Source organism: Pipistrellus hanaki (assembly GCF_964339955.1).
Source record: "Pipistrellus hanaki genome assembly, chromosome: 1".
Taxonomy (NCBI): Eukaryota; Metazoa; Chordata; class Mammalia; order Chiroptera; family Vespertilionidae; genus Pipistrellus; species Pipistrellus hanaki.
The window spans coordinates 111,189,016-111,261,104 of NC_140503.1; positions in this window are offsets into that span (position 1 = coordinate 111,189,016).

Consider the following 72,089-nt stretch of genomic DNA (forward strand, 5'->3'; position numbering starts at 1 on the left):
TAAAATCAATAAAAACACCCTATCTAATAAAAGAGTAATATGCAGATTGACCATCACTCCAACACACAAGATGGCTCCCCCCATGTGGACACAAGATGGCCACCACAAGATGGCCAGCAGGGGAGGGCAATTGGGAGGGGCCAGGCCTGTAAAGGAGGGCAATTGGAGGTGATCAAGCCTGTAGGGGAGGGCAGTTAGGGGTGACCAAGCTGGCAGGGGAGCAGTTGGTCATCTATCAGGCTGGCAGAGGAGTGGTTAGGGGGTGATCAGGCTGGCAGGCAGAAGCAGTTGGGGGCAATCAGGAAGGCAGGCAGGCAAGCTGTTGGAAGCCAGCAGTCCTTGATTGTGAGAGGAATGTTGACTTCCTGTTTATGCCCAATCTACTGGGATTGGGCCGAAATGGGCAGTTAGACATTCCTCAAGGAGTCCCAGATTGGAGAGGGTGCAGGTTGGGCTGAGGGACACACATACCCACCCACCCCTGCACACAAATTTCATGCACTGGGTCTCTAGTATTTAATAAAAAATGTATACTCTTCATCAAGGATTTCATTTCTAGGGTTTTACAACATTAGTCATTCACATGTCCAAATGACTAATGTAAAATTGTTTACATTAGCAAAAGAATCAGAAACAACATAAATGCCCAATATGAAAATATTGGCTTCCTTTAATTCCTAGAATTTATTTTTGTAACAAGCATGTTATTTTCCTACCTCTAAAGAATAAATAAATTATGATTTCTTGGGAAATGTAATAGTAATGCAAAAATTATAAAAAATAAATAAAACAAATAAAAGCAAGCAAAAAAGCAAGAAAGAAACAATAAAAACATTCTATTCAAATTCTTTTTCAAACCATATTTTTTACCAAGGTATAATATTTATAAATGTGACTTCAATATGTATAACCCTTCTTTATTTAGAATCATGTACTATTAGATCACATGAACCAAACAGCTCATATCACAGCAGACCAAGACTTAGAGACTTATTTGAGGTTACCTGGGTCTCCAACCTGCTTCTCATGAATTAATGTATCCACTCTGTATCACCACACTCCTCTCCTACCTTCCCAGCCCCTATTCTCTCTAATTCATTTTACATATCAACTATTTATTATCTATCAATCATCTAAACACCTACTTACCTACCTACCTACTTACTATCTATTTGGCTTTTTACCTGTATTCCATCTTCATTTCTATTTGATGAAATAAAATTGCACTTTTATAAAACAATTGTAATCACAAAATTAAACCATTGCAGATATCTGGCAGGGGTCTATCATAACAAAAACTAGAGACCAGTGCATGGATTCATGCTCTGGTGGCGTCCCTCAGCCTGGCCTGTGGGGCTAAGGCCAAAACTGGCTCTCCAGCATAGGGTCCCAGATTGCAAGAGGGTGCAGTCCAGGCCGAGGGACCACACTGGTGCATGATTGAGGCCAGGAAGGAACCAAAGAAAGGCTCCAGGGCGTATCCAGCCCATCTCTCCCAGTTCCGATTGGCCAGACCCCAGCAGCAAGCTAACCTGCCAGTCAGAGAATCTACCCTCTGCTGGTCAATGCACATCATAGTGACTGGTCGAACGGTTGAAGGAATGGTCAGACACTTAGCATTTTATTATATAGGATTAGCTTTTATTATATAGGATTAGTATATGAGCTAGAATGAGGACAGGAGTAGGAGCAGGAAAGACTAACAGGCTTCATCATGAGTTACTGCAATCAACTAAGCAAAAGGTAATATGAAGAATGTGTAACATCCAAGAGTTCAAAGTCTGTGTGTGGTTTAGACATTAAGATATGAGAAATGCCACAAGAGGTTACGCACATATATAAGGAGATGTCTTTGGATCAAGTGTCCACACCACTAGCAGCCATTCTATCTCTAATAAAGTAGAAACAACAAAAAAATCACTTATATCTGCATATAGCTAGATATTTTACCTTTTCCATCTTTAATCTTCTCCCCAACCCTTAATACTAGGTATTTTATCTTCAATTTACAGAGAAATAAATTGAAGCTAACAGAAGTTATTTGCTCAAGATCACACAACTAACAGATGGCAAAACTGGTTTAAACTCCTGGCTTAAATCCAAAGTCTTTCCATTATGTTACATATCCTTCTCATGACCTAATCCAAAAGCTTAGAGATATTTGTCTCCTGACTTCCTTTAATAATCTACTTTTCATGAATTAACATAAAAATTGTTGAACTGTTTTTTGTTTTCATTAATGCATTCAGGTTAAAGAAATGTTTGAGAACATACAATGCTCATGTTCTTCAGAGTACTCAAATTCACTTTCTGCTGATAAAAGGTCCAGAGGGTTTAGCCAGTTCTATACACAGTAGAAATGAAATGACATGTGTTGGTTGGTTGAATGGCACCTTCTTTTATTTACCTTAAAATCACCTATTCAAGATTCAAACCAAATTATAGTTTTGCCTTTTCTTCCTAACCATTTCTTCAAGTTTATAGTTGCCAAAAAATGCGGTGTACCCACCTTTCCTAGGCAGAGTCTTATATTTTCAATGCAGCTATATAAAAATTTACTCCATTATCTTGATTCTTTTCATTACATATTCAGTCACAAACTTTGTATGCCTTTTATTATATACTGGATATAAAACTGCACTCAATATTCTGTTATCTTTTATATAAGGCAAACGTAGAAAAGGGTAGGTGTAAGAAAATTCATAAAACAATTTTGAATAATTATGTGAGACAACATAATACAGCATCACAAGTGTTAAATTTTATCCAGTCAGTGATAAAGTTAATTCTAAAAACTCAATTGTTATTTTTCTTGTCATAATGTGAATTGTGAAATATATGCCAAATTCCCTTGTAGCTTGTGTTTCAGATATTTTTTCTCATTAGACGCTTATAAGAGACCTGATTTCTGAACTGAGTTACGTTGGAGGGAGGCAGGAGCAGCACATTCATTTGCTGAGATAGATATTAGCAGAAGTGACACTGTTCTGAAGACGGAAGTTAGTACAGCAACTTCCCTCCCTGTTCATCACAAATCTATTTAATTGAGGGGGAAGCAGTAGCAGCTTTGCAGCATTGGGAGTCTATTCATCCCTATGATCTATAAGCTATAGAATACTCAGTAATAAATCTCCTTGTTTTTAAACTAACTAGAATGGATTCAGCACTCTGCAACTGATTATTTTTATCTTTATATCTAACTAAAGGCCTGGTGCATGAAATTCATGCATGGTGTGGGAGTGTCCCTGAGCCTAGCCTGCACTCTCTCCAATCTGGGACTCCTTGGTGAATGTCCAACTGCCAGTTTAGGACATTGTCTCCCACAATCCAGGACTGCTGGCCATTAACTACTAGCCTGCCTGCCTGATTTGCCCTAACTACTTCTGCCTGCCAGCCTCCCCTGCTGGTCTGTTCATGCCTAACTGCTCCCCTGCCAGCGTGACCACCCTCAACTGCCCTTCCTTGCCTGCCTGATGGCCCTCAACTGCCCTCCCCTGCCAGCCTGATGGCCACCAACCATCCTCCCCTGCTGGCCTAATTGCCCCCAACTGCCCTAGCCTGCTGGCCTGATCTCACCCCAAACTTGCCCTCCCCTATTGACCTGGTCACCCTCCTTGCCTTACCCTATAGGCCTGGTTGCCTCCAACTGCCCTCTTCTGCTGGCCTGGTCACCCCTAGCTTCCCTCCCCTGCCAGCCTGGTCCCCCCTCAACTACCCTCCCCTACAGGCCTGGTCGCCCCCCTCTGCCCTCCCCTGCTGGCCATCTTATAGCAGCCATCTTGTCATGATGTGAAGGCATTGCACAAGGGTGCAAGGACCATGCAGGCTTTTATTGGGTCGGCAACTAAGTAATTGCGGATTTTTAAAAGAAAATCAAAGACAATTTTTTCATGGAACTAAATAACTTTATTCTGTAATGTATTGCCCATTTTGATCAATGACCTTTTGCCATCTTTCAGGCAGCATCATAATCCCACGTTCAAAAAACTTCTGGTTTTTATTAGCAAAAAACTGAATCAGGTACGATTTGACATCATCATCATTATTGAAATTTTTACCATTCAAGGAGTTTTGTAAAGATCGAAACAAAAAGTAATCAGATGGTGCAAGGTCAGGACTATATGGTGGATGTGGCAAAACATCCCAACCAAGCTCCATTAATTTTTGCCGAGTGACCAAAGATGTGTGTGGCCTTGCATTGTCATGATGGAATACAACACCTTTTCGATTTGTCAATTCGGGCCGCTTTTCTTCAACTGCATTGTTTAATTTCATTAGTTGTTCAATGTAGACATCAGAATTGATCGTTCGGTTGGGTGGTAAGAGTTCAAAGTAGACAATTCCTTTGTAATCCCACCAAACTGATAACAAAACCTTCTTTTGATGAATATCAGCTTTTGATGTTGTTTGAGTTGGTTCACCTGGCCTGCTCCACGATCTTTTCCGCTTGATATTGTTGTAAACAACCCATTTTTCATCGCCAGTTATCAGTCGTTTTAAAAATGGATCATTTTCATTATGTTTCTTTAGCAAATCGCAGCTGCTAATGCGTTGCGTTAACTGTGATTCTTTAATTTCGTGAGGAACCCATGTATCGAGTTTTAAAACATAGCCAAGTTGTTTTAAGTGATTTTCAATGCATGTATGTGATACATGAAGCTTCTCTGCAATCTCACGTGTTGTACTGTGACAGTCCGAATTGATTATTGCTTTGATTAGGGCGTCATCAACTTCAACTGGACGACCAGAGCGTTTTTCATCTTTGAGTGAAAAATCACCAGAACGAAATTTGGCAAACCAATTTTGACACTGCCGTTCTTTTAAGGCTTCGTCACCATAAACAGCACATAACTTTTTATGAGCTTGCGATGCGTTTTCCCTTTGCGGAAATAAAAAAGCAAAATATGACGAAAATGTTCCTTTTGATTTTCCATTTTTCAATGAACGCCAAACGAAAACTACAAAACAGATCAAAAAACTTTTTTTACTGATTAACAGCTGAATAGCCAACTATCAATAACAAAATGTGTTTTACATTTGTACTACGTCTGCAAACCTAAAAATTCAACTGAAGCCATATATGTGTGAAACCCGCAATTACTTAGCTGCCGACCCAATATTAGTATAGATGGTTTTATATCTAACCATTACAGTAGGATATAAATGATCTCTGAAATATTTTTAAATTAGATTAATTTTCTATATTTTTCTAAAATTCAGAATAAAACAAGAAAGGAAACCTGACAGAAATTCTCTATATTCAGGAGCTTTTATTATATTTCCAGAAGATATTCATTTCCTACTGAGAGCTTTCATAAACAGAATGATCTTGAATTTTTTTCAAGTTCATGTTGAGGTTGAATAGGAAAGATGCCATTCAGTCTGCACAGCAGAGGTGGGGAAGTGGAGTGTATCAGAATCCTGTTTCTCTCAAGAGGGTCTCTGGCATTATGAGTATACAATTAAGCAGATTTTAAAGTTACTATTTGTTATTGACACAGAGGTACCCCTTGTCCATGTCCTTACCCTCCATGTAGTTGATGGATAGGTGTGCAGAATCTTCAGAAGTATTACCCTCATGGTGCCCATAAATATCTTGAAAGAAATTTGTGCAGCAAGTCCAATTTAGGTCACATAAATAAACGCCCCAAGTGAATATCAGTTATAAACACGAGCCTCCACCTAACCACCTAATACATCACTTCTCAAGTTGAGATACCCTACTAACACCATTAAAAACAAAAATATCATAAAAATAAAGTAAAAAATCCCATAATTAGCAGTTTCAACATTATTAGATAAAAAATCTTCATGGTCAGTTTAGAGAAGCTTGTCATCAACAATTCAAAAAAATTTTTTTCTTCTCGTGAGTTTTGGCATCTTATAACAAAAACAAACTCCCATTAGCACTGGTTAAGTTACAGGTGGAGTCAGGCAGAATTATAATATTAGCACAAAGATAATCTCTTAGATAAGATGATTTTTAAAATTATATCTATCTTACTTATCAAGTGAAGGAATTGGAAAAGTGACTTCAAAAAAGATGTCATTTATCCCCATATGACACTCTCTGTAGATAAAGAAATACAAGACATTAAATAATATACAAGCTCCACCCACAAAGACAAAAGGAAGACTAATATAAACTCAGGCAAGATTTTAAACAGGCAATACCTTCAAATCTCTATTTCTTAGCTTGTTACTCAAAATAGCTTACTCCAATTTGATTCTAGTAACCCTCTCTCCTTTCTTAGGCTATGGCATTAACGTCAGCTTAGAGAGTTTTCTTTGGTGAGTCACTAACAATCGCAGTGGCATCAGTACTATAAAAGAAAGAAAGAGGTAGAGAAAGTGGGTGGGGGAAGGAGGAGGAGGAGGAGGAAGAGGGAAGAAAGAAAAAAGAAGGAAAGAAAGAACAGGAGTTTGCTTCCCCAAGGATTCCAACAACAAGCCCTGATCCACCAGAGCACATCAAGCCCTTCTCGAGTAAAACCCAATCATTTAAATATTTATAGAAGCAAGCCTGGTGATGGACAGGACTGACTGCTTCTCACTGCATTCAGAACCACACTGCCATGTGGCCAGAACCTCTGAAATACCAAGATGAGGAGTTCCATCTGTTAAAACCTGTCTTCCAGTTTATCTCTGACCCTCATGAATAAAATATAAATAAAACATACAGATGAGACAGTACATTCTTGGGTGATTATGACTGACTTCAAATTAGAGTTATAAAAAAGAAAGTTGTTCTCTACCTGTGGAGTATTATAAATCCTGCATGACCCATTGTTTTATTACTTCAATTTAGTAGAATTTGTACATAACAAGATGAAAAATTGGACCTTGTCCTATGTGAGTTTTATTTACATCATGTATCAGAAAAAGACTTTTTGCTTAACCTAGTTACAACATTTAAAATAAACCTAGCTACCTAAAATGATCTGAATTTCTGCCATCTGTGGAAATTTGGAAATATAGCAAATGACTAGTTTCAAAGTTTTATATTTTACTTAATTTAAAATGTTCATACAATTGTAAGCATGATGGATAAGTACCTATAATAGCATAAAACATGACAATTTTTTATTTTTTTATTATTTTTATATTTTATGTAAAGGTAACTTAATAAATTATTAACCTCATTTATCTGAACCAGCAAATCCATAAACTTACATAATTTAGACCTGGTTGAAACTTGAAATAAATTGTAACATTTTATTCCTATTTTTTTCCATACATAAAATAATAAAGGCTTATTTTATTTGCCCATACATTTGATAAGGAGCTGATATCCAAAATTTATAAAGAAGTTATAAAACTCAACACCAAAAAAAACAAACAATGCAATTTAAAAATGGACAAAGAACCTGAATAAGCACGTCTCCAAAGAGGACAGACAAATGGCCAAAAGGCAAATGAAAAGATGCTCAATGTCACTAATCATCAGAGAAATGCAAATTAAAACCACAATGAAATATCACCTCATACTGGTCAGAATGGCTATCATCAATAAATCAACAAACAACAAGTGTTGGTAAGAATGTGGAGAAAAGAGAATCCTTGTGTACTTACTGTTGGTGGGAATGCAGATTGGTGCAGCCACTGTGGAAAGCAGTATGGAGATACCTAAAAAAATTAAAAATGAAACTGCCTTATGACCCAGTGATCTACTTCTGGGAAGAAGCCCAAAATACTAATTCAAAAGCATAAATGCACTCCTATGTTCATTGCAGCATCATTTACAACAGCCAAGATTTGGAAGTAGCCCAGTCCTATCAGTTGATGAGTGGGTAAAAAGCTGGGGTGCATTTACACAGTGAAACACTACTCAACTGTGTGTGTGTGTATATATATATATATATATATATATATATATATATATATTATGTTATGTTATGTTATGTTATGTTATGTTATGTTATGTTATGTTATTTTATTTTTACCTGTTGCAACAGGATGGACTTGGAGAGCATTATGCTAAGTGAAATAAGCCAGTCAGAGAAAGACAAATACCATATGATTTCACTCATATGTGGAATCTAATGAACAAATTGAACTACCAAGCAAAATAGTGACAGACTCATAGACAGAAATCAGGCTGACAACTTCGGGGGAGGAGGGAGGTATTTTGGGGATGGAGGGGCTCAGCACAAAAAGAGAAAATGAGTAAGAATTCAAGGACATGGACAACAGAGTGGTGATTGGGAAGCTAGGGCATGAGAGGAAGGGGAGGAGGGATAAATGATGATGAGGGAAATAAAATACTATAAAGGAAAAATGTTTAAATCATCATCCTATTATTATTACCTTCTTACCTAGGTATTGTACTTAATATACCTTTTTTTCTAGATGAGTACTATTTGAGACGCATGTTGTATGTTTGGGAATAGAAAACAGTGAAAACTAAATACCTACTTATTGTGTACCTAGCAAAGTCACCGAGGATGATTTTCCAGATCCTGTGCTGAAGATCAGACATTGAGCATAACCTCCTGGTTGCCTGTTCGTGTCACTACAGGAAAGTGACAAATCAACATCCACAACTGTGAAACCTACCAATTCAGAGCTCACTTTCTAGTATAGGAAATTACTCCACTAAGCGGGAGAAAAGAAGAATTTGATGTGTCTACTCAAATTAGCATATGGTTACTTGTGGTCTCTTGTACATGTAGTTTTTAGTGCAGTGTTTCCATGAAATTAGGTCACAGATAAAATCACCTTCAAGTCGAAGTCAACTTATAGACAGCAGTCCAAAATAAGCATAAACTGTCCAATAAGGGCATGCAGGCAATGAAAGACAGAAACAGGTCCTTAAAGAGATATCTTTAAAAAAGATGAACAACAGAATTTTTTAAGTGGATTAGTGATGAGAACTGCTCTCTTTCAGATTCTAGAATGTTTTATTCATATTAGCTGATAAAAATAAAATGAAGTTTAAAAATTAAAAAATATATGGTTGCTCAATGTATTGGTTTTTCCCCATCATTTTAGGGCTATAGTCACTTGTCACCCTTCTTAAAGGAAACTTCAAAAAATCCTAAATTCAATTTACAGTTGTCTTTGAAATACATTTTATTTATTTAAAGAGATAAATTTTCAGAATGTGCATTAATTAAACTAATATTAGTTGATGTCATCTGAACCTAAATAGGAAAGCCCTTGTGGATCAAAAGATTTGTAAGTAGTCACTGAGGACCCAGGCACTTATAAAAATAATTGATTGATAATAAAGCAGTAACCTGTTTTCAAAACAAAATCAACATGCATAAGATCTAGAAGTAAATTCACAAGTCTGGATATCTCCATCAAAAAGAATATATAAATAAAGTGGTCAGTGAGCTTTCATGCTTAGAAATATCAAAAAGCATGGATATTTACTTCTCTTGCTTCTCCTGATGCCTTCTACAAGCCTACATGTACAAGGGGTTAAGACCGAGCCTGACATAGAAAGCACACAACAAATGTTTTTTTATTATTATTATTTCTCCCCAATGTACATGAATCAAAAATTCAGATTCTGCAAGTACAGAAATTGAGGGGGGCAAAAAGAGAAAAGGGTGGGCAGACATTTAACAATTCAGTTATTTGAATACTGGCATATTATGTTAACTTTCCAAAAAGTTCAAGGAGAATATTTTATGCTTCTTGACACATAGAAACACAAGATTTGATTGTTCTTATTTTCTTCTCCAACTATAACTATTTCAATAAATGGCAGAAAACAAATATCATCATAGACACCGAAAACTTGTGCATTTTTGTTGCTGTTAATGAGAAATGCTTTCTTTGGGATGAATTTTTATTTAAAAGAAAAGAACTTGAATTTGACCTCAGGTGAACTTTAGTAGCTGAAAAATATTTGCACAATGCATGTAGGTTGCTAAGAAGGAAGCAGCAGACAATTAAATTCTCGACCACATTCAGATCTGCTTTGTTCGTTCTTTTTCTCCTAAGGTGGCTATAAAATCCATGCTAATTACTTGTCTACCTCACAGGGATGAAGCTAGGAGAAAATAGCAAGGAAGCAGCTGGAAACCCCTGAGTATTGCATATTCATGGGGACAGGAGATTGTCTCACTTGATCTGTCAAGGCTGCGCCAAAGCCCTGGACCCATCCTCAAGAGACTGCCAACAGGAGCTGCAAAGCAGTTTAGAATCAGAGCCCTCCCGGAGCAACAGGCACAACAGCAAACATAACACCCACTCTGGTGGGAGGTGCACTCAGGCAGGATCGCTCTGCAGCGGGCTAAGAGGTAACAAACTTCTTGGGAAAACAGGTAATTCAGTCACAGATGTCTGTCATTTATGGTATTTGAGCTTTCTTCCTCAATGTTAGTAATCACAGGTGACATATTGAATGATTATCATGTAGCAGTCACTTTTCATTCATTGTCTGATTTAATTATCATAACAGTTCCGTGAGGTAGTTATTTTTATTATTCCTGCTTATGGATGAAGTAACAGACTAAGAAGATTAAGTAACTTGCCCAGTGACTTGCGAGGTAGAAAGTAAGTGGAAAAGTCAGAATTGGAATCTTGCAACGCTAGAACTTGCCTTCAATCATAACAGCTCCTAGATTTTTCTGTGACCTCCTTTTAAATTACCAATATTTAATTATTGTCTTCTTGTCCTTCCTTTTGGGCTACTGCCTGCTGGCTGACTGCTGTAAGGGTAGAAATACACACACAATATACGCACATGCACACAGACACACACCCTGTGCAACTATTCACCAGTTCCCGATCCTGAGCGATGTTGATGTGAGGCAAACATCGCAGGAGGACAATAATTTGCTGTGTCTGAACTTCGAAAGGAAAGATATAAGCCACAGATCTCTCTACCTCACAATAACCTGAAGAGAATTTCAAGATATGCTCACTGGAAAAAGAAAGTCTTTTTGAATTTTTCTAAATGATTTATAGAAATTCCAAATACTTGAACTTATTTTATGATTCTGTTCTAAGATTGTGAAATGCTTTTAAGTCTCTGCTGAATGTTACTCTAATGTAGAACAAGAGGGAGGTGCTCCACCTCCTGGAGTCACTTGAAAAGCTCACCCAAGCTGTTTACATGCAGTGCATTTAAGAAACTGGCCAGAAAAGCACAAGCCCCATCTGTCTCCCTTCAGTGGGACTGCTGATAGAGAAGGCAGCAGCCACACAACTTCACAGCAGCTTCTCAATGGCTTTTACATTTACTTTGTGACCAGAGAGAGAGAGGAAAGGCAAAAAATAATGAAATGGCCTTTACATGATCTCTCTCATTTCTTTTTTAGCACAGATTTTCATTAGCTTGTTCAGATATCAAAGCAGACCATGTGTGCTAGGTTTTACTTTAAAGGATAAAATAAAATAATATGTTGGGGGGAGGGGGCAAGGGAGGTGGATCTTTTAGCATATCTATCTCTCCCCTAGTGCTTTTAGCTCTGTTGAAATGCTAGTGTCTGTATAAACTCACCAATGAAGCATAAAGCAAAAATATGTATTCACAGGAATAAGAATTTAAGTTTATTTCTATTCATTCTTTTAAAAAAGAAGAAAAAAAACCTGGGGGAGGGGGGCGCATAATAGTTGTTAGTAGACAATTACATTGTTAATTGTAGCTTGGACGCACAAACCTAGCTAAATGGATTCTTCTTTTTGATACTAATTAAGCCCGCTGTTTCTCTTTCAATCCCCAGTGAAGATGGAGGATAATTGAACACAATCCTTTTCATAATTCCCTTTCAAATGCTAGAAAGCAGTTATGAATCTTCCCCATCCTACTTTTAAAAACCTTCAACATAATGACTCTTTTGGAATCTTTTAAAAATGTGCATTACTATATTTCATCGTCTTGCCTCTCACTTCTGTAGAAATTTACTAAAACTTAAGGATGAAAATGAGAACAGTTCCCTAATAAAAGTTTGAATAATAATAAACATCCTAGAATAGTTTCTTATAATTTTCTAATGTCAACTGTTTATGATAGCTTTCAAAATCAATTAGTTACTCATTTGAATTTGATTCTGGTTAAGTGACTTCTTGTTCTATCCAGGCTTTTTTTTTTTTTTTTACATTTTATATCAGCATAAAAATATCTCTGATATTATATATTAAATTACACTGTTCCTTTAAAAACGAATTTCAATTTGGTGAAACATTTCTTCAATTTGTCGAAACATTTCTTCAATTTGTCATGTAGCCCATGGAATTCTATACTTCTTTTCCAAAATATTGTAACCTAATCAAAATAGTGCCACCTATAACTTAATGGGAACAATATTAATCCCATCATTTATCGAATTATAAAAGCTGAGAGGTGAAATAGCCTTTTTGAGGCAGCCAGGTCTTCCCAGGTAGTGTCCCCTCTGCTACACAGCCATTCTCTTTCAGAACACCACGGAGAAGATTCTATGCTTGGCCTGTTCTACCTCTCTTTCATGGTATTTCAGATGCAGAAATACCTGTTCTCTTCCCCTGCCTCTCTTTCTTCACCTAGGTAACCTCAGTTTATGAATTAACTCAGCAACTATTTATTGTAACTCAATGAATACCAAGAGTATTATCAAGCCAAAGAATAATACAGAATACTGGTGTAATTATATGCTAAGGAGTGTTCAGACCTTTCCACACTCTTAACAGTGGGATACATTCAGACCCTGACAATCAAGATATACCAGATTCTAACAAGTGGAGCAAGAGGAGAGAAGAGACATGGCCTGAGCAAGATGGGCCTGCTGGTAGGGATGAGTGAACGCAAGATGCCTGAAGGAAGGCAAGTCAAAGTACAGAGGAGAACTGTAGCGTTTGGTGATATGGCATCAGAGAAAAGTCTAGTCCGTTTCATAGTTTTTTATTGCTTCTGTATTAAAATTTTTTCCAATCTTATTCCTATTATTTATATCACATCATAGATCAATACCAAAAAATACATGTGCATAGTAATACAGCTATGAAATAGAAGTATGGCACACCTAAAAAGCTATTCTTTTTAAAATTTTATTTCTAATTAAGTTTACTGGGGTGTTAATAAGATTATATAGGTTTCAAGTGTACATTTCTATGATACATGATCTGTATGTTGTATTGTGTATCCACAACCCAGAGTCAAATCATCTTCTGTCACTATAACTTTGCCCCCTTTACCTCTTATTAGTCAACCCCTTCCCTATGATAACCACCATATTATTCTCAATTAGTTTTTGTTTGTTTTATGATCATTTGTTATTTTCAGTTTTATATCCCACATATAAGTGGAACAATATAGTTCTTAGCTTTTTTTCTGACTGTCCTATTTCACTTAGCATGATATTCTCAAGGTCCATTCACGTTGTTACAAATGGCAGTATTTCACTTTTCTTACGACTGAGTAGTATTCCATTGTACATATGTACCACATCTTCTTGATCCAATTATCTATCAAAGGGCACTTTGGCTATTTTCATTCTTGGCTACCGTGAATAATGCTGCAATGAACATGGGGTGCATATATCTTTGCACATAAATGTTTTCAAATTTTTCAGGTAGATACTCAGAAGAGGGACTACTGGGTCAAATGATAACTCTATTCTTATGAGCAGCTTCCACACTGTTTTCCATAGTGGTTGTACCTGTTTTCATTCCCATCAACAGTCAATGAGGGTTCCTTTTTCTCCACAAACTCTCCAACACTTGTCGTTACTTGTCTTGTTGATAATTGCCATTCTAACAGGTGTGAGGTGGTACCTCATTATAGTTTTGATTTGCATTTCCCTAATAGCTAATGAAGTTAACCATCTTTCCATATGTCTTGGGAGAAGGGACTGTTCAGGTCCTCTGCCCATTTTTTAATTGGATTGTTTGTTTGGCATTAAGTTGTATGATTTCTTTATATGTTTTGTATATTGACCCTTTGCCAGAGCTGTTGTTTGCACATATTTTCTCGCAAAGAGTTAGTCTATTATCCATCACAGAATTATTAATTTAATAAATATATTATGTTCTGTGCATTTCCTTTCAATATCAAATGTGGTCACTGTGATGATCCAGTACTTTTATTACATTTATCTACCACATATGATATTTCCTAACACTGGTTTTTTTCTATGTGTATAATTTACTCATATCCACTAACCACCTTACTGAAAACAATAGTCATTAAGGAAAACATTGATTGTCCTTAATAGTGTGTGTGTGTGTGTGTGTGTGTGTGTGTGTGTGTGTATGTACCTAGAAATACATCTGACAGCTATATGTCAAGTGTCTGAATAATACAGTCATGAAAAACTCAATAAGGTAATGTATTTATGTTTCTAATGCTATATTAATAAGTTTTATTTTTAATTGTTGTCACTACTTGGACTAATACCAATGTATTCTTAGTTTTCAAATGTTATTGCATTTGAAATGAGGCCATACTGTCACTTTATATATTGCTGAAATCTTTCTCTGGTTGCAAGCAACTATGAGACCTGCATTTTCAATTTATCTCTCTTCAAATAATTTTCTGTGTTTGCCTATTAGCATAAATCATGTCAAGAATGAACTGGAATGATGACAGAAAGAGTATACTAAGGATCCCTCACTCTGTGTCTCTCTATTACAACTGTTTGATTTAGTGTAGACTCTCCTACAAATAAAATCCTGAAATTACAGATATAGACAATACCCACCATCATTGCCCAGAACTACCACCTGGGTGCCAAATAGGAAATGAGCAGTAACTGAACATTAAAGAGTAGTTAATGATCATGATGTCACTCGCTACAATTCAGTGTGCAGTGGCCATCTACCTCATCCAGGTACTCTGAAAAGTGCCTACAGATATGCATTACCACAGTTCATCCTTTAACAGACTCTGAAAGGCAAGTGCAAAACAGATTTGTCCATGCTGGTATTCTGATCTCAGTGCCACCTGGATACATGGGACACTCAGGGAAATAGCCATGCTGACCTTAGGCCCAAGTTCTGGCAACCTTGAGTGTAGTGAAATAACATAAGCTTTTCAAATTTTCATTCTTCAGATAATTTTCATTGCCTATGTGCCTATTACTATGCTAAATATAACACACATTTTTTGTGCAGTCTTGTCAACAACCCCATTATGGCATGAATTATATGCACATTTTACATTAAGGAATCCAAATCCAAAAAGCAAATGATTTTTTAAAAATTTTGTTAATCCTCATTCCAGGATATCTTTTACATTGATTTTTAGAAAGAGTAGAAGGGAGAGGGGGAGGTGGGGAAGAGAGTGAGGGAAAGAGAGAAACATCAAAACTATTGGTTATCTCCCCCATACGCCAGCCCTGGCCCCAAACTTGTAACCCCAGTACGTGCCCTCGAGTAGAAATCAAACCTGAGACTCTTCCCTAGGCAGGCTGGCACTCTAACCGCTGAGCACACAAGCCAGAGTGTAAAATGACATTAAGAAGATTAAGTGACAGTGCTAGTACACTGCTAGAAATAAAAGGTGTAATGACATAAAATAGTAGTATTTATTCTCAAAGTCGCATGATACAAAAATAAATACTTTCATTTCTTGAAAAAAGGGAAAACATTTTGGAATGGTCTGTGTACCCAAAACATTTTTTTCTTTTTGAGAGCATGTGACTCAAATTAAATACCACTCCATCGCAACTGACATAGTGGCAAGAATAAAAATATAGATTCCAATGAAATAAAGAGTAGTGTTTTTCATTGATGAAGGCATGATTACTAGCATCTATTGAGCTCTTAACCAAAAAAGTAATAAAAATAGAATTATGAAGTTTTGCTTTTCTGAATAGTCAAATAAATAGATTTCATATGAAGGAATTAGTGTTCTCCCTATGAACTCCACATAGTATTATGCATATTAAAATGTTTTTATCCATTGTGACCCTCTTTTAAATATAAAAAAGGCACAAAAATCAGAACTAAGAAGCAGGCCTCTACTCAGCTTAGTGTCAGGTCACTCAGCTCTGAAGCCATTAGAAATATGGTGAGCATAAAATAATCATAAAATTTATGAATTTATGAATAAGCATAATAATTCATACAATCCCCAAATTAAAAAAACAGTAGGCTGCTCTGTTAATCACTGCATTATTTTTTCTGAATATTTACATAGTATCCACAGTAAAACAAGCTCCAAAGCCTGGCCGGTGTAGCTCAATAGTCAAATGTTGATCCATGAACCAGGAAGTCACAGTTCAATTCTGGTCAGGGCTCATGCCCAGGTTGTGTGCTAGGTCCTCAGTGTGGGGTGTGCAAAAGGCAGCCAATCAATGATTCTCTCTCAGCATTGATGCTTCTGTCACTCTCCCCCTCTCCCTTCCTCTCTGAAATAAATAAAAATCCATTTTTATGATCACAAAATAATTAATTTAATCCAATCAATCATCCTGCTTGGGAACTGGATGGCTATACAACAGAAATTTATTTCTTACAATTTTGGAAGCTAGATATTCAAGATCAAGGCACCAGCAGGGTTGATTCCTGGTTAGGACTCTCTTCCTGGCTTGCAGATGGTCACCTTCTCATTGTGTCTTCACATGATAGATAGTATGCATGCAGAGAGAAAGAAAGATTTATTAGGTTTCTTTTTTTATAAGGACTACAGTCCTATGGTATTATTGACCCATCCTTATGATCTAATTCAGCCCTAGTTATCTGCCTGAAGGCTATATATCTGAATCCAGTCACATTGTTGGTTTGGGCTTTTACATATGAATTTTAGGGGACCCAATTCAGTCTATAACAGGTAATCAAAGACACATAAACAAAGAATTTCAATTGCATAAAAATAATATACTTAATGTCAAAATCTGGCAAACAAGAAGCCAGGAGACACCTGGGGAGGGTGTCTGAAAATACTAACCAAGCACATTGGTCTTCTATGTAATGAACTGGTGAATTCAATCAATTTTTAGTTGACAATCTTCCAATCGAACTAATGCAGCAAATGTCAGTATCAATTGCCTTAAAATATACAATATAATAAAATAACTTTTCCTAGGAGTCCTTTGGAGATTTACCTACTCCTTCAAGATGGAACAGTTACTAACCAGTCTACGAATTACTTGCAGTCAAATCTATCAACCATGCTCATTAAAAGAAAACAAAATTTGATCTCCCTGAACCCTGGACTGGTTAAGGTTGTAGCTCACTGAAAATTCTGTGCTTCATTACTCTCTGGTGGTAGGAAACCATGTGTATAAATATCAAGCCTAACTATCAGCTCAGGGGCCTTTAGGACTGTTTTAGGTACTCGTTATAAATAAAGACTGAAAGAATAGGTTCTGACTGTTGTTTCTTTACTTCATTTTATAAAAAGAGGCCCTGGTTGTGGGAACCCTTAACACGACCCGCGTGATTAGGGCCCATTCAGGGTCCGGTTTCGGGAGGAGGCCACACACTAAAATGAAGAGAGACTAGAAAAGAGTTAATTTGGGACAAATGGGGGGCCAGGCGGGAGTCAACCTCTAGTGGGAAGACTCTCTAGGCTCTGGCCTTGATATCCCTTTTATTGAGGCTGCTATGGGATACACCCTTTACCCTTAAGCAGCTTTGGGACACACCCATTACCCTTAAGCAGCTTTGGGAAACACCCATAGCCCTTAGGCAGGTAATAAGTGGATTATCATATCAGTAAGGATTTACATGATTACAAAATGGGAAAGTTGCCTCAGTTACTATTGTCTCAATTAGATAGGGTGTGGTTGGCTCTGACCTTTCAGAGCTTCAAGGTTGACCAGCCTCTTTTTATTAGTGAGACAATGATTGGTTTCCGGCATCAGTCTCTGGGATTAATTTATCTTCTACAATTGAAACTTTGTAGCCTGGAGTGAAGGCCTAGGCCGGCCAGGGTGTGTGGAAAGGTTGGCTTCCTCTTTCTCCTAGGAAACCCAAGCTTCCCTTCTGCTTTCTCTGTGGCCACAGCCATCTTGGTTGGGGTGAATTTGCATACTTGCTCTGATTGGCTGGTGGACATGGCTTGTGAGTGCAGCAGAGTGATGGTTAATTTTCATGTTACTCTTTTATTATATAGGATATTTTCACCATAATAAACCTATGAAAGCAGCAACACTATGATAAAAAGGTATTTCCTGGGAGCCAAGATTATGGCCAACGGGGTGGCAGGCTGCAAGATAGTGTGTGAGTGAGAAAGCAAGAGGAGAGTGTGTAGACATGCAGGGAGTGTCTGTATTTGTGAATGAGGGACAGCTATATTCCACAGGACTGTTGGGGATTGGCAGACCAGGCTCCCCTTCTGCTACTGCTAAAATCTCTCCTGGAGTGGCTGACTCTGCCACAGAGACTGTGCCATCTTGAAAGGGAGAGCATCTGTGATCAGAAGCCCAGTCTTACCTTCAACCTGGGGAGACCTCAGATATGTCCTGGGATTCTACAACTACAATATCCGAGGACCAGCTGACTCAGCTGCAAACTCACAAATACCAAGACTCCAGCTTCCCCATTCATGGTTGCCTAAAAAGTTTGTCCAGGGGGAGACACAGTGGTGGCCAAATATACAGACAGGTCCTGCACCTTCTCACAGAGCGGATAAAATGAACAGCTGAATTGAATAACATCCACCCAGGAATTGGAGAATTAAACACAGCTGGTGAGGCAATCCTTGGACAGAAAGGTCAGATATTGCCTAGAGACAGCTCTGCTTTCTCAGATTAATCAGGATGTTTGTTGTTTGGGTGTTTGTTGTTTGCATTTTTTGGATTAGTTGTTGTTTGTTGTTGGCATTCATCTCTGAGGGTTTGTTGTTTGCATTTTTTGGATTAGTTATTGGTTTTTTGGAGTTTTCTCCCCATATACATATGTTTTTCTCCCTTACTTTTTCTTCTTTTTCTTTTCTCTCCTACATTTCTTTTTTCCTTTTCTTACTATCATTTTTGCACACTTTTCTCTCCCCTAATTCTCTTTTCTCTGGTGGTCACCTTTATTTGGAATTATTGGTATCGTGAATACATTGGTGTTTGATGCCCTGTGTGTTTTATATTGTCATGTTATATTTTGTGCCGTTAAGTCAATGCAGGAGAGAGTTACATAATCTGATACCCTGAGAGAGGCCAACGTGGGGAGACAAAGAAACAGATCCCATGTGAAAGAAAAGGAGGGATCACCAGAAAAGGAAGTAAACAAAATGGAGGCAAGAAATCTGTCAAAGAAAGAATTCAGAGCAATGGTCATAAGGACGATGAAAAGGATGGCAGACAAATTCAACAATATGTATAAGAACCAAGAGGAAGTGAAAAAGAACCAAGAAGAAATGAAAAATGACATCACTATAATAAAGAATATAATAGAAAGCATCAACAATAGAATAGAAGAAGTGAAGGACCACATCAGTGAGCTAGACGACAAGATAGGAAAAAATACCCAAGCAGAGCAGCAACTGGGGAAAAAAAAAAAAAAAAAACACCTTAAAAGACAGGAGGAAACCCTAAGGCAGAGGTCTTCAAACTGCGGCCCACGGGCCACATGCAGCCCCCAGGGGAGTCTGATCCTGCCCGCCAGGTTTTTTGGGCAGTGAGCGCAGCCAAGGTGTTACAGTAGGAATTAGTATTCATATAGTCCGGCCCTCCAGCTCTCTGAGGGACCGTGATCTGTTCCCCACTTTAAAAAGTTTGAGGACCCCTGCCCTAAGGGAACTTTAGGACAACACAATACTAAACAACATCTGCATAATACAGGTGCCAGAAGGAGAGGAAACTGAGCAAGGAGTAGAAACCTGTTGGAACAAATAATGACAGAAAACTTCCCTGATATTGGGAAGAAGAAGAAACTCTCACAAGTCCAAGAAGCTCACAGAGTCCCAAACAAGATGAACCCCAAAACACTGACACCAAGACATATTATAATTAAATTAGCAAACACAAATTACAAAGTAAGAATCTTAAGTGTAGCCAGAGAGAGACAGGAAGTTACCTACAAAGGATCTCCCTTCAGACTATAGATTTATTTCTCAAAAGAAATACATTATGCCAGAAAGGAATGGAATGAAATAAACAAAGTCATGTAAAGGAAGGGTCTGAATCCAAGAATTCTGTACCCAGCATAAACATCAATCAAAATTGAGGGTGAAATCAAGAGCTTCACAGACAATAAAGGACTACATGAGTTTATTACCACCAAACCAGCAATGCAAGAAATGCTAAAGGGTCTGTTGTAGAAAGAAGAAATACCCTGTTTCCCTGAAAATAAGACAGTGTCTTATATTAATTTTTTTCTCCCAAAGTTGTGCTAGGTCTTATTTTCAGGGGATATCTTATCTTTCCATGTGCTAGGTCTTATTTTCGGAAGATGTTTTATTTTCAGGGAAACACAGTAGGAAGAAGAGAAGGAAGACAGGCATAAAAATAAAAATAGCGATAAACAAGTACCTATCAATAATAATTTTAAATGTAAATGAATTAAATGCCCCAATCAAAAAACATAGAGTAGCTGAATGGATAAGAAAACATGACCCATATATCTGCTGTCTACAAGAGACCAATGTCAGAACAAAGAACTTACACGGAATGGACAACCTGGGGGAAATGGACATATTCTTAGAAAAATACAAGCTCTCAAAACTCAATCAAGAAGAATCAGAAATTCTGAATTGTCTAATAACTACTGACAAAATTGAAACAGTGATCAAAAATCTTCCAGCAAACAAAAGCTCTAGTCCAGACATTTTATAGGGGAGTTCTACCAAGCATTAAAGAAAAACTAAAACCTATCCTTTTCAGACTATTCCAAAAAATTCATAGGGAAGGTACACTTCCAAGCTCTTTCTATGAAGCCAGCATTACCCTAATTCCAAAAGCAGATAAAAACACCACAAAAACAGAGAACTACCGGCCAACATCCTTGATGAAAATAGATGCTAAAATCCTCAACAAAATTCTAGGAAATTGGGTTCAGCAATATATTAGAAAGATCATACACTATGACCAAGTGGGATTTTTTCCAGGGATGCAAGGATGGTACAATATCCACAGATCAATATATGTCATACATCACATCAATAAATTGAGAGACAAACTCACATAATCATATCAATCAATGCAAAAAAAGCATTTCACAAAATCCAACACCATTTCTTGATAAAAACTCTTAACAAAGTGGGAATAGAGGGATCATACCTCAACATAATTAACATCCAGAAATCTATGGCCTTTTTATACACCAATAATGAATTCACAGAAAGAGAAAGGGGGAAAAAACAACAATCCCATTTACCATTGCACAAAAAAGTTAAGATATCTAAGAATAAATTTAACTACAGAGGAGGTAAAAGACCTGTATTCAGAAAACCAAAGGTTTCTATTGAAAAATGAGATAGAGAAAGACATAAACAAATGAAAGAATTTATCATGTTCATGGATTGGCAGAATAAACATCATTAAAAAGTCCACATTACCCAAGCAATATACAAATTCAATGCAGTTCCCATTAAAATACCAATGGCATATTTCAAAGATTTAGAATAACCTCTCCAAAAATTCATCTGGAAAAAAAGACCCCAAATAGCCACAGCAATCCTGAGAAAGATGAACAAAGTTGGAGGGATAACAATACCAGATATCAAGCTGTCAAAACTTCCTGGTACTGGCACAAGAACAGATATATATACACAACAATGGAACAGAACAGAGAACCCAGAAACCGACCCAAGCCATTATGCTTAATTAATATTTAACAAAGAAGGCAAGAGCATTCAATGGAGTCAAGACAATCTCTTCAATAAATGGTGCTGGAAAATTTGGTCAGATACAAGCAAAAAAAATGAAACTAGATCACCAACTTACACCATACACAAAAACAAAATCAAAATAGATAAAGGACTTAAATGTAAGATGGGAAACGATAAAAATCCTACAAGATTCGATAGGCAGCAAAATAGTAAACATATGTCATAGCAATATCTTTACCAACACAGCTCCTAGGACAATGAAAACTAAGGAGAAAATAAACAACTGGGACTACATCAAAATAAAAAACTTCTGCACAGCAAAAGAAACCATCAACAAAACAACAAGAAAGCCCACTGCCTGGGAGATCATAGTTGCCAATGTTATTTCTGATAAAGGTTTAATCTCCAAAATGTATAGGGAAATTATATAACTTAACAAAAGGAAGATAAACAATCCAATAAAAATAATGGGCAAAGGACCTAAATAAATACTTTTCAAAAGAGGACATACAGAAAGCCAAGAGACATATGAAAACATGCAAATCAAAAACAACAATGAGATACCATCTCACACTTGTCAGAATGGCTATCATCAATAAATCAAAAAACAAGTGCTGGCGAGGATGTGGAGAGAAAAAAAACCCTAATGCACTGCTGGTGAGAATGCAAACTGATGCAGACACTGTGGAAGACACTATGGAGTTTCCTCAAAAAATTAAAAATAGAACTCCCATTTCACCCAGCATCCCATTTCTAGGACTATATCCCAAGAAACCAGAAACACCAAGGATATATGCACCCCTATGTTCATAGCAGCACAATTTATAATAGCTAAGATTTGAAAACAGCCTAAATGCCTATCAGCAAATGAATGGATTAAAAACCTGTGGTACATCTACATAGTGGAATAATATGTCACTATAAAAAAGAAGGAACTTTTACCATTTGAAACAGCATGGAAGGAACTGGAAAACATTATGCTAAGGGAAATAAGCCAGTTGGAAAAAGATAAATGTCACAGGATCTCACTCATATGTGGAATATAATGATCAACATAATTTGGTGAACAAGAAAATAAATCCATAGACAAATGGTGGTTTGGGGGGTCGGACTTGTATACATGCATATTAGCATAACCAATGGACACAGACATTGGGGTGGTGGGGGTTTGCAGGGTAGGAATGGCTGGGGGGTAGGGGAGCATCAATCAGAAAAAAAGGACAAATATATAAAACTTTAAACAATAAGTTTAAAAAAAGTGTATTTCCTGAGGTATTAAAAACAACCAAGTCCATACACAGTCATGAATACTAAAAATTATGTAAAACGACCTCAGAAAGAAAAGCAAAATGTCTGACTTCATGCTTTTTTCACAAAAAAGTCTTGGAGAGCATTGTTGGTATTCAAAAGCACTTGAACTTCACAAATACTTTAAGCATATCTTTGCATCTCACGTGAATATTTAGAATATTTAAAACATTTAAGTTAAAAAAAGTGTATTTCCTGAGGTATTAAAAACAACCAAGTCCATACACAGTCATAAATACTAAAAATTATGTAAAACGACCTCAAAAAGAAAAGCAAAATGTCTGACTTCATGCTTTTTTCACAAAAAAGTCTTGGAGAGCATTGTTGGTATTCAAAAGCACTTGAACTTCACAAATACTTTAAGCATATCTTTGCATCTCACGTGAATATTTAGAATATTTAAAACATTTTTGTAATTAGTTTTCAAAATGAAACCACAAATTAATTATAAATTTAATCATTATTTCTAGATTGAAAAAATTCCCATTTTAGTTACTGCTTATAATTAACAATTTTCTTGCTTTCCTTTTATGAAAAACTTTGTGTTATTGGGACCTTTAAAAAATGTATTGTCTAATTTTATTGTGCTAAACTAATTAAAAATTAAATTTTTATTTTGTAATTCTTTCCCATTGTTATTCACTCTCTGGGTACTAAATTTTAAGTAATTCTGTTTCTTTTCCTCTAATACATTTATGTTTATTATCATATATATTAATTTTTCAGTTCTGTAACTTTTTTATTTTATTGCTTTGCACACTGACAATGTGCACTTCATTAAAAATATGTAATCCCTTAGCTGCAATTTCTCCCATCATTGATGTTTTTTATCCCCTTCTATCTCTCCTTTACTCACTCTGAAATCAATAAAAAAACATTTTAAAAAATAGAGACTCCTGTCACAAAGAGATGGGGAAATAGAAGGAAGATCCTAAGAATGCTACATGAGTGGCTTTAAAGTTGGAGGAATTTGGGTAGCCTAGAGAAGATGGGAAACAGATTCTCAGCCTCAGGAAAGGAATGAAGCCCTGCAGACACCAATATTTTTGCACAGTGAGACTGGTGTAGCACTCTTATGGAACTGTAAGATAATAATGCTGTGCTGTTTTAAGCTTCTAAATTTGAAATGTGTTGTTATGATAGCAGTAGGAAACTAATACAGAACCTGGGGCTACCTGCTCAGAGGCTACATCCCCAGACACATCTGGTGTTGCCTATAATAAAGTAACTTTATAAGTTTCTTAATAAAAATAACCAAATGTGCGCATCAATATAGGTACTTATTATTTTGGTAAATATCTTGGTATCTTGAATAACAAATTCAAATAATGACTGAAGACTTTCCCTCAAAAAAGGTATCTTTACCTATATCTGCCCATCCAACTTAATTTATAGATTTACTCAGCCTGAAAAAATAAATAATTTTTTTAGCTTGCTCAGAGATTTATTAGAACACAAAGTATATTGAGTTATCATCTTTCTTTTATAAATGACATGATATATCTCAAGTTTTTAGAGTGGATAATACATATTATTAATATGCATAAAGAAATATGACTTCTCTACTACCCTGTTTCAAATAGGAATTTCTCAGTTTCTCCTCAGGTTGCCTGCTGGATGTGTGCTGATTTAAATAGAATGTCAATATGTTTTGCAATCTCACCCTACCCTTAGGAAAATTCTGTACTATTATGTCAACTTTCTGATTTCATGTAAAAACAATTGTTCTGGTGTCCTGGTAACATCAGATTTGCAAATAATTTTACATTTTGTTTCATGAGAATAATATTTCATAAAAATGTGCCTACTGATTACATTCTTCTAATAACTGTCATAAGAAAATCTTGAGCCATATATTCCAAGTTCAATAGGAAAGTGTTATGCAATTTTCTACTCAAGTCAAATTAAAAACATTCTGCTGAAGGAGTTACATGGACAACTGTGTGATGATAGCCAGAGGGAAAGAGGGGTGGAGGGAGGTGGAAGTAGGCAAAGGGGGGATAAATGGGGATGAAAAGAGATATAATTTTGGGTGATGAGCACATGATGCACTGTGCAGATGATGTTTGATTTATTTGACACTTGAAACCTATATGATTTTATTAACCAATTTAACCCCAATAAATTTAATTTAAAAAAAATACTTGATACTGGGTATCATCATTAGGGGGGAAAAAAGTATTTATTTAAAATACCCCTCATTTATTTCAGAGGCTGATGTTGATATGCATGGCACTAATATTATTTCATTTACGTGGAATCTAATGAATAAAAAAACCTAACAAACAAAATAGGAACAAACTCATAGATACAGAGAACAGATTTACAGCTGTCAGAGTGGAAGAGGGTCAGGGGGTTGGATGGAAATGGTGAAGGGATTAAGCAAAATATAAGAAAACACTCATAGACAGACAATAGTATCATTGCCAGTGGGAAAGGGGGGTAAAAAAAATTAGAGAAGGGTAAAAGGGAACTAATGGTGATGGAAGGAGACTTGACATGGAATGGTGAACACACAATACAATATACAGATGATGTATTATAGAATGGTACACAAGAAACTTATATAATTTTATTAACCAATATAACCCCAATAAAATTCAATTAAAAATACATGTCAGCATGGGAGAACATACTTGCCAGTGTCATCTCTGATAAGATTTAATCTCCAAAATTTACAGGGAACTCATATAACTTAATAAAAGGAAGATAAAAAAAAAACCCAATCAAAAAATGGGCAACAGACCCAAATAGACACTTTTTGAAAGAGGACATACAGAAAGCCAAGAGAAATATGAAAACATACTCAAAGTCACTAATCATCCAAGAGATGCAAATCAAAACAACAATGAGGTACCACCTCATACCTGTCAGAATGGTTTATCATCAACAAATCAACAAATGACAAGTTCTGGTGAGGATGAGGAGAAAAAGGAACTCTCCTGCACTGCTGGTAGAAATGCAAACTGGTGCAGCCACTGCAGAAAAAAGTATGGCTTTTCCTCAAAAAATTAAAAATGAAACTGCAATTTGACCCAGTAATCCCTCTTCTAGGAATATATCCCAAGAAACTAGAAACATCAATCAGAAAGGATATATGCTCCCCTATGTTCATAGCAGCACAATTTACAATAGCTAAGATTTGGAAACAGCCTAAATGCCTATCAGCAGATGAGTGGATTAGAAAACTGTGGTACATCTACACAATGGAATACTGGGCTACTGTAAAAAAAGAAGGAATTCTTATCATTTTCAACAGCATGGATGGAACTGGAGAGCATTATGCTAAGTGAAATAAGCCAGTCAGTGAAAGAAAAATACCACATAATCTCACTCATTTGTGGATAATAAAGAATATTTTAACCTGATGAACAAAAAGAAAAATACAGAGGCAGTAAAGCATCGAACAGACTTTCAAATTATAGTGGGAAAGCTGGGGAGGTTTGGGGAAAGGGCTAAGAGATCAACTGAAAGCCTTGTATGCATGCATATAAGCATAACCAATGAACACCAGACACTGGGAGGGGGTGAGGGTATGTCTTGAGGATTAGGGGAGGCTGGGAAAAGGTCAATGGGGGAGGGAGGAAGGAGACACATGTACTACTATTTGCAATACTTTAAACAATAAAATAAAATTTTAAAAAAACATGACAAAAATAACACTTTAGCTAAATATTTTTTTCATTTTTGTTTATATGTTGGCCCATATTTGTTACATCATGTAAAACAATCTGCAAATTGTTAAGTCCATAAAATATGATTATTCAGATAAATTGGGAAGAGTACTCTTTATCTTATTCCACTTATGGAGCATTGGAAGGTGGGGGTGGAGGAAGGGGATAAAGTCAGTTCCAAAGCTCTGCCTCCCTCACACAGCCCAATACCACCCCAGAGTCAGAATGTCTAACTCTATCTCAGAGATGGGAAGCTTTCCATGAATAAATTGAAAGGATCTAAACTTGGGACCTTAGGGACATTTGGCTTAGAGAGAAGTTGAGACTCAAGTGGGAATCTTGGGATTGAAGAGAAAGCTGCATGCTAAATCTGAAACTCCAGCCCCCTTCCCTTGGTCCAACTACAAGAGGCTGGTGAACAGAATTACTCTTTAGGCAAGAACCCAAATGACTTCACAAGGGAAACATTCTCCAGATATTGATATGAAGGTTGCCAAAGTGAAAATTCCAGAGTGCCAGATGCAATCACCCTATAGTTAAACTCATTTGTCAAAAGGACTTCTTCCCCACACAAAGCTCCCAGCCAACATTTTTGTCACTCACTCTTAACAAAGAACAAAAGACAAGAGTCACCAGACCTTTGTGAAAATCTTCCAAAATAAAAGTAGAGAACAGAACAAATAATTTTTAGTAGTGGCTACCTACAAAAAAAAAATCAGAAGGAGGATAAAGGATACTTGCTTTATTCTTCAATATGTAATTCTGTATTCTTTGGGATATATTTGTTTAGTTTAATATTTAAGAAGTGTATAATTGCCTAAAAGAAATCTGATTTTGCTCACTTGTTTGGATGACCACAAAACAGGTCAAACTTCAGGAAAGAAGTTCTCTCCATATTTCTGTACCCTCTAGCATCTGTCAGAATTTGAGATCTCACAGAAATCCCTGACTCCAACACCAGCACCATCAGTCCCTCAGCTATTTCATAACACACCAATTAGTACACCATATTTTCTTTCCTTGCAGCAGATGGTGTCAGAGACAGTTTGCAAGACTTCTGCCTTCCAGAAAGATTTGACTCAGCTTGATTGGCTTCATGAATTGGTTACCTAGGGACAAAATGAAGACAAAAACGATATTATGACTAGATTTTCCAGTTGGTGAACATACAGTAATCACATTATCCCAGCCAATCATATAATATTTTCTACATTCACCCGGAATATTCCATAGTAGAATAGTCAGATTGCCTATCCCCATGGAGACAGGCAACCTAGGCTCAATTTATTTATTATGACTCTGAGTTGATTTTTACTAACAAGATTGTAATTATAAAGCAAACCATGAATTATTAGAATACTATGCCTGATTTAATTCAGTAAGGTTTTTTAAATAATTTAAAATTGCAAAGTTGAATTATGTTTCCATCAGTTAAAAATAAGCCTCTATATTTCCTAATTTATAGATTCTAAATATTCACAATTCTACCTTTAGATTTCTGTGTTAATAAAGATAGGCTAATTGCTATAATAAACCAATTTTAAAAAGTATAATATCTCAAGCACAAAATATATTTTTTTTTCTTGCTCAAAGCCCAAGTGGTGACACAAGGATCCAGGGTCTTTCCTTCTTGTGGCTACACAGCCTATAATGTGCTGTTTCCAGAGTCACAGGGCTTTTCTGCGATGTGCCGAGGAGGAGAAAAAGGCCTGGGGTCTTACACATAGCTGTTTCATCTATAAAATTGTCAAAACTGGGATACTTTAGAGTAAACGTGGCAGTAACCAGACTTGACAAGTGTAACCCAACCCTGACCTAAACACACTAAGATTATGATAATCCTATGCATGAAAAAAATAATGGACCAGGCCTGCCAGTAGTATACTTCACTCCTCCTCATATCCCAATTTGTCACATGACCACCGCCAACTGCAAGGTAGACTGGAGTATCGGTTTGATCAAAGCTCATCAGCCAGCCGTCTTTGCTGCTTTTACTTTTACCTCACTTAAGTATTATAGCAAACATTTTAGCTAAAAATATTCATTCATTCTATAATATTGATACAAAGTCCCTGTTCTCATGGAGTTTATATTCTAGTGTGGAAATAGTGGTAAACAAATAGACCAATATGTAAAGCATACACTGTCAGGTATCTAGACATTCCCTGAAGTAAAACGTCAGGAGGAGAAGGGTCATGGAGAGCCACACTGTGATATTGAGCAGGAACTTGAATGAAGCATGAGAGGGAGCTGTTTAAGGATCTGAAGGATGAGCTTTCCAAGCAGAAATAAAAGCAATAGACAGGGTGGGGCAAAATAGGCTTATAGTTGAGTGTGCAAAACACAGCTTATTCTTGGATTATTATTTATTAATGATTCTATTATTTTCTATACAAACAATTTAAGTGTGCTTTTGCTCCAACTTATATTGTTATAAAAGTATCAAATTACTCAGTCAAGTCTGACCAGTGTTGCTCAGAGGTTGAGCATTGACCTATGAATATACCCTGCTCAATTCCTGGTCACAGTTTATGCCCAGATTGTGGGCTCAATCCCCAGTATAAGACACGCAGGAGGCATCTGATCTATGATTCTCTCTCATCATTGATGTTTCCATCTCTCTCCCTCTCCCTTCCTCTCTGAAATCACTCCCTTGTACATAGATTCTGAATGTCCTTACTTGATTTACCCTCCCCTTGTACTAATCCCTGTGGCCACAGTTCCATTAATTGAAGTGGCTGAAAACTCATTTCTCAATGGAAAAAAACATGCTAGAAAAATAGGAAAAGTATTTCTGGGCAGACCAAAATAATAGATGTCCACTCTAGTCATCATTAAAAATGCATATCTTTATAGGAGAGGTACCAAGCATTAAGTACTATGTACTACATGTCACAAACATTAGAATCATGTAGACTTAGGTATGAACCAGGGTTCCACGGATTGCTAGTATGTGACTTTAGGGATGTTGGTGAACTTCTTTAAGCTTGGTTTCTTGATCTGTTAAATGCTAATAACAATAGTGCCTGTCCCACAGTTGTTGGTATAAATTAAGGGAACATTTACTTATTGTTCAATAAATGATTGTTTGCATTTTAATTTCATGTGTTTTTCAATGAACTCTCATACCAGTTCTATAAAATAGATATTAATAGTTCTAGTTATAAAGAAACTGAGGCTTGAAGAGATTCAATGATTCTACCCAGTCACACAGCTGGTAAATGGCAGGTCTGGAATTGAGTTCAAATCCCATGTCTGCCAGATTTTAAAGCCTGTCCTCTTTCCACCATACTACATGGCCTTAATAATTAATTACACAACTCCTTGAAATTGTCTTCAGTGACACTGAAGTACAGAGATATTTTCCCCTACATTAGTGACAACTCCCTTTTTCTTTTTTTATTAGATTCTTATTTATTCAACCCAGTAATCTGCCAGTCCATGAACTGTAACCATGGAGAAAATGAAATAGTTAACAGAGAAAGTTTGCTCACTGCAGACAACAAGTGACACCACAAATTCTAATCGAAGACTCATTAGCTTTAGGTTTTTATCTATGCAAACATGTCAGATTCTCATAAAACAGCTATGATTATGGAAAGACACAGTTTAGAGACCTGAACTCAAAGCCTAGTTTTAGTATGTATTGGTTTCATCATTCATAAGTTGAGATTCCATTTTCTTTATAAAGTTTTAGTGGTGATTAAATGATACAGGGTGTGTAAAAGTGTTTAGCAACGTATAAAATGTTAAATAAATAGCAGGCATATTATTAACAGTAAAGTTAAGAATAAAACATTTTTATTAGTTTTTAAAATCCTGGTGTAAACAATTTTTAGATCCTGACCTCAGAGTAACTTTTAAAAGAAGAAAGAGCAGGGGTTCTAAAACACCAGGGGAAAAAAAGAAAGAAAGAAAGAAAGAAAGAAGAAAAAAAAAGCAAAGAAAGGGAAGCCTAAAGATACCAGAAGACAAGCCATTATTCATAATTTGCCTTTGGCCCTGGCGGTACCTACTTCCCTATGTACAAAACACAAAACAAAATTACTCAACTTTGCAGGGTTAAGAGAGAAAGTTGCTCCCACCACTCTCACACAAGTTTAACTAAACTACAGCTAATTTTTAAAATGTGCAATTTCAGAAATAATTTATAGTTTATATTAAAACATCCATTTTAACAGGTGAACTTTGTGCATTTGCAAATGAAGAAATTAGCACCAATAAATTACTTTGGATACAGTATTGTCACTTGTGTGCTCTATTAATTTATTGCACCAATTAACTTACTGTCTCACACCAAATCAAGATGCCCTCTCTGGGATGAACTCATATTCACATGGACCAGATGCGACCTGTCCTACCTCTTTATAAATGTTCCTCAATATACATACCAGATACTTCCAAGAATTTATCTACAATGCAAACATTTTCTTTATTTAAAGCATTATTTTAGTGCATATGATAACATTTTGCTTTAACTTTAGCATTTCTAATTTAAATGCCACCAGTCCTGTCTTTGGAACCTTTTGTGTGTGCGTGTGTGTGTGTGTGTGTGTGTGTGTGTGTGTGTTGTTGTTGTTGTTGTTTTCTTTGGTTACAAGAAACAAAAACATACTGACCTACTACACAGGTTAAGAAAAGCATAGTAGAAAAACAGAGATCTCACAGAATTGAAGAATAAGACATATTATACCCATGGCAATAGAAAAGGGACTAGAGATAGGGTACTTATTCTACCTTTTAGAAATCGCAGAGTTTTTTTGCTCTTTGCTTCTCCTTTTCATTGCTTCTCCAGTTTGCTCTACACCAGAAATTTTCAACTGATGTGCGACAAAGAAATTTAAAACATATAATACCTGGCTATTTAGTTGGGCACTAACCTCTTTTCTCTTAGATCAGGGGTCCTCAAACTTTTTAAAGTGGGGTCCAGATCACGGTCCCTCAGAGAGCTGGAGGGCCGGACTATATGAACTACTAATTCCTACCGTAACACCTTGGCTGCGCTCACTGCCCAAAAAACCTGGCGGGCCGGATCAGACCCCTCTGTAGGCTGCATGTGGCCAGCGGGCCGTAGTTTGAAGACCCCTGTCTTAGATTGTCAAATTTTAAAAATGACAGCAGCCAGCACAACAATAGCCATCTGGTCTAAATGAATGAAAATTATACCTAATGCACACTGGTACAGTCACTGTGGGAAACAGTATGGAGTTTCCTCAAAAAATTAAAAATGGAACTGCCTTTTGAGCTGGTGTTCCCCCTTCTGGGACTATATCCTAAAAATCCCGAAACACCAATCAGAAATAATATACGCACTCCTATGTTCATAGCAGTGTTATTTAAAATAGCCAAGATCTGAAAATAGCACAAGTGCCTATCAGTTGATGAATAGATAAAAAAGGCTGTGGTACATTTACATAATGGAATACTACACGATAATGAAAAAGAAGGAACTCTTACATAGTTTATGTGTAAATTATGAGATGAAAAACGTTGAAAATCACTGCTCTAGACTATGTTTCATCCTTCTCTTCTCTGAATTTACTTATCTGACTCATAGCCCAGTATGGCTACCTCAACTGAATTTCTATAATCTTTCAATTTGAACCAAAAAGTCATTGTTCAAATTCTTGGGAAAATCTGATTGGACCATCTCATTTTTAAAAAAATCCTCACCCAAGGATATTTTTTCCATTGATTTTTAGAGAGAATGGAATGGAGTGAGGAAGAAGAGGAGAGAGGCAGACAAACAGACAGACACAGAGATAGAGAGAAATATTGATGGATGGCCTTCCACTGGCACCCTGACCCAGCCAGGGACAGAATCTGCCACCCATGTACATGCCCTTGACAGGGAATAGAACCTGTGACCCTTCAGTAAGCTGACCAATGTTGTAACTATTGAGCAACTCTGCCCAGGGTGGCTCATCTCATTTTTATTGATTAATTTGCCGTGGAGATGTTTGTTCCAGATACAGCAGTTATGGGCAGGGTAAACCTGGGTTTTTCTTTCATCAATGACTGTAAATAGAGCTAGTTCATTCATAAGAGGACATGAGATCTTCCTAATTTCAAAAGATGGAGTAAATTTAGAATAAGAAATATAAATATATATTTATATTGCACAACTAAAATCATGAATCAAAATAGATGAAATCACTATTAAAAGGATTAAAAACCAAATAGGAGTTCCTAAAATATGGAGGGAGATAACATTATTCTGAACTGTTATATGTGCTGTTGATCTCACAAGAACATAAAGATTAAAGGCTCCTCTTGTCAGATAAAAACTAAAACTCCCTATTTCTAACAGTGGAAAGGGCTAAACAGACTGGCAGTATGAGCTTTCAAGGAAACCATTTGGTTTTGAGAACAAGGAGAGACAGTTTTGGAAAAATCTATTTGTAGCAATTGGTCTTTGTTGCTGAGTCACAAGAGCAAAACTAAACAGCATTAATAGCCCCACAGCTTCATCTCCTTTGGTTGGGAAGGAGTCAAGGCTAAAAGAACCCACATACAAATCCCTAGGCAACAGGAAATTCCTGCTCTCCGGAAACCCAGCTCTGGATCCTCCCTACAGAAAGAAGAGTCCTTCAGGAAGAACTCTGGTTAGTCAATGAGGAGCATTTAAAAAGGATTCAAAATAATGAATATACAAGAAGAGTACATAATAAAAAGAATAGGTGGAGTGTGAAAAAAATTACTCATGAGGAAAATGTTTCTATGAAGCAATTAAAACTATGAACAAACATAGCACTAATATATAAAAACAATAACAACAGCAAAGTACATTAAAGAAACAGGAAAATAAAGAATCACAGAAATGAAGATGATATTGCAAGTAACACACACATATGCACACAGAAACCATAGTCATGCTAAACAACAATGAAGGATATAGAATACTAGTATAACAAAATATAACAATGAAAGGGAATAGCTGTGCATATTGCTGAATACAGCTTGCCAACCAGGAAACCCTACTTTCATTGCAGCATTGTCCACAGTAGTCAGGATAGGAAAGCAACCCAGGTGGTATCCATAGATGAGTGGGGAAAAAAAGACGGGAGATAATATATATATATATATATATATATATATATATATATATATATATATATATATATATATGTTATTCAGATATATAAAATAAAATCTTGCCATTCAATAACAGTATGGACCTAGAGAGTATTAAGCTAAGTTAAAGAAGTCAAGACAGAAAAAGTCAAATACCATATGATTTCATTTATATGTGAAATCAAAAACAAAACAGAAATAGACTCAAATATAGAGGGGGGGAAAGCTGATAGTTGACAGATTGAGGGGAAAGACGAAATGGTAGGAAAATGTGAAAAGGAATAACAAGTATCAAACTTCCATTTATAGCCCTGGCCATTTGCTCAGTGGTTATAGTGTCTGCCTGTAGACTGAAGGCTTGCGGGTTCAATTCCCAGTCAAGGGTATGTACCTAAAATACATGAATGTCAACTCACCTGAAAATGACATTATACATCAACTACACTTTAATAAAAAAAAAATAAATTTAAAAAGTAATCTCTGTGCAGTATTTCTGTTGCCATTTTTAACTTATTTCCTTAGATGAGTGTTGGATTTCCTCCTGAACACACAGGTACAGCACTCATAGCTTTGGAAATATCTAAGTCATGTCATCCCTGATGCTTATCTTATATGTACCATGCACACACAAAGTCAACAAATTATTTTATAAAATGTAAAAGTTTATGTGATATGTGAGAAATGGAAATATAAAATTGAAATTCAATATAGGATTAAAACTCAGAAGCACTTACAGTAGGGATTAGATATGGCCACATTAATATGAATTTAGCTCTTATCTGAGAGACAAAGCATGACTTAAATAACAACTCTTCTAAACTGAGACATAGGTAGTTATTTTTATAGCTAACAAGGTCTTTTTAAAGGTTTCCTAAATATAAGTGATATTTGTTAAACATAACTTTACTTGCCTAGAATTGTGCAAGTACTTCATAAACATTATTTTTTAAACTTCACAACAATCTGAAAAATAATGATAATTAGCTCGATTTTACAGATATTAGAGATAAAGTTCAGGAATGTTGCCTGAGAGACTGCATGGTTTATGAATCATAGAGACCAAATTTGAACCTATGCACTTAACTCCAAAGTCTGCACTTTCTTCTGTAAACCATATCAAATTCATGGTTTGTATAATTCAAATATAAAACACAGCTGAAGAAAATAAATCAAATAAAAACAAACCACACAGAATGTCAAATAAATAATGAACTGCACACCCATCTTTTCAACCATTTTATCTCCTTGTTCAAAGCTGGGGTCATGGCAAGCAGTTGATAATTATTTTTTAAATTTATTATATAGGAAGTTGATTTGACTAATTGCTGAGAAAAAAATAAACATGAAGAGGTATAAAGGGAGCATGTTGAAATATTTAGAGAATGGGTAAACTTTTATTTTCCTCATCAAATAATATACATGATCATAATAAAAGTTCTCTCTTCATTAGCATTTATATCTGTCTTCTCTCATCATAGTTCTTGAGAAGAAAAATATGAGATTCTATTTAAATTTGTTGAGACTATTTTATATCAAGTTACCTGCTAGAAATTTGATATTTATAATTTTATTGAATCCTCATTACAAAGAAGGAGAGTAAACTGTGTAGGTAATAAGTAAATGTCCTTGCCGAAACCGGTTTGGCTCAATGGATAGAGCGTCGGCTTGGGGACTGAAAGGTCCCGGGTTCGATTCCAGTCAAGGGCATGTACCTTGGTTGTGGGCATATCCCCAGTAGGGGGTGTGCAAGAGGCAGCTGATCGATGACTCTCTCTCATCTATGTTTCTAACTCTCTATCTCTCTCCCTTCCTCTCTGTACAAAATCAATAAAATATATTTTAAAAATAAATAAATAAATAAGTAAATGTCCTTGAATTACTGTCAGTAATTGTAGATCCAACATTGGAGGAAAAATATTAACACTATATATATATATATATATATATATATATATATATATATATATATCCTATAAATTTATAGTATAAATTTTATACTGTATATGATTTTTAATTATTTTTGTTTTATAACATAAAGTAAATTAGTATAGTAGAAAAAGCATTACCTTACACATAAATATTTATTGAAGCAAAAGTAATTTACCGATGGAGTCACAATAAAAAATTCTACACTATACCACACTGTCTTTCCATGACATGTTGTTCATTCCTAAACACACAATACACACACATACACATACACATACACATACACATACACATACACATACACATACACATACACACAGGGAATTAAAAGAAGAAAACTTTTGAGATCCTTGTCTATAACTAGCAAATGCTAAAACTTAACATGGACAGTCCTTGATATGCCCCTTCATAAGAGTAAACTAAAAATTATCTGCCTGGAAGCTCTAACTTTATACATTTCCTCCAGGAACTTTTGGTCATAAATACTATAGTCCAGGCCTGCCATTCCTTCAACTTAGATTTCTCATTTCTCTATTGAGAAGCCAAAGATGGTTCAAAAAAGGCTAGCTAGAACTCCAATATACATGAAACATGATAATAAGAATAAAAAGAAGTTATAAGACACTCACATCAAGTATTTTAAAAGTCTTTCCAATAAAACTAATTTAACCAAATTCCAAACTAAAAAAAAAAAAAAAGTAGTGAAAGTGACATCAGAGGAATGACAGTGTGATAGATCCCCTTGATCTTTCCCCCTGAAATTTCAACAATTTGAACAGCTATAATGCAGCAAAGTATACCCTGCTCAATATACAGAGATCCCTGCATTGAAGCATCTACTAATAAACGTGGGCAAGCAGGAACACAGAGGAGGAGGGAAGGGTGAGGAGGGGGGTGCTCAGACTAGCCACTGCTACAGCCCTGCAGCCTGGATCTCACAGTAGGGCTTAGCCCAGAGAGCAGCAGAGACTCAGGCATGCTTGCAGGAGTGAGCAGTGTGAACTGCAGCTGAGCCGAGAAACATCTGCAAAGTTGAAAACCATAGAAAACATTCCTTCAAATCTGAAATAATTGAAGAAAGGAGTTACTAACTGATTGGTTTTTGCTTGCAAGCCCATGTCAAAGAGTTACCTTGATAATCAGCACTCACTCATTCATCCATCTATCTTCAATAAATACATGTTAATGCATACCATACAGCAAAAAAGGACTGCCTTAGTATTAATTAAGAAATCAAGAGCACCTTTAAAAAGATGTGCTTTTTAAAATCTTTATTACCTATGGAACACAAAACTGAGATTTGAACATAGTTACTACTCAATAAATATCTGTGGGTTTGCTATAGTTTAATATTTCAACAACAGAAAAATGATGCTGGATCTACAATAGAAACCCTTTATCTGAATTCCAGATCTGCCACTTTTTAGTTATGTGATTTTAGGATAGCCATTTGATATCTAGTTCTCTAATTACAAAATGGGATGATACTTCTCTACCTACCTAGTAAGATTTTTGTGAAATTGTGAGACTGAACTATATGAGCAAATGCTGGGGCAAGAGTGTTGTAGTGTTGACAATATACACTGTCCCTCCTTATAATGTGGTAGGAAAGATGAAAATGACTGGTAATTGCCATGATGGAGGACTCTGTATCATATATCAATACATCCAATTTGGAGTCTGTGAGGGTTCAGAGAAGTGTCTACATCCAATTTGGAGTCTGTGAGGGTTCAGAGAAGTACCTTTGAAGTGAAACTTGTAGTAAGGATTTAGCAGATCAAAAGAAAAAGGAGGGCATTCAGGCAGAGGAATAAAGGAGAGGAAATGTGGTCCAGATAATCTAAAAATTGTGATCATTCAAATATCCACAATACAATTTTCTTAGTATTTATTTAGATCTCACTGGTTCTAAACTCAAGATTTGGGTATGTTTAAAAGTTTTACAAATCAAGATAAAAGCAATAAATGAGAAAAACAGACCAAACAAATAAAAATTACAGCTTTTTTTTTCTTTTCTCAGCAGATTTGGATCCCTAGTTATTCCTTGTTTAGTTTAATATAAAAATGAATTTGTAGTCTATAAGAACATATAAAATGCAGTAGGCATCATTCTAAGATGCTCATCCCAGGATCCTCACCCAGGGTGTACATTCTCTGTATAACCTACTCTTCTTGATTTGGGCTGGCCCATGGATGTGATGAATTCTGTTCCCTTGATTAAATGACTTACTACAATAAAGATGGAGAGGGTTGTGAAGATGTAATTAAAAACCCAAATTAGTTCATTTGGAGCTAAATAAAAAGGACATTATCTTGGATGGGCCTAGCTTAATCAGGTGAGCTCTTTTAAGAGACCAAGCCTTCCAGAAGGAAGACATTTACAGCATAAGAAATTCTTTTCCTGGCTTTGAAATGATATACTAACAGGTTTTTAAAGGGCAATGTGACTAGGACCTGAGAGAATCCCTTAAGTATTAAAAATGATTGCTGGCTAACAGCAAGTTAGAAAGTGAGGACCTCCATATTACGGCTGCAAGGAATTGAATTCAGCCAAGAGCCATGTGAGCTTAGAAAAGAGTACATAGAAAAATATACATATCTAAAAACACCTGACATAATTTGAGATTTTGTTTTTCATTTTCATCAATGCAATAAAAAGATAATGCTCAAGATTGAAATTATATAGGCATCAGCAGAGGTTAAATATAATTAATTTCAATATTCTTATAGAAAGTATTATATCCAGTCACTATAAATATTATTTTTGTTTCTTTCTTGACACTATAACCCTCAGATTTCTTTCTTTTTTTAATTTATTTAATTAATTTTTTACAGAGAGGAAGAGAGAAGGATAGAGAGTTAGAAACATCTATGAGAGCGAATCATCGATCAGCTGCCTTTTGCAAACCCCCTATTGGGGATGTGCCCGCAACCAAGGTACATGCCCTTGACCGGAATGGAACCCAGGACCTTTCAGTTGGCAGGCCGACGCTCTATCCATTGAGCCAAACCGGTTTCGGCAACCCTCAGATTTCTAAGGAAATAAATCTCTGTCTTGAGAACTACACAAAGACTAGAACTCAAACCTGCATATTTTTATTTCCCCTTTTGTACCAAGACTTTATTCATCCTGACTTGTCACAAGCTTGCAAGGACCTATTTTCTCTGATTTTCTCATACTGCAATGTCTTAGTTTGGGGAATGGGGAAATTTCATGATGATTGGGTAATACAGCCAGAAAAAATTAGATCATATTCAGCTTTATATCCCTGGAGCCAACATCTCCCTACAAACCACGTTTTTTTATGTTAAAAGTATATCAATAAGACGTGTTGAGAAACAGCATGTTTTTTCTACCCTCATTTTTCTTTCTCCCAATTCCTTTGCCCCTGACATACACACTCTCATTTAGAATTTTTAGAATCTGGACTGAAGAAATGAAGGCAACATTTTGTAGTATTTGAGAAATAGACTTAAAGTCTGAAATCTGCCAATACAAAATATTCTATAACTAAAATTTTTAAAGGAGGTAGTTCAGCTATAAGCAATCTATTTGCCATTTCATAAGCTGAAATAGTGAAACTCGCCCGATAGATTATAAATGTGAATTGCTGATGTGAGCATATGTAAGAAAGAACATCTTGAAGCTATATCATTCACTGAATAAGATTGATCACTAAAACCCAGAATTATTAACAAGTCTAGATTTTACAGGATAATTGATTAGGAAAGCACATAAAAATTGTAGTAGCTCTTTAATTTTTCATTAATAGGTTGGCATACATCTATGAAAGAATGATTGGAATCTGTGTATCAAGATAACCTGGAATAATTATTCTAGTACCACAACGATGAGTGTGTGTGTAACCAAAAAACAGATTTGGCACACTTCAAGAGCATTGTAGGGAAGTGCATATATATAAATACATACAGGAGGTTATAGGTATACATACATATTTATTTCCCATAGAAAACATGATTTTTAGCAATGAAGTAATGTGAAAAGCAAACCTGAATTACATCTAAACGCCAGATTAAATTTTAAAACATGAAAACAAACAAAAAAATTGGCTAAAAGCAGTTTTGTTTTGTTTTTAATAAGACTATTCATTTTGAAATGCCTAGCAGGGAAGAGGAAGGAAGGAAGGAAGGAAGGAAGGAAGGAAGGAAGGAAGGAAGGAAGGAAGGAAGGAAGGAAGGAAGGAAGGAAGGAAGGAAGGAAGAGAGGGAGAAAGGGAGGGAGGGAAGGAGGGAGGAAGGGAAGGAAAGAAGGGAGGGAGAGCAAGAGAGGGAAGGAGGGAGGGAGGGAGAAAAAAAGGAAGGAAGGAAGGAAGGAAGGAAGGAAGGAAGGAAGGAAGGAAGGAAGAAAAGGAGGAAGGGAGGAAGGAAGGAAGATGAAAAAAGAAAGACTTTTTATATCAGGTCAAAATGACAATTATCAAAAAGTCCACAAATGATAGGTAGCCACAAGGATGTGGAGAAAAGAGGACCTTCATGCACTGTTGGCATGAATGTAAATTGGTGCAGTCACTATGGAAAACCCTATGGAGATTCCTCAAAAAATTAAAAATAGGACTACCATATGATTCAGCATTTCTACTTCTAGGTTTATATCCAAAGAAAACAAAAACAGTAATTCAAAAAGATATATATCCACACCTATGTTTATTGCAGCATTATTTACAATAGCCAAAATGTAAAAACAGCCTAAATGTTCATCAATAGATGAACACATTATCTAAACACATTATCTGTACACTGTATTATGGTCAATACAGTGTACAGATAATGTGTTATAGAACTGTGTACCTGAAACCTGTATCATTTTGTTAACCAGCGTTACCCCAATCAATTCAATAAAAAAGAAAAAAAAATCTGTATGCTGAAAACTACAAAACATTGTTAAAAAATACTAAGAAAACAAATAAATGGAGATATATAACATCTTAATATGAAAAATGTGTCATCTCCAAAATGATCTATAAATTCATTGCAATCCCAATCAAAATCTGAGCAGGATTTTTTGGAAGAAATTGATAAAATTGTAGCAGGCAGTTAGGTAGACAGGAGCAGAGCAGGAAAAATGGGCCAGGTACACAGAGCCCAGGTGCCTAGCAATGGACAAAACTACAAGCCCTTGAAGGACCACTGTCTTAAACCTTAACCCCTGGAGATGCCATGTAGGCCTCAGTTCCAGGCCCAGAAAAGCAGCAAAACCAAGCAGGGTGAGCCCACTGACATCAGTACCAGGTGCAATAAACTAGCAACCCTCCAGTGTCGACCAATCAGTGGAGACCTTACGGGGGCACACCAGGAAACCTGATGAATAACCTATTGAGATCCTCCTCCTGGGACCTCCAGATAGAAGCCTTCTGGATGGAGAACCCAACACTGCTCTCCCTAGGGAGCAAGCCAGTGCCTTTCCCCACCCCTTCTTTACTCAGGGTGTTCTCTCCCCCAACACACACACTTTCTCCCTTTCCCTGTGGCTCCAAGGGCCCTTCTTGTGCTATAACTTGTTTCCTGAACCCATTTTTTCTACAGCTCACTTCTGCCTCTCTGTCTTCCAAAATAAACTTTCTCTTACTCATAAGCTGACTCTAGGCTCTGAATTCTTGTTATCCAGAACTCAAGAACTGAAGTTGCTGAATCAAGGCTAGTGTCCAGTGCTGTTTTTCCACTGCTATCAAGATGGTTTTAAAATATGAAAAATCAAAGAACTTAGAATAGCAAAAAATAATTTTTAAAGGAAGAACAATGTTAGAAAAATTATACTATCTGATTTTAAAACTTACTACAAAGATAGTGAATTTTCTACAAAGCTACTAAATCAAAACAGTATGGTATTGGTAATAGAGACTCCAGAAATTAACCACACATATAGCCAACTGATGTTCCACAGTATTAGAGCAATTCAATGTGATAAGATCATGTTTTCAGCGAATGGTACTGGAATAACTGAATACCTGTATGGGGGGGGAAACAAAACTTTACCTTTATTTCACATGATTCACAAAATATAATTCAAAGTAGATTTAAGTATAAGAGCTAAACTTTAAAACTTCTAGAAGAAAATATTTTTCTAAGAGAAAATCTTTTGATCTTGGGTTAGGTAAAATTTCTTAGGACAAAAAAACAAACAAACACAAAACACAAGAAAAAATGGCATTTGCCTTCATCATTATTAAGAACTTTTGCTCTTTAAAAGACACTTTTAAATTGGGAGAAAATATTTGCAAACTATGTGTTAGAAAAGGACTTATATCCAGAATAAAGAGCTCATCCTCAAAGATAAGACAAATGACCTAATAAAAAATGGGCAAAAGAAGATACACAGACAGTCAACAAGCTCAAAATACTCAACAACATAGATTACTAGAGAAATGTAAATTAAAACTATGAGACACCATTACACACACTAAAAATTTTTTTTAATTAAAAAAAAAGTTTTAAATGGATCATACCAAGAGTTAATGAGAAGGTGGAGTATATTAGTTTGTTAGGACTGATATAGCAAACTCCACAAACTGAGAGGCTTAAACAACAGAAATATATTATCTCATAGTCCTGGAAGCCAGACTGGAAGCCTGAGATCAGAGTGTCAGCAGAGGTGGATGCTTCTGAGGACCATGACAGGGAATCTGTTCTATGCCTCCCTGTAGCTTCTGGTGGTTTGCTGGCAACCTTTGCTGGCAACTTTTGATTAGTTTGTATCATTTCCATTCCCCTGACTATATTCTGTTTACCAGTTTATTCTGTTCATCAGATTTTTTATTCTTTTTATTTTTAGATTTATTTGTTGATAAATATGTATTTGTTGCCACTTTGTTGTTCATAATTTTTTATTTTTTTACCTTTTTCTTCTTCTTTTTCCTCTTCTTAAAGAACAACCTTTAATATTTCATATAATACTGGTTGGTGGTGATGAACTCCTTTAGTTTTTTCTTGTCTGTGAAACTCTTTATCTGACCTTCAACTATAAATGATAGCTTTGCTGGGTAGAATAATCTTGGTTGTAGGTTTTTGCTATTCATCACGTTGAATATTTCTTGCTACTCCCTTCTGGCCTGCATAGTTCCTGTTGAGAAATCAGTTGACAGTTGTATGGGCACTCCTTGGTTGCTTTTCTCTGGCTGCTTTTAATATTCTCTCTTTGTCTTTTGCCCTTGACATTTTAATTATGATGTGACTTGGTGTGGTCCTCTTTGGATTCCTCTTGTTTGGAATTTGCTGCACTTCCTGGATTTGTAAGTTTATTTCTTTCACCAGGTGGGGGAATTTTTATGTCATTATTTCTTCAAATCAGTTTTCAATATCTTGCCCTCTCTCTTTTTCTGGCACCCCCATAATTTGGATGTTGGTATGCTTGAAGTTGTCCCAGAGGCTCCTTACACTATGCTCATATTTTGGGATTCTTTTTTCTTTTCGCTCTTCTGGTTTGGTGCTTTTTGCTTCCTTATATTTCAAATCATTGACTTGATTCTTAGATCCTCTAGTCTACTGTTGAATCCCTGTATATTATTCTTGATTTCAGTCAGTGTATGCTTAATTTCTGACTGGTCCTTTTCTTTCTTTCTTTCTTTCTTTCTTTCTTTCTTCCTTCCTTCCTTTTTTTTTTTTTTTTTTTTTTTTTTTTTCTTTTATTCTCTTTGAGTGAAAGTCTCACTAAGTTCCTTGGAGGTTTCTAGAAGATTCTTGATAATCTTACAACTGTGGTTTTGAACTCTATCCAATAGTTTGCTTTCTTCCATTTCTTTCATTTGTGACATGTTTCTTTGTCTCCACATGTTTCTTTGCTTCCCTGTGTTTATTTCTATGTATTGGGTAACTGCTAAGTCTCCTTGAGTTGATAGAGTGATCTTGTGAAGTAAGTGTCCTATAGGGCCCAGTGGCTCAGCCTCCCCATTCACCTGAGGTGGACACTCTTGGTGCACCCCTTTGTGGGCTATGTTCACAGTTTTGTTGTAGTTGAGCCTTGATTGCTGATGGTTTCACTGGGAGGAATTGACCTCCAGACCAATTGGCTGTGGGGACTTGCTGCAACTACAGTGGGAGAGCTGCTGTGCAGGAAACACACTTATGGGGCAGGACTTGCTTCAATGGGGCTTTGGTGCTCACTGAGTCTGCCCCTTGAGTGTGTCACTTATGGATGGAAAGAGTTGTAATGTGTTATAGCCTCACACCTACCACTGGGTACACTATCTCTTGGGTCTCCAGGGACCTGCAAAGTCAGCCATTGTCTGGGGCCATTCAAATGTAAAAGCTGTTGCACACAGCTTGGGTGGGGTTATAAATTGGGTGGGTCAGGATCTCAGGGAATCACCAATGCAGAGCAAACAGAAATTGCTGCCAGTCAGCCCAGCACCAGGGAGGTCCCAGCACACTGTCCCTGAGTTCCTGCCCCAGTGCCAGACAGTCCAGTTTCTCCCTGTATGTGTCTGGGTCCACCAGAGCCTCACCTGGCACTGGAGGTCAGAACAAGTGGGAGCTTGTAAGTTCAGTTCATGGTGCCAACTTTTTAAGAGGATCTGCTGGGTCTCTAGCAGTGTGTATGTCACTCAGCCCCAATCAGCACTAGTTTTTGTAACCCATAGTTCTTACTGCCCATAGTGACTTCTTTCCCCAGCTCTGGGACCCTGGGCTTGGAGCCTGGTGTAGGGCTGGGAACCCTCACTCCTCAGAGGTGATCTCTCTCCCAATTAAAAAAGTGACACACCAGGGTGCTGGACCAGCCTATTCCATGCTTCCAAAACTCCTATCAGTCTCAATGTGCTTTCTTCTTTACTTCTTTAGTTGTAGTACTTACACTCATCCGGCTTCCCCATGGTTCTGGATGATAAATGTTGTGTATTTTAGTTGTAATTTTGATGTGGTTGTGGGAGGTAGCAAGTACAGGCACTTACCTATGCCGCCATCTTGGTTCTCTTCCAAGATAAGGTTTTGAATCCAGGCACATCTAGGAACAAAACTTGGTTCTTCTGCTTTACTTTTATCAGACTAATCTCTCATTCTTGATTTTCTCATCAGAAAGGAATATTTTGTGGTATGTTCTTGTGAGTCTTAGGGAAAGCACTATTAAAAGCTCATAACATTATCCCCAATTAAGTCACAAAATTATTATTAGATTTCTTTCAAGTATTCATAGTGAAGCAATATTTTGCATAGTCAGCTCCTTTGGTAAAGATACAATTTATGGCTATAATTCAGAGATGCATTCAGAGTCCTGGATTGGTCTTTAGTGTTTAGTTTATCTCTCTGGCAAAATTAAATGCAAATTGCAATTGCATCATTAGGATTCCATTTGAAAACAAATGAAATCCTCTCTGGCCAATAACTCAGCACATACGAGTACTTAAGAAGATAGAATATGATCACCTCTATTTTCTAACATCAATATTATTAGAAAGGTGTTTCAGTTATATTTACTTATCTGATAGAGATGACTAAAGATAATTATACAATGCTGTTATCTAACCAGCTGTTGATTGCATTATTGCCCAAATTCTTTATCTCTCCCTGTATTCAAAGCCTTTGTTATATATCTTTTGACCTCCTCCATTAAAAGGTATATTTTCCCATTCGGATTCTGAGCATAGCCATGTGACTTTCTTTGGCAAGTAAAATTCTGGAAGACAGTAAGTGAATAAGGATTGTAAAAGCCTTTACTTGTTGTACTTTGTGCCTCTGCCATAGTCATAAAAATATGTATCTTCTTCCAGACATATGAGCAACACCTGATAAGAATTTGATTTCCAGTGTCAGCCAACAGCTGCTGTGTCCACTGAGATGAACAAAGCTGCTTAGCCAAGCACCCAACACACAGTGAAAGCAATAATAAAAAAAAAAATTAAAAAAGCTTGCTCTGTGCCACTGAGTCTCATGGATGTTTGTTACCTAAGATTACTGCAGTGGTAGATTACCTTAGAGCATGCTCAACTTGAAGTTTCTTTAAAAAATACTCTATCACCCATAAAGTATATGCCACTTTGTTTTGAGAAAAGAAAGTCAGTGTTTGTTTTTTAATAAGAAGTAATGGCCCACACTTGTTAATAAACAAAGATATGCATAAACATTTACAAAGAACAAAATGAATATGCCATTTATAACCCAGTCAGTTCTTATCTTTCAGGTTCTTTTTGGCATTTTTATAGCACTCTGTGTTTTATAGCACTTTGCTTTTTCTTTAACATTGTAAGGCTGGTTGGTGTTCTTTAAATGGATTTCAAAGCCACCAGTATGTCCTGATACTTATTCTTCCTACATATCTTATACTGTAGTGCTTGTTCAATTTTAAAATGGGTTTGAGAAACTTTCTTAGAAGGTTTTAAGTCTGTAGCAAATGAAGGAGGAACCATGTCCTAAACACTCAGCTAATAAGATACTAATGGTGGTTGATAGAAGGTCCCCTCTTCTAATATGCACAGACTCCCTTAGGAGAGCATTAATATTTCCACACTCACAGACCTCTGATCTCTCCCTCATACACTCTCATGAAGGTGTGCCTATCTCCGTTTCTCAAGGAAATACATTGTAAATTTTTCTCATGTATAAAATATTCAAACTCAATAGGCATATGAACCTATAGTTATACTTCCTGAGTTTACAATTCTAGTTCATCCACTTACTTGTTGTATGTCCTTGGACATGGCATTTAACCTCCCTAAGTCATAAACAAGTAATCTGTAAAAGGGGAATTAAACATAAAATCATATGGTTGTCCTCATCAGGGGATTAACTTTATGCAAAATGCAAGAACAGTGCCTGGTTTATTTCAAACTGCTACATGTCAGTTCCCACTCTGATTGCAGACTGCTTTACCAAAGCTTTTGCATGTTTTATCTTTCAGTGATATATGCTGAGACAGGGCTATTCACTTCCTCTTTGCAGGATAACAATTAAGCAATATGCAAAAAATAATCTAAGTGCATATATGTGTGCATATATATTATATAATACATACACATAAAACATAAAATGTTCATCCTATAATAATGAAATGGTCAACACTCTAAAAGAACATTAATAAAGATTGTTTAAACAAATACTGGTATAATCATTTAATGGAATAATATGCATCCATTAAAATTAAATTGCTATGTATTATTTATTTTTTAAACTATCTGCAATAGTTTTTTTAATATATTTTTATTGATTTTTAGAGAGAGAGGAGAAGAGAGAGGGATAGAGACATAAACATTGATGAGCTTGCCCCCTACGAAGGATTGAGCCTACAACCCAGACATGTGACTGACCAGGAATCAAACTGTGACCTCTTGGTTCCTGGGTCAACATTCAATCACTGAGCCAAACTGACCAGGCTGCCAATATGTTTTAAGCAAAAATTTATGTTATCAAATAGTGTAAAGATAATCCCATTTAAAAACTGTAAATGCAAATAATTGTTCCTAAATGGTGAAGTCTTTGTGCCTTCCATATTTTCAATGCTTCAATAATCAACAAGGCCCTAGTCGCTTTGGCTCAGTGGATGGAGCCTCAGCCTGTGGATTAAAGCGTCCTGGGTTGGATTCCAGACAAGTGCATGTGCCTTGATTGCAGGCTCCTCCCCAGCCCAGGCCTCGGTCAGAGTCCTGGTCAGGGATCGTGTGGAAGGCAACCAATCAATATGTTTCTCTCACATCAGGGTTTCCCTATCTATGTCTTTCCCTCTCTCTTCCACTCTTCCTTAAAAACAAAAAAAGAATCAATGGAAAAATATCCTCGGGTGAGGATTAGGATTAATAAAAAATAATAATAACATTAATTATGTTTATAATTATCCATAATTACCTATAATTTATTTATCAAGTTATATTTTAAATTTTGTTCAAAATATTCACTCTACAATTTCCCTATATTTCATGTAAATCTAATTATGTTCAACATATTTTTTCATTGTACTTTATATGTTACATTTTCTTTACTTTCACCAAAAAATATCTCAAATTATCAGGGATTGTTTATTTGTTCTTGAGACATTTTTTCAATTATAATTTGCATTTAGTATTATTCTGCATTAATTTCAGGTACACAGCAATAATGATTAGACAATCATATAATTTACAAAGTGTTCCCTGCATAATATAGCTTTATATCTGGTAATGTGATCCCTCCAACTTTGTTCTTTTTTCTCAGGATTGCTGTGGCTATTCAGGGTCCTTTTTTTTTTAATTCCTTCTATTATTGTTCTGTTTTCTCCCACTGCAAGGAAGAACATATTTGTCAATGATATTTCCGATAAGGGTTAATCTCCAAAGTTTACAGAGAACTCATATAACTTAACAAAAAGAAGATAAATGATTCAATCAATAAATGGTCAAAGGTTCTAAATAGACACTTTTCAAAAGGGTCTATATTTTTAATGCATGGAGGAGTTTACCATAGTTCTTTTTTTTAATTTAGAAATCTGTAATATTTTTTTGTGTTCACATAAGTCAAGTTGTTTTCTCCAACTGATATATTTGTCAAAGCTTTTTATAGAGATAAAAAACTATGATGACTATAAAATTGATCATTATACATAATGACCAAGTCTTTAGGTTGAATGGGATATGTAATAAATTTTACTGGAAAATGTAGTCTTGAGAAGAGTAAGGAAAGTCATATGTGGGGGTGAGGGTCTCACTATGTTGCAATGCAATTGCTGTGTTATAATTCTGTTATTCTACTATTCTGAGTGGATTTAAGATCAAAGGAACCAAATGCCATTACAATGACTTTCTCCTGTATGTTCTGTTTGAGCAAAAATGCTAGAAGACTTCCAAGAAAGCCCAGACATTCAAGATTTATAACTCAATTCCTTTAACTGGAAATGTTTGTATAAATTGCCAAACTTCTATTTATTTCTTTGAGTCTTTATAATGGAGAACTGTACTGCTTCAGATCAAACATGGTAACATGCCAATTAAATGATATCACTTCAGATAATTTCCTCAAACTTCTTCCCTATTCAAATAGCCATAATGTAAGTTCATACTCGTTGCAAAAACATTTTTGACCATAGTGAATACTTCAAGTAAATACAGCCAGGCAAGGTTGAAAAATTTTGAGTTATCATCTTATAGCAATCAATGATAAACAATAAGTGATAATTCCTCTCTTAGAAATTAAGACTAAAATAACTAGGACTAAAGAAAAATTCTGCTGGTTGCTTATTGATCTTTTTTTTATTTTGTTAACTATTTTTGAGTTGTTTTGATTACTGCTAGCATGGTAACTCATCAGGAAAGGAATATATATGGTAGTCCGTTGCTTCTGTGTTTCACTAATAGCTCCCTAAATCCATAGGGATAAAGTGAAGTAAATGAAGGATAAAAGCAAGATTTTTCCTGATTTATAGCCCTCAGCTAGCTGAGGCAGAGCTCCATCGATCTTTAATCGCTTGGGAAGAATGCTCAATAAAGGCTTACCCTCGTCTTTACTTAAGTAATATCAATTGCTTTAATTAGCAAACATTGTAAATACTCTTGCATTTATTAACCAGATCTCATACCCTTTCTGATTTCCACAAACTTGGCATTGATGAGTAACCTGTGCAATGTTTAAAGATCTTAGTTACTCAAATAAAAAGGGTCAAATTCAAACTCTTCTGCATCTTAATGATATTTTAAATTAAACAAATATTGTACTAAGAAATACAATTACAGTGTCCTATACTCTGTGTCCCAAACTCACACTCTGGAAGTGGTAACTATTACAAATGTTTCATATCTCTTCTTTAAAGAAATCATGTTTGTTTGTTTTAAAGGCAAAAATAATTGGGCATTGAAAAATTACTCCAGTGAAATGCATTATGTTCTATAAAAGCTAATCTGATATGGTGGGGAAAACACTATCTCAGTTTTCAGCTACTCAGTCTATGTGCCAATCCACAAGTCACTTATCTTCTGCATTTAATTATCTGTTTAAAGGCAGCAGGATAGACTAAATGGCATCTTGAGGTACCATCCTACTCTAGAAGTCCTGGTATATAAACCCTGACATTCCGTTTCAGGGCCAAGAGAATAATTAAGTGAACTGTAGATTTGGAGAGTCATTCTTGCAGCAGTTATCATTTTCTTTTTATCTCATTTGAGCCTCACAACCTCCTATGTGAAAAATGGGCTTGTATTATTAGCTACTTCTACCAGGTAACAAAACTGAGTCTCAAAGTGGTTAATGCCTTTACCAAGATCACAGGCCTAATAAATTGAGCCAATGTGATCAACTTCTGGGTCTTCTGCTCCATGTCTAATGTTCTTTCCACTGTACCACTTTATATTTCACACAGGTCTGATATCCAAATTTCTGAAACTGCATTTTCAAATGCATTCTGTTAGCTTTTGAGAAGGCATACCTTCCCGATTTTTCATTTACAAATCTTAACATGAAATTGTACAGTGCAAGAGTATGTCCTGAGTTTTTGAGACATGTCAAAGAAAAATTTTCTCAGCCTTCATATATCTCTAAAGACAATCCACAAGCACAGATGGTCCTCATGCAGATAAGTGGAAGTCAGCTGCATGTAGCTGAAGTATGAAGTCATGGCTTACAGATTGTCTTCTCTTTGCTGCCTTTGCTTTTGGTCATCTGGAGAGATGTTTTGTGACATGGCAATAGTATGAGAATAGCCAACTGGCAGATTTCAAACCACTTAAGACATTCGGTGATGAAGGGAGGGGCTGAAACAAGAAGTAACTAACTAGAATAAAAATGTAGAAAAATGATATCAAATGGGGATAAGAAGCCATCGATTTTTTAATACTCAATTCAAGTCTTATGTCGTTCTTAAAGACTCCCATGGCTACTCAAACTTTCATTAATCTTCTCTTTGACCTTCTATAGTGTGCCCTGTCTTCTTCACACAGTAAGTTGAAAATATTTTTCTTCTTTAAATAAAACAAAAATTTATTTTTATAATCAAAGCATTCTAATAAAAATATTATATTAGTTACCTTATTTTCTGGGCCTTGACTTTGTACCAGATGTGTCACAAAATGCTTGTCCACATCAGTGAGCCCCTTCAGTCTCCTACTTCCCTAAGTTAAGTCCAAAGGAATACCCTAAGAGCCCCCCAATCTTCCAATCTACCTTCCCCAAATACCTTCTTCTCGGTTTCCACCCTCATCTCATCCACCCTACTTCTTCCAAGGCAGGGCAAGGCCCTGCATGAAGATTCCCAAAACACTCCCTGCATGTGTTGGAATTCTTGCCTCCCCCTTTTAAGCAGGACATGTCTTAGGCCGGTCTCATAGCTTAGGAATAGCAGGTGACAGTAAGGAGGAGAGAGGGTGGAGCCACAAGCTGTCCAAGAGATGCTGTGTTTTAGCCCTTCAGCCAGCATCACCTAGGGGCCCACTCCCTCTGATCCCTGTAATAGTGGAGGAGAGGTTGTGAGAGGACAAGCTTCTGAGACGGTTTGCTGTCTCTGAGACAAAACTTTAACAGTGTGTACTCTCTCTTTAAGACCTTATTACTCTCAAATTGCCCTAAATGTGAACACTTATCTTTGGAAACCACCTTCCCATTCAAATATCCATACCTCCTGTTTGCAGGTTCTCATTTATCTCCCAGCTACCAGAAACTTATCCCAATCCCAGTGCTACATGAGGAAGATGTGTTTCCACTATGCCAGTTAAAATTTAGGATTATCTTCTCCTTGTAAATTTTAAGTTCTTTACCACCATTAATCCCATTAATAATAAGCATAACTAGCTTTTCAACACTTAATTATTATAGCCACACAATATTTTTTTTCTGTGAGGAGAAAAAATTTTTATTTAAAATTTTTTTAATTTCAAATTATCTTGAAAGATACCTTATTTATAAATTGGGAGCAATCCATATTCTGACTTGTACTGTTCATTAAAGTCAATCTTTCCTAAATACATTGAACTATTCACATGGGTGTGAGAGCTACTGCTTTATTTTACTAACTTTCCACAATTCTTATCAAAGTTCTGAGTCTACAGAACATGTAAAAAAAATGCTCTTGCTGATCAAAAAACAAAGAAAACCCACAAATAGAAATAAATTACAGAAAAATTTATAAATAACTACCCAAAACTATATACCAGCATGTGTTGAAATTCAAGCTACATAAATATGTCAGAGTGCTCTCATATATATGTTAAGGTCTTGGAGTTATTGTTTTAAAAGAGAAAGCAGAATAACAAAAATGGCATCAAAAGTGGGAAGAGGAGAAAGGGAGATGAGATAGAGAAACACAAAGGGGCTAGAAAGGGAGAATGAGGCAGAGAATGACACTTGTTGGGAAGAGGGAACGTGAAGAAGAAAGAGGGGAGTGCAATAGAGGATCCGGGACAAAGAAAGAAACAGAAGGAGACAGACATTAAAATAAATGCTACCAATAAAAATGACCCAAAGGTAGGCAGTTGTTTATTATCTAAGAGAAAATAATCAATAATTTTTCCAGGTTTGTGTTTCTAGACTTTCTTATTTTAGCTTCCACATAAAAGGGAAAGGAAAGGAGAATAAAAAACACAAAACTAATTAAGTCTATTTAAAGTAGATTTCTGAAAAGAATTGCTATGAGAAAAAAACTGAAATAGATTAGGTTGTCTATTTCTTCAACCTTCTAATTAACTATCCTTTTCACCTTCTTAAATCTGTGCCTGCTTCTGATCTAATCTGATTTTTTAATTAAAGAATCTACTTTTTAAAAAGGTTCTAAATTGCATTTATGCTAAAATATAACAGAGTTTAGTGTTCAAAGCAAATTATTGGCAGTAATGTGTCCAAATAATTTATTGTCAAAAAAAGAACATTTTTGTCCTGGGCAGTGTCACTCAGTTTGTTGGAGTGACATCCTATACACTAAAAAGTAGAGGGTTCAATTCCCAGTCAGAGCACATAACCAAGTTTTGGATGGTTTTTTCTCTGGTCTGGTCTTTCTCTTTCTGTCTCTCCCACTTCTTCTCTCTAAAATCAATTAAAAAAAAAAAAAAAAGACAAAGGTCCAGTTATTTTTCTTAAAGGAACACTTTTGAGAGAAAGGAGACATAATAATTATGTCAGGGGATGAATGGCCATTCCTAAGTAGGAACATAGATCTGGGGGAAAGAGCCTTTTCCTGAGTCTGAAGCATGCGGTAAAGTCAGTTCTATACTAGAGTCTACTGCAACTATAAATATCTGCTAATTAATTGCAATGCAAACGGAAATGCTAGCAATTGCTTGATTTACATTCATATATGATTTTTAGATAATTCAGGTCAAGACCTCCTGTGTTTTTCCCAATTATAGAAAATTCATGTTAGAACTCAGATCACATAGTCTTAAAGTAAATCAAACAAGTTTCTTACAAGTAGAATTTATACAATAACATGTATACACACAATAAATTATATATTTGAAGGTTATATTCATAAACCACATAATCATCTTGTCAGAACATTTAGGCTATTGATACTAAAACTATATTTTAGAATTAATAATATTGACAAAACTATATTTTAGAATTAATAATATGATTTTATTGAAAAATACCTTTATCATTTAGTGCATGTTTTTCTAAAATTGTCCCACCTCCATTTCTTTAATCTTCTTCTAACCAAAATCACCCACACACAAAAAAACTGAGAGGTCATAAAACACCCTTTTATTTCTGATCATTCATAACTGGTGTTCTCTTAATTTATGGCATAGACTGATCTATTACTTGTAGGCTTCCTACAAGCTGTCTCTAAAACAAAAACATGTAGGCAATGAATTAAAAATTCGCTAAAAAATATCCTAAGTTTAATTTTCAATTGCTCTATGGATGTCCCAACTAGTTCTTGTTTAAGTGTGAAAAATCAGCAAATTTTATATTTATTAAAAATTTAATAGTGATATAATTAAATGATTAATTCATTCTTTAATTTAAAAATACATGTTGAAAATGTACTCAATGTAGATACACTATTATAAGATCTGGGCATATTAGAATTAATCAGACAAGATCCTTGTCTCATTAGAGTTTACATTGCAACAGAGGAATAGTAAAAAAGAATCAAGTTTATCATAGTACTGCTTAGATTTCTCTGCTATGCCAATAGAGGAGAATTTATGCCATTCTCAATCCATTTTAATTAAGTGATAGCAAATTATTAGCATGCAACACATGCTTATGTAGGTGAATGAAGTTGGACAACTGCTGTGCTAATTTTACTACAAAGTCATCTGCTTAGACTCACAAATGTTAAGAGGGCTCTACTCCTTCTTAACCTGTCAGATATAAAGAGAATCTTAGCCTTTTAAGATTAAGAAATCAGAATGCATCATGATACAGTTAGAAATATACTAGTTTTGTCAAGATTTTCACATAAGCAAAGCAATGCAAACTGTAGAGCATAAATGTTTATCAAATAGCATAAAGGTGATATAATATGCTATACACATGTCACTCATAGATAAACTTATTCTCTTCACTTTCCCACAATTTCCATTCACACCTAGTCCAGAGAATTTATGAAGTAGCACTAAGCTGCTCTCTCAAGACATGTAGCTCTCTTAAGCATTACGTGAAAAAAAAGTGTGTACTGAAATGAGTCTTGAAACATGTCATTAGCAGAGTAGTTTTTAAGTAGAGAAATCGGATCAAGCATTCTCTTTAAGGTTAAAAACTAAGTGGATATCATTATAGAGTTATAATTAAATTTCACTTCATCTCTGAGAGCCAGGACTATGGTCAACAGTTATATATTTCATCCAAAGCACAAAGGAATCTGGCAAAGGGTATAACTGAAACTAAAAATTCAATCCATGTTTTCTGCTCACTAAACCCTGCACTCCAGTGTAGGACTCCATCAGCCTTTAAGAAAAGAGCACCTCTTCCTACTTCATCTTCCTAAAATAGCTTTCTTTTTTATAATTTCCCCAAAGATTCTGTGTAAGCTAGCAACTTGGACAAGTGCTACTAGCACAACAGCAACTAAAGTCAGCAGCAACTACACAGAGAAGTTTCTACAAATCAGTGCTTTTTCCTGTCAAGCATCTAGGGTCAATTTAAAAATAAGAATGAAATTCAACAAGGTATTGATAGTTTTCATAACTATAAGCCTAAAAGAACATCAACAAAAAACAAAAACTTAAAGGTGAAAATGTTCTTTGCAAGAAGAGATGATGCTACTGAACTCTTTGGTCACATGTGTAAGAGGAGTTTTTCCCAAAGCAGTAATGTCTGCACACAGATTCACATAGTCTATCATCAAATCCCTCTTGTGACCAATAACATAGGTCTGAGAACCTATAGAAAATAGTGTCTGACTAAATGGACTGAAAGAATTACAAATTACCTTGACCTGAGAAAACTGTGACCTAAACTTTGAACTAATTTAGCACCCATTCCAGCTAAATATTTCCCAAGATACCAATGTTCAGTTGTTCTCCCAGAGAAGATGTAAATGTAAATGTTGCCTTGGTGTACAAGAATGGAATGACAATCAAGATTACAAGAATGAAATCTCTTGCAAGAAGAAGGTAAAAGAAAAGAAAAAATTAGTCAGGAAGCCACTCCTACTGCTCAATAGAACTGGAAGTACATACAGTACATGCTTCCCACACTCTGATGCCCTCAGATGTCCCAGAGCTGCTGCAGCCCATGAGGATTAACAGTACCTGATGCCCAATAACTTACTTAACATTCTAAAACTCAAAAGTATGATCCTTGTATATCTTAAACATTTGTATCCATATTAAAAAATTATATAACTGCCCAATGGCTTGTCAATCCTTTGGCATGTTTTAAGAAAAAAAAAATGCAGTTATTTATTTTGAGTAGGGTTGGTTTTAATTTGCTCCTTGTCCAAATTGAATAGTGTCCAATTTGAATACTATTAATTTAATGAGAACAATTCATATTATGATATTAGCATATCTAACTATGATCTTGTTTTAATGAGAACATTTTATTGTGAGATTTTATTGTGAGAACATTTTATTGTATTGCTTTTGAATTATAGGTTCTTAGTATTCTGCATTTGGGTTACCTAACTCTTTGAACCACAAGTCAGAATGCTGCATAGTCAAATTATATGAAGCAGTTGGCCAACAATATAATGTAGACAAAAAAAAAAATACAACAACACAAAACCACAAAATATTATTGCACTCGATCATCATTTATAAAATATAATAGGCATTACACAGTCTTATATTCTCATTGCAGAAAATGTAATGAAAAAGAAAATGTCACATGATTATTCATTTCTCCTGACAAAATTTTAATAGGAAAGGAAGACTGTTGTATTACCAATGTAAATTAGTCATTATGCCCTTAATGCTATATTTCCATGGTGATCCCCACCACTGTGTTCAAGAAAGCCCGAATCTCTATTCACCATAGGAATCTGGCTAACTTTCAGATAGTCTTGATAATGTGATAAAGCTCAAGAAACAGCAAAAAAGATTTAGAAAAATGACTATTGCAATAAAAAAATACCTTGCCTTTGATGATATCTTCTTTTGTAAAAACAGCTTTTGGTGGATTGAACCACAGCCCAGCTGGCATAATTCAGTGGTTGAGCATCTACCTCAAACCAGGAGGTCACAGGTTTGCTTACTAGTCAGGGATGTGCCTGGGTTGTGGGCTTGATCCCACTGGGTTCGTGCAGAGGAAACTGATCAAGATTCTCTCTCATCATTTATGATGCTGTCTCTCTCTTCCTATCCTTTCCTCTCTAAAACCAATAAAAGTTACATTTAAAAAAATAAATTGAAGCACAGATGCAAAAATTAAATTTCAAATATCAAGGACAGAAAACACATTTTTCCTCTTTAAAATACACAATTCTTAGGATTATATAAATCTACACTAATAAAAGAGAAACATGCAAATTGATCATATCTCCACTATGCTCACCAGCCACCCCCACCAGCCAATTAGGAACGAGTATGCAAATTAACCCAACCAAGATGGCTGCAGCCATTGAGTGAGCAGAAGGCTTGGGTTTCCCTGGCAATGGAAGAAGCCAAGCTTCCTGCCTACTTTGGTTGACCCTAGCCTCCACTCAAGACTACAAAGTTTCAATTATAGAAGATAAATAAATCCTAGATAGCAGGGCCTCCACTTGGGTCAAGGGGGGCATGGACGGCTTGAAAACCATCACAGGCCTCTCACCCAGGCTGCCTCATGCCCCAAGGGAACCTCCATCCTGATCTGAGACACCCTTCAGGGCAAATCAGCCGACCCTCACCCATCTATCCTTTATTAGGAAGTGCAAATTGACTGTCATTTCAACACACAAGATGGCTGCCCCCATGTGGTCAAAGATGACTGCCCCCATGTGGATACAAGATGGCTGCCACAAGATGGCCAGCAGGGGAGGGTAGTTAGGGGTGACCAGGTCAGCAGAGGAGGGAAGTTGGGAGTGACCAAGCCTGCAGGGCAGGGCAGTTCAGGGCAATCAGGCTGACAGGGGAGAAATTAGGCCTTAACCAGGCTGGCAGGGGAGTGGTTAGGGGGTGATCAGGCTGGCAGGCAGAAGTGGTTAGGGGCAATCAGGAAAACAGGCAGGCAAGCAGTTGTGAGTCAGCAGTCCCATATTGGAGAGGGTACAGGCTTGGCTATAGTAAATAAATAAAAGTTGAAACAATGGGAAGAAAAAAAGAGGTTCATTATTAAATAAAATTGCCCAACTATAGGCTGTGCTCTAAATTCAATAAGCAGAAGATAGTTCTTTCTCACTAATAGGAATTTCCTCTTGAAAGGAAATGATCAGAAAACTTTGTCAGTTTCAGACCCCAAAGCTAATATATCCAGTTTGTACCTAACTAGAAAGAAGTAGGATAAAGTTAAAGTGATGAGCAATTATAAAAATTAATGAAATAGCAAAAAAGATCAAAAATCAAAAAGAGATATTGAGCAAATTTAGGGTGAAAATAAAAATGATTAGAAATTAAAATGCTAAAAATATATTTCAAAATTTAATCCTATAAATTACTTGGGAATTTCAAAACTGAAATTCCCAAATGTTCCAAAATGCATCTCAAAAACTGAAAAAGTAAACTGTAATTAATTTGGCTTTCTTCCATTCCACAAATCCAAGAGTGAACAGGTGCCTCAGAACCACAAAGGCAAAACACAACTGCTCTTCCCTAAGAGATTCATCCTTGATTTGAAGGAAAAGCTGCAATGGCAGCGAAGGGAGCAGATCTGGCACACGGGTGGAAATGAGCAGCACTGGGAGGAACAGCCATAAAAGATACTCTCAGAACATTCCAATTATTTTGACTCCTGAACCAATCACTTGATTATTTTTTTTAAATGATGATAGTACATACATTTGGGGCTGAAAAGTAAAAATATTATAGAAAATGGAAATCTGAATCTTTAAAAAAGGAAGTTACTTGAAGATTTTAATGACATAAAACAACGTGTTTGGGAATCAATTAAATAACTGGGAATACTAAAACCATAGCAACAAAAATACCATAAACTATAGGAAGAGAACAGAGTTCCCGCCAGGGATTTGCAGCAGCTGAGAGCTGTGTGCTGTGATGTGCGGCAGGGCTATGGGATTAGACACAGCTCCTGGAGGGCTGCTGTAAATTATAAACCAGCATATGTGCAGGGGGAAGAAGCAGCCCATTAGCAAATCTTTCAAATATAGATGGCCTCCCAAGAGGTTAGTTTGTACATTATTCACAGAAATAACTTTGGCTGCACTAAGATTTGTGGAGCATTTCCATTGCCCTGAGATAATTAAGAATTTGTTCAGTGAACAAAAATGGAAACCTTAAAATCACAGTAGCAGAACAAATTATTCCAAAATGGCATCATTTATTTGATAATGAAGTTTGGACAAAAATTAATAGAAGATTCTATTGTGGTCACTTCAACTGTCTGAAGGAATACAAAACAAAGAACAGAGGACTATTGAGTTGTTAACTCCCCTCTCAAAGGATATTGAGCCTCCATTAATAATTATAACTCAACATGTACTATATCTAACTAAAATTCAATATATTTCTTGGCCTGTAACTTATAAAACTTCTCATAATTGATTCCCTATAATCATAGCATTGGTACAATCTGCTAAAATGTTCAATAAGGCAGTTGCACTGGGGCTCTAAGCAGCATACAATTTTCATTTCTGCCCTGTGATTGAGTGGCAAAAATTCTTCTAATTAAATGTGGCTTTGAATAATAAATTCTCTATCCTTTAAAAGGAGAGTGTTAGATGTATGAAATGAAGAGTGGCCTTCACCTAAACCTACTTCTATCTTTTTTTTATTATTATTGATTTTTTATAGAGAGGAAGAGAGAGGAATAGAGAGTTAGAAACATCGAAGAGAGAGAATGATCGATCAGCTGCCTCTTGCACACCAGGGATGTGCCCGCAACCAAGATACATGCCCTTGACCAGAATCGAACCCGGGACCCCCCAGTCCACAGGCTGACACTCTATCCACTGAGCCAAACCGGTTTCAGCACTGAGCCAAACCAGTTTCGGCCTACTTCTATCTTAACTGTGTTACTCCTCCTGTTCTTATGAGGGAAATATTGATGCAGCTTTGAGAGAATCTAGTTTAATTGTATATTTAAAGGAGACATATCAAACTCACACAAGCAGAGTATTCTATTATGCAAAAGAAGAGCTTTCTTTTGTCAAGAAAAAAATAATTTAAGAAGTGAGGACAGGCACAAAACTAAAAATTAAATGGCATCAGTAAAGGGTCAGGAGGGAAGTATTTGTGTTCTAATTTTCTAACCACTTTCTTACTTTTTTACCTAATCTTTTTATCAGGTGTTTTTTTTTCCTTATAGAAGAGATTTTTAATAATGAATATACTAACACTATCTAACCAAACCCAAACTTATATTATACTTACTGGTTATATTAGCAGGTCATTCTTCCTTTCTCACATGGTTTTTTTCCTAATCAGGTTATATTTAAGGACTCAAATCAAATGTCAATGGGAAAAATTCCCAGGGTCAGAGAGTTCAGATCATTATTCTTTCTCTAATTCTTTTAGTATTTTAGTGCCAAGAATGAATTACTTGATCATTTACAGGAACAGCATAAGAATGGAGAATAACACTGAAGCTTGATATCTAAGCCTAAACCCATATCTTCTGCTTATTCCTTGATTCTAATAATAAATCATCCATAATATTGATTTTTAAAAGAGCAACTTGATTACATTTCAAATATTTCCAAAACTCACTTGTTTACTCAAATCTAAGGCTAGGGGTCATTTTGTTAGCATGGTAAGTCATGAGCTTAGCAAAATCATTATGGCTACATTTCAAAAGCTTCTTAGAAGGAAAATAGTTAAACAGAGCCAAGATTTTTCTATCTAGTGCCAATCACAATGATGGAAAAGCATACTTTCTCCACTTCCTTTCAGCTTATGCTGTCTAAATATTCTGTTTTAAATGCTGATAAGACTTAGATCAGTTCAAAAGGCCCACATTGATTTCTCATAGCTGCAAATGTCAATTCTACTCTTACTATTCAAAAATACATCTTTATAACCAACCTTGATCTCTCAACTATATTCAGTCCTATATTTCTAGTTGCCAATCGGATATTATCTCTACTGGTTGTTCCATCTCCTCCAACTCTATATTCTCTTCTCCAATATTTTAACTTCCCTCTTTGACTTACTTCTACTTCTAAATTAAATGATATATGAAAGTGAGTAGAACAATTCTTGGAAGATTAGCCTGTGCTTCCTCAGGGTTAGTTCCTTTTCTCAAACTCCCTATTTCTATTAGTCCCTAGCTGAATATTAAACCATTCCATTTGCTGTATTGTTTTTATTAAGTCACTATCAAGTTATTTTTCTAGTCCCACTTCTCTATTCTAGACTATGTTTATTCAGATCTGTATTATTGCATTAGCATTCTCTAATTTATCTCTATCTAACTATATTCACTTATAGTTAATAAGTGGGTGGGTGGGAAAAGATCAAAGAACTTGTGTGCACATATGCATAACCCAAGGGGTCAGTGGGGGGGGAGGGAACATATGTAATACTTTCAACAATAAAAAATTATTAAAAATAATAATAATAATAAAGATTTTTAAAATAAAAAATAACAATAATTTAGGACTTCAAACGTTCCCAACAATTCCTGAGAATTCCCATTACTTATTCCTGAATCCCAAAGATTAAAATCTGTCAGAAATTTTGAAACACTAAGAATTATATAAACAGAATTCTAATAAATTGAAATGAAGAAAAAAATAACAAAAGTAGAAGAAGAAAAAACAAACAAGACGATGTCATTAGAAATCGGTTATAAACACTAAAGTAGAAAAGAGTTCTCTCATTAAAGGGGAATGAGTTAGATAGAGAAAGAGAACACACACAACACCACAGCAGTGCAAATCCACAACTTATTTGGAGAGCAGTAAGTCCTCTGGTTTGGTTACTGATGGGAATACAAAAAGAGACCAGGGTAGACAAAACTAAGGTTGAAAAAAAATGTGGAGGCTACATTTTGAAGGGTGTTGAATGCTTAAAAGCCAAGTGTACCTATTGGAAATTGGTTCAACAAATAGTTGTTGAATATTTCCTATTTTCTCCACAACACTTTTACTAGACAATTTAATAGCTGTGAGTCTGTGAGATCTCAGACACAGGTTTCAGTGCTACTTGATGGCATTACCACTTGAGACCAAGAACTGCCTGCATCCTGTCATGTCAAACACCTTCTTCCCTGTGGAGTTCCTGGGGAGCCTTATACATGAAAAGCAGAGTGGAAATCCAAGGACCACTGTATTTACAGCTGAGCACAGAGCACAGAGCCTTCATGATAATCGAATCTAACATATATCATGGGACCTGGAGACAAGTTCAAGATCATCTCAAGAGAGAACAGAAGTGGGCAAGAAATTCGAAAATGGTCCTAGAAAAAGAATATAAGAAAAAGAAAGGAAGAGAGTTTTCTTTATCCCCAAAGAGATAGGTCCTGCCTCCTTCTTTAGTATTGTGATAAAAATAACAAACAAAACGAACACCTACAAGATGGTACATAGAATAGAGTCATTCCTTTAAAGGGGTGAAATTCTACTCACTAGCAAATTTTGGTCCAATGACGATTCTGAGCTCTGACTAATTTTGACTCTTCTTTGTGGGGACCAGAAAGCATCTAGTAGAAGATGGCAGGTGGTGGGTGCCTCAATTTGCAATTACCTTCAAATAGGATTTTTTTAGAGCAGCACTATTGACAATTTAAGGCCATATAATTCTTTTTAGTGGGGGGCTATCCTATACATTGTAAGATGTTTATCAGCATCCCTGACTTTCACCCACTAGATGCTAGTATCATCCTTCAAATTGTGACAACAAAAAATGTTTTTGAAACATCACCAAATGTCCCTGGAGTGAAATCACACATTGTTCAGAACCATCAGTTTCTCTCTCGCTGTCTCGCTCTCTCCCCCTCCTTTTTCCCTTCCACTCTCTCTAAAATTCAATATGGAAAAATATATTCAGGTGAGGAAAATAAATAAATAAACAAACAAACAAACAAACAACCATTACCTTCATACAGCTACCATTTATTCTCACTCACATGACTGCTGGTCATATTTTGGGAGGTCAGCTGGACCTGCTTCAACTTGCAGATCCCACTGGGTTTGTTTATTCTGCGTAGGTTGGACTCAGGTCTGCATCAAGTATGTTCATTCCTGTGCCCATGCTGAAAGTACAGCAGCTATCTAAGGGAAATTCCTATGACAGTGGCAAAGACACATGAGATGAAGCCCAACCATGCTAGCTCATTTGGAGTCTTTGCTTGCTTCATGTCTGCTGACATCCTATTAACCAAAGCAAAGCTAAAGGTCAACTCCAAGTTAGGGATGGAAGCACACTTGGCCAGCAATGGAGCACTTTTTATTTATATAGCAAAGCGCATGAATACAGGGAAAGATGAATAATTAGGGGTGGTAATTCACTCTACCACAGTGGACCTACTGAGAAGAGGAGAGATCTTTATAACATCAGGTATGTTAGCAGTTGAAAGAGTCTAAATAAACCGAAACATATTTGCATGCTTTCATCCTCAATCTATGTCTCCAAGGGTTATGTCTGATCAGATGTGAATTATTCAAAAGTAAAACCATGAGCCATTTTAGCTAAAAAAAGACACTGAACTGTACGGAGCAGCCAGTGGCCCTTTGTAACAATTCAAGTTCTGCTTTGCCTCCGACCCCATTTAAAAAATAACTCTCCTCATCAATAGGAGAGAATACAACCTCTCCAGTTACCAAAACAGGTATAATTTAGGATGCAACCTGAAAAACTCAGAGTGTGCAGATATCAAAGAAAGATGAAGAGTTGCAGGGCCACAAACAGAAAAGTTATCTAAGAGCATTTGTACTAATTCCATTAGAGCTGTGGTCGGCAAACTGTGGCTTGGGAGCCACATGCGGCTCTTTGGCCCCTTAAGTGTGGCTCTTCCACAAAATACCACGGCCTGGGCAAGTCTATTTTGAAGAAGTGACATTAGAAGAAGTTTAAGTTTAAAAAATTTGGCTCTCAAAAGAAATTTCAATCATTGTACTGTTGATATTTGGCTCTGTTGACTAATGAGTTTGCTGACCACTGTATTAGAGTATCAAACTTCCTTTGGAATATAATCAATTAAGACTCTATTGGTAAAGACAGATTTTTCTGCAAAATAAATAAATAAATAAATAAATAAATAAATAAATAAAATAGTAAGAGTTCTCTTGAAAAAAAGAAAAAATAGTAAGAGTTCTTATGCAAACAAAATCTTAGTTCAGATTAACACAGGACATAGAAGACTTGAAACAACAAAATAACAAGGGAGTTCATACACAGCAAGAATCAACTATTCTCTTCTGCTTTAGAATTTTCTCCATATTTTTAGTGAAAAAAAGTTATCAGGCTATATTCAAGAGCTTTCCACATCACGTATAGTTGACTAGATATAATACCACTTAACTATAGAGCAAATTGTACTTGCTTCTCTACCCCCAAGCAGTGGATTTAGTTATTTTACATCCATTCTTCTATTATATGATCTTTAAAAATCACATTTTATTCAAGATGAATAGCCAGATTAGTCAAGCCCCACATGACTATTTAGGTCAATTGCCCACTGGTGATTTCTGAATGTTCTACACATTTTAGCTATTCAATATCTCTTCCACAGAAGCCTCTTGCTCCATCCCAAAAATTATCTGATCTCTATTCTTATCTATGGAACAAAGAAATGCTTGAGCACAAAGCACACAATTATCAAGACCCATTCAGGCATTTCTGCTTTCACTACAATATTTATGGAGCACCTATTATAAAGTAGACACTGTGATAGATGAAAGGTAAATAGCCCTAAATGGTTTGGCTCAGTGGATAGAGCATCGATCCCCAAACTGAAGGGTCCCATGTTCAATTCTGGTCAAGGGCATGTACCTTGGTTAAAGGCTCAAGCCCCAGTAGGGGGCAAACAAAAAGCAGGTGATCAATGTTTCTCTTTCATGCATGTTTCTAGCTTTCTATCCCTCTCCTTTCCTCTCTGTAAAAAATCAATAAAAATATATTTTAAAAAAGAAAAGTAAATAGTTCCTACCCTGTAGACAATAGGTCTAGAAAGGGATCGTGATAAGTAAACAAATAAATTACAGAGAATGGAAAGAGGTCATCAACAGAAAGAAGCTCCCGTGCCATCTGGGTAAGGAATGATACAGAAGAAGGAATGGGTAACTCAATCTAGAGGCATCAGGAACAACTTCCACAAGAAGTAAATACAGTATGAAGTAAACTACATTTCTCCCATCAGGAAGGAGTCCAGGTGACAATATGTCTTTATATTTAAGCATGCTTTTCTAGCTCTACATTTTTCATTTAGTAAGAAATATATCACAAATGGAAGTATTAAAGTGTTAATGAGTTGTTGCTAACCTTCAAAAAATTCCAAGGATGTGCTGTAGCTGAAACTATAATATCCAAGTATCTCTATCTTCTCACCATATTTTCTAAGTGTTTTTATAAACTATAGATTCTAGAGCAAATGTTACCTATGATTAAACTGCATTCCATATTATTGATCTTTGTGGCCTCCTGCTTCCTTTGCTAGAGTACTATAATTACCTTATAAAGAGAGAGAGAGAGAGAGAGAGAGAGAGAGAGAGAGAGAGAGAGAGAGAGAGAAAAATAATAGATGATAAAAACATTCACTGAATTTAGCTCTCACCCAGGCTTCATCTAGAATCTGAGTCTCTCAACCTTTTCTAAAGCTATTAATATTATTGCTGTGTTGACCTCTACTGCTGTTTGCCATTTTGAAATTTACACATCAGCAAGCGCCAGTAAATCTTGTCAGAATTAATGCAAATGTAAGACACAGTCATTACTAGCTCCTCACAGTAAAGAATAGCTTGCTACAATGTTATTACTGAGACACAATTTATCCCGATTGCCAGAAAGATGAGACACCCTGAATATAAGCAGTAAGCTTGCTTAGAGAAATAAATTTCACTAGCATTGCCCACACAGAGGTTTGCTCACACGATGAATGCTGTAATTTCAATGAGTGGCAGAGTGATTGATTCACTCCAAGTATCTCCCATCGCCCTCTGCTGGGAAATGAAAGTTAATTTGCTCTCATTCATTCTCTTCACCACACAAGATATTTTTAGGGGTTGAACTCAGCAAGTGAAGACAGGTATATCATGGTCCAAATAAGTCCCTTCCTCTCCAGGATTGTGCCTTTATATTTTAGCCTTGCACATTTCTTTCATAAGGCTTCCTAGGATTAATATACAGAACCAATGAATCCAAAGCCTAACAGAATGTGTTCTTCACTCTATTCGATGTGCTTATGTTTCTGATATATAAATAAGTTGTAGTATAAAAGTGTTGGCAATATATAGATAGCAGGATTCCTGTGCATAACAATTCCATCTCCAAAGTGCATTTTTTAATCTCTATGAAGAATTCTTGAGATGATGTTTATTGAACGAAGAATTTGAATGGAGTAGTCTTCTTAGAGAAGAAGTGTGAATAAATGAGTAAATCCTAAAAAAAAAAAAAAAGCTAAGGAAGAAATACTTTTATGTTGAAGAAAATAATTGGCTAAAATGTAGGTGTTTATCAATCCTTGGAGGAAAAAAAATGAAAATTTAAAAGGTATTTATTCTAAATACATGGGGGGGGGGGGGAAACTTGGATGAGCAAAAAAGAAATGTGGGCTTGAAATGGACTCATCTTTTTCCACTTCCGGCCTCAACTGAGGACCTCACACTTCAGAGAACATAAAAAACCACATGTCACAAAAATGCCACAAAATGATTGTGGAAACCACGCCAGAGGCACCTGAGAATCACGGCCAATCAAAGCAGAGCCCTTACCAATACCCCAGGCTGACCAAGGCCACTCTGTGCCTGGGTTAAGATACATAAGCAGGTGCAAGGCCACAGTGATCCTGTGGTATGTTGTGCCCTTCATAGGCAATATGACTGATGTCACTGTTGGCAACTAGCCTTCTTTGTCTCTGGAGTAATATACAGGTTACTGACCAGCTAGTGTGAGAAGCAGAGGCAGCAGGCATAGAGAAGGTAGCTCCTGTGTGTGGATAAGAGAGGCTAGAGAGCTCAGACGGAGCTGAGAGCTGCTTCTGCGATGGAAGGCTAAGAGCTCATAGAGAGCTCGGAGGTAGTTACTATGTGAGGCTACAGAGACCAGCCAGGGTGCTGCTGGGCAGGGGAGACAGGAGAAGCTGCTGAGCCAGAGAGCTCAGATAGCGCTATGATGTGCAGCAGTGAGTTTAAATAACTGTGGGCACAGAGACTAATGCTGCTTTGTGGGAAAGATGTGTCTGTTCACCAGCCAGTGTCTGGCTGCCTGACTGACTGAATGGACTTTGCTGTGAAGAGCTGTTTTGCCTGGTGGCTATATGGCCACTGGCTTCTGCAAGGACTCATTCTTATACACTCACACTTCTCATGGTTTCTTCATCTAAGACCCAGGCCCTCACTGGTTTTGTTCAGTGGATAGAGTGTTGGCCTGCAGACTGAAGGGTCCCAGGTTCGATTCCAGTCAAGGGCACATGCCTGGGTTGGGAGCTCAATCCCCAGTAAGGGGGTGTGCAGGAGGCTGCCAATCAATGATTCTCTCTCATCATTGATGTTTCTATCTCTCCCTCCCTCTCCCTTCCTCTCTGAAATCAATAAAAATACATATATATATATATATATATATATATATATATATATATATATATAAAACAACAACAGGTATAATTCTATATTTATAAACAAAAGCACCTATATGGTTTAGAAACTTTAAGACCAATATTTTCATCCTTTAAATATTTCTGTGCTGCCCATATATCAAAAATCGTTCTATATTCTGAGGATAAATATAGCCCCCCTTTAAGAGCCATATAATCTAAGAATAGATGCAAATAATATAGTTGTTAACTTGTGATGATCTACATAAGGTAGAGAAAATATTAAGTAAATCTCCTTTTTAAACAAAAGTCCAGGAAAATAGAGGGTACATACAGATTTACTTTTCTGATAAGAAGGTAACTGATTTATAAGAAAATTGTTTTCATTAGATTTTTCCAGCTGTCAAAAAAACTAAAAACAAATATCAACCAAATGAGTATTTACAATGAAGTAAAATCTTTGTAAATTTAACTTTAAAAATTTAAGAGAAGCCCTGGCCACATGGCTGAGCTGGTTAGAGTATCATTCCATACTCCAAAAGGTTACAGGTTTGATTCTCAGTCAGGACATATACTTGGTTATGAGTTCAATCCTGAGTCTCTCACTCTCTCTCTCTCTCTCTCTCTCTCTCTCTCTCTCTCTCTCTCTCTCTCTCTCTAAAATGGAAACACATCTTCAAGTGATGGTTTTAAAAGCAGAACTTAATTGCTCTTGACCAATAAAGATTATAAAATTTACAATAGATAAAAAGATTATGGGGTTATGGTTAATCTCTCCCCCTTACCCCCACCCTCCCTTAATTTCCCTCTGAGGTTTGAGAGTCTGATTGCTGCTTCTCTTTCTCTGGGTCTGTTTTTGTTCATCAGTTTATGTTGTTCATTATTTCCTCTAGATGTGTGAGATCATGTGATCCAAGAAATACCCTTGTAAGAACCGAAACTGAGACAAGCCATAATGGTTATGCTGAGAGGCAAATGAATTAGTCTGTAGTGAGTTCCTTTCTGGGCTAACAGTTCTTTTGAGTCCCAATTTCAATGTCAAATAGTTCCTTATGTGTACATGCCAGCCATGATATTTCAGATCTGGTTGGTGGACAAATGGTGGTGATGCAGGTCCGACTGTCTCTGGTTTGGTCCTGAGCATCCTTCAGCAACACACAGCTGCTGTCTGCTGGTATGGCGAGGTGTCGTCAGCATCTTCCATCTCTGAACTGTTTCTCTTCTGTCTTCATGGCTGGAGCACTTCTGTCTATTCCTCTCTGTTATAGGAATTCATATGGTCTCGGAGTTGTTTTCTGAAAATATACAAACATATTCTTGACCAAAAGTTAATAAAGGGATATTTTCTATAAATTTGACTTGGGATCCTTTTTCATTTGTTTTCCCCCAAATGATTTTCCTCTGGCTTGTTTTGATACCATGTGTGTATTTTCATGGGTATCTTGCAACCAAAGGACTTGTGTGCATGCATATGGGCCTAGCCAGTGGCCATGGACAACAGGGGGGTGGGGGTATATGTGGGGAGGGATTTGGGATGGGAATGAGGGGATGAGGACAATTATGTGAAACCATAATCAATAAAATTTTAAAAATAAAAATAATAATAATTATTTTTAAAGTATACGATTTTAAGAAATGACTTTGTTCCTCCTAATAAGAGCAACTAGTAACTATTGATGAATAAGACACCACTGAGAAAATTTTAGAACAAGGGGATGAGGACAAAGCACTATGCACCACAGAGACCAAGACAAATCACCTTTGATGGGGCAAGAGGATCAGCAACACGCTAAGTTCATTGTCCCTCCCTTAAGCTAGAGCAGCACCTTATGGAGAGGTTTCCCCTGAGCCTACATTCTGACACTGGGGAACAGCCTATGGTGGACATAGGCTGACCCAGGATTGTGGGTCTCTTCTTGGGAGTTCCCACTCTGTACCTTCTCATAGGGATAATGAGGGAATCTGTGAGGATTGACCACTGGGAGTCTGCTTTTGACAGAGAAAGGAAGAGGGATTTGAAATAAACAACACTAATATCTGAGCAGACCAAGTTTTTACCTGCAGCGCCCAAGTAGTAACTTGTCTCCCCACACCTGCCACATCCCCCCACCACCATGGTGGTGCCCTGAGACTCAGGAGACTCATACACAGTGGGGGCACCCACCATTCTGATCATCCAGTCAGCAGCTCTCACAACCCCAGCAGTGGTATCCTCCCTGCTCTCCTCCATTCCCCCCCGCCCCCCCGCCCTGCAGAAACACAGACAGGGGTGGACACCGGCAATCCTGGAGGTGCAAGTAGCAGGCAAATAAAACAAAAACTTGCACCATACCACCATCTACTGAAAAACAAAAGGAAATATCTAATTATCAACCTGGTGAATTGTTAAAACCAAAAATGTGCCTAAATGGAAAAAGTCTTCATTACTTCAAATGTGCTAAGCAGAAGAACAACACACCTAATGCCGTGAATGAGCAAGGTAACATGAACCACAAAAAAGAAAATGACAATTCTCCAAAAAAAATTCAAAATCATGGAATATTGTGACCTAAATAGTAGACAATTCAAAATAGCAATCAAGAAGAAACTTAACTAGATATAAGAAAACTCAGAAAGGCAGTTGTACAATTTCAGGAATAAAATTAATGAACAGAAGGAGTATAATACCAAAAAGATTAAAATTCTAAAAAAAAAAACCAAACTAAAATTCTGGAGTAAAGAACTCAATAAATGAGACAAAGGATGGATTAAGAAGCATTGAAAATAAAGCAGAGCATTTGGAAAAGAGAATTAGAAAACTCAAAGATACAAACCTAGAAATGATTTAGGTGGAAAGGAGAGAGAACTGAGATTTAAATACACACACACAAACTAAGCCCAGCCTTTTTTGTTCAGTGGTTGAACATCAACTAATGAAACAAGAGGTCACATTTCAATTCCTGATAGGGGCATATGCCTGGATTGCAGGCTCAATCCCTAGGAGAAGGCTTGCAAGAGGCAGCCAATCAATGAAACTCATCATTGATGTTTCTAACTCTCCCTCTCACTTCTGTCTCTGAAATCAATTAAAAGATATTTTTTTAAAAAAACTAAAATAACTATATGAGAACTATCTGACTCTATTAGAAAGGGCAACATAAGAATAATAGGTATTTCAGAAGGAGAAGACATAGAGAGGTAAAAAGAGAGCCTTTTCAAAGAAATAATAAATAATAACTTCCCAAATTTGGAGAAGGAACTGGACATATACCTATTAGAAAACAACAAATCACCTAATTGCCTCTCCGCAAAAAAAAAACCTCTAAGACACATTATGTCAAAACTGTCAAAATTCAATGATAAAAAAATATTAAGGTAGCCAGGAGGAAAAAAAAAAAATGACAGTAACTTAGAAAGAATAACCCATCAACATTAGGCTATTATCCGATTTCTTAGCCGAAGCTTCACAATCCAGGAGAGACTAAAATAATATATTCAAAATATTGGGAGATTAAAAAAATGTCATCAATCAAGACTACTCTGTCCAACAAAGTTATACTTTAGCTATAAGGGAGAAATAAAGGCTTTCCCTCACAAGATTTGCATTATAAGAAATGTGGAAAGATCTTCTACTTGAAACAAAAGACCAAAAAATAAATGAGTAAGGTGATTAAAATCAGGTAAACTGAAGCAGAAAATTAAAACTCTATTTTGGAATAGAGTATTAAACACGTATTTACAGCATTAAAGCTTTTAAAAAGCATTAAAAATAACTATAGCTGTTCCAAATTGCTAATAAACATGTAACATTGAAAGGAATTGCTTGTTGCAGCAAAAACATGAAAAGATGGGGAAGAAGACTTTAACAGCCCACTTAAACCAATGGATAGATCATCCAGGGTGTCAATTAGGAAACATCAGCTTTAAATGACACATTAGACTAGTGGGACTTAATAAATAATCACAAGACTTTCAATCCAGAAGTAGAACACACATTTTTCTCAAGTACACATGGAAAATTCTCAAGGATAGACCATATGTTAGGAAACAAAACAACTCTCAATAAATTTAAGTAGGTTCCAATAATATAAAATATTGTTTTATACCACAACAGTATGAAACTAGAAATCAATTGCAAAAAGAAAGCTGGAAAAATAAAAAATATGTGGAGATTAGATAACATGCTGCTGTATGACTATTGGGCCAATGAAGAAATGAAAAGGTACATAAACAAATGAAATTCAAAATATAAAAATATTTGGGATGTAGCAAAAGTAGTACTAAGAAGTAAGTTTGTGGCCACACAGGCTATTTCAAAAAAGAAGAAAAATGTCAAATAAACATTTTAGCATTATACTTTTTGGAACTAGTAAAAACAAAAAATAAATAAATAATGCCAAAAGTTAATAGAAAGAATGAAATAATAAATAGCAGATCACCCTATCTAATAAAAGAGTAATATGCAAATTAAACATCATTTTGCTATACCCACAAGCCACACCCATCAGCCAATTGGGAGCGAGTACGCAAATTAACCAACCAAGATGGCTGCGACCAAGGAGCAAGCAGAAGGATTGGGTTTCCCTGGCAATGGAGAAAGCCAAGCTTTCCCCACACCCTGGCAGGCCCAGGCCTCCACTCAATACTACAAAGTTTCAATTATAGAAGATAAATAAATCCCAACAAAAATGGCAGCAGCCATGGATCTGGAGAAAGCTGGAGGCTTGAGCTGCCCCAGCGATGGAGGAACCCAAGCTTCTGCAGCCCTGGCCTGCCTTGGCCTCCACTTAAGGCTACAAAGTTTCAATTATAGAAGATAAATAAATCCCAGATACCAGGGCCTCTGCTTGGATTGCTGGCAGGCGTGGACAGCCTGCAAACCACCACGGGCCTCTCACCCAGGCTGCCCCTTGTCCCAAGAGAACCCCACCCTGATCCAGGACACCCTTCAAAGAAAACCAGCTGGTCCCATCCATCCCCAGGGCTCTATCCTATCTAATAAAAGAGTAATATGCAAATTGGCCATCATTCCAACACACAAGATGGCTGCCCCCATAATATGGCTGCCCACATGTGGACACAAGATGGCCACCACAAGATGGTGGGCAGTAGGGAGGTATCAGGCCTGAAAGGGAGGGCAGTTGGGGGCAATCAAGCCTGCAGGGGAGAGCATTTAGGAGTGACCAGGCCAGCAGATGAGGGAATTTGGGGCAACAGGGTCTGCAGGGAAGGGCAATTTGGAGGGGGGGGTCCCCAGCCTGCTGGGAAGAGCAGTTCAAGGGGACCAGGTCTGCAAGGGAGGACAGTTAGGGGTGACCAGGTCTGCAGGGGAGAGCAATTAGGGCAAACAGGCTGGC